The 58049-nt window shown below is 41.9% G+C and overlaps 1 protein-coding gene across 1 annotated transcript; it reads left to right on the forward strand.

Moving 5' to 3' along the window:
• Positions 1–891: 891 nt before the first annotated feature.
• LOC308402047 (inter-alpha-trypsin inhibitor heavy chain H3-like) lies at positions 892–38933 on the forward strand. The gene is made up of 21 exons (XM_080890620.1): positions 892–937; positions 16711–16840; positions 18033–18193; positions 18325–18429; positions 18681–18843; positions 18951–19061; positions 19760–19888; positions 20004–20120; positions 20229–20397; positions 20486–20596; positions 20751–20932; positions 21040–21219; positions 21311–21432; positions 30846–31078; positions 32228–32284; positions 33374–33445; positions 33846–33953; positions 34089–34257; positions 35236–35384; positions 38189–38273; positions 38373–38933. The coding sequence occupies exons 2-21, from the start codon at positions 16769–16771 to the stop codon at positions 38485–38487; spliced, it is 2610 nt and encodes an 869-aa protein (XP_080746746.1). The 5' UTR covers positions 892–937; positions 16711–16768; the 3' UTR covers positions 38488–38933.
• Positions 38934–58049: the final 19116 nt, after the last annotated feature.

The raw sequence follows: 58049 nt of genomic DNA on the forward strand, positions 1-58049 counted from the left end.
AAAATGTCAGCTCGTTCTTTATGTTACAGAAGCACAGAGACACAAGACCAGGCGGAAAGAGACGATCGTTCGGTGAAAATGAGAATCTGCGAATGCAACATGTAGAACACGGAGAGTGGAATATGTAAACAAACCGGTTAACGTAACCCCCTCGGTGCACTCTGCATGCTAACTGTTAGCAGAGCTAGTGAAATCTCTGAAAACATCTGAGCACTTTTGCAAACATGTTCTATGTTGACAACCTGACCAGACATACGTGGCGACATTCGCGGCTAAAACACTGTTAAAAGTGTAGCTGGTGACAGAAAAACGGGGTATTTTAAAACTACACCACCACCATTGCTGCTTGTGATTTGATCTGCATTCTGGGATAACTGGCTGCCCCAAGTCTACACAAGCAATCGATTTTCTAGGATCGACCTGTTTTGACTTACTTTGCACGGCAACCAATCAAATGTTAGAGAAGCTGCATGGGCAGCGTTAACCCCGCCCCCTGAGTTTGATGGGTGAGGCTGACAGATAAAATTATTTCATGACGAGAGCCAGGCGTCAGGACTGCCAAAATGAAATAAATAAATATATCATTAAATAATTAATTAAATGTGTCAATAATTAATGAAATGTGTCAATAATTAATTAAAATGTGAAATACATAAATAATTAATTAAATGTGTCAATAATTAATTAATTACATGTGTCAATAATTAATTAAAATGTGAAATACATAAATAATTAATTAAATGTGTCAATAATTAATTAATTACATGTGTCATAACTATTTATTTAATTAATTAATTCCAATTTTAATTAATTATTGCCACATTTAATTAATTATTTAATGGTGTATTTAATTAATTCATTATGGCAGTCCTGGCGTTCCATAGGGGTGAGCGAGTCTTGAGTTATTCGCTTATGATTCAGCACAGGAAGCGAGGGGGTGAGTAGCTCAAATGTGTTGTTAGCATGTTAGCAGCGCGATGCTACTCTGAACTGAGGAGCTATTTTCTTGATGTGAGCTTCTACTCAGGGTTTTTTCTTCCAGTTCAGAGCAGAAATGCTTTTGTTACGAAACTGGCTGTTGTTTCCCCCCCACAATTTTAATTATAAGCTAGATATATTTCTACTAATGGAATTAGTTTGCTAACAGCAACAGGGATGAGTCAGTGAGTCAGTTGGGCTTGTGAATCATGATTCACGAGTCAGTAAAGTGATTCTCGAGTATTGAACGATTCGTTCACGAATCGAACATCACTAGCTCTTTCGGTTCAGCTCACTAAAAAGAGCTGGCTCTTTCGGCTCTGAACCGGCTCTTCAGGTTGTTTTGTTGCTTTAATTAATTTATTATTAACAATAATATAAAATTATGCACAAAAGGAATTACTAACGTTTAAAAAAGTGATTTTATTTATATATGTTTATATATAAATATATGCGGTGGCCCCTAGAGACTAGGGGTGCAACGATACACAAAATTCACGGTTCGGTTCGGTTCGATACTTTGGTGTCACGGTTCGATATTTTTTCGATACAAAAAAAATGTTCATGCCTTTTTAATTTGTCATTTATTAAAATTATAAATATATATTTTAACTCAAAAGTACAGTTTTTAAATTTAACCCTAACCCTTGTGCGTGTTTTTTATTTTGACAGTGAATGCGCACCTGCGGACCACTTATGTGCAGCCCTGGTTATTTAGCTCATCATATTGCAGCCACAGAAATTCTTTTGTCCATGAAACCATAAAGCTGCACTTTCTTTTTGCCTTATAGTCTGATTTGTCATAACTTCTCCGTTTTGTGGTAAGCTTTTCTTTGGCTGTCACTTCTTCACCCTGACCTGTCTTATTTGGCTCAGCAGAACTAAAATATATATCTGTCTGTGAAGGTTCTCAGTCATCCAGGTCATCGTAGTCAAATATAAATCCTGCTGCTTTTACACACGCACTCACATAAGCTCAGCGATTCTCTGCGCGATCAACCTCTCACATGTTTAAGCTTGCTGCGGGAGATTTCACTTGTCATGTTTGCATAGTAAGCTAACGATTAATAAGACGATGTCAGAGGAATTGGTGCACAAATTATCATCACTCACAGATCAGTGCTGTCGCTCTCTATACACAGTTCGCACGATTGCAAAGTGAAAGCAAAAAAACAAGCGCAAATTCAAACGCGACTTCAATATGTCACATATTGACAGTGGCTCACCGATGCCAATGACATAATTACCCAGCTACATTTCTGAAAGAATGCAAAAGCATTGACATATATTTTTCCTACAATAGCCCGACGGGCAGGGAAGAGATAGATTTTGGTAGCCCGACTGAAAAAATCGCTAGCTCCGGGACGTCGGGCTAGCGATATTGCGAGCCCTGTATCTGATTGAGGAATCACTCATCTTTGGAAAAGAGAGTTTATTACAGAGAAATGTCTCTTTCCAAAATAAAAGCTATACTATCCGCTTCTTCTGGGCTATATTCTCAGCAGCATAAGGAGAATCATGTGCTAACAGCTGTCTAAATGACTCGGCTAAAGTTAGTAGCATGCTTGCTTTTTTTTGTCTGCTTCCACTTGTCTTTGCACTAGGATGATGTCGGCGTAAATGTGCAGTCATATTCGTCGTGTTCCCACTAGTGCTTTCAGGTTAATCTCGTTGAAATGACCTTAACGCCACAACACGGCAAATCTCCGTTAACGAGCTACCACCAATCGCTCCGTGCATGGGGCTAGACGGCCAACACGTTAACGAGCTAACTGCGCTAACACACTAGTTCACACCAATGTAATTGAGCATTGCATGGCACATCCAACATACTGTTTTACTTTAGTCCATGACTCGCTTACCTTCAGGGTCATACGTCACATGAAAACCAAAATAATTCCAAACGCCAGATCTGAATGAGGGTGGGGGAGGTGCCCTGCGCTCTTCCTTCTGACTATGCTGTCTGTGTTGAGCGCTCAGTGGATCTGCGCTCGACAGTGCAGCCTAGGCGGAGCAGTCGAACGCAGATTCACTGAGCGCTCAACACAGACAGCATCGTCAGAAGGAAAGTTGATAAAATAAATTACAAATGTTGTATTGTTCGATACATATGCGTACCGAACCGAAAGCACGGTATCGAACGGTTCAATATCGATACGAATATCGTTGCACCCCTACTAGAGACAGAACACGTACAAACTCCAAAACACATTTCTAGCATGAACTGAACTTCCAAAGCAGAGCTACTAGATCACTTAAATTACACAATTGAAAGCATGTGTGTATTGTTTGTGTAATTATACACAGGCACTCATATATATTCAAATAATTTAAAAAAAAAAAGTTCATTTACCTGTTACTACCACACACCAAATCCGGTCGTTGGTACTTGCTGGCTTGTGTAGCCACAAGATAACAAAACCTCAACACTGCACCTAGCATCCTGGAGCACTTCTGTTGTCTTTTGTACGTGTTTTGAGTTTTTATGTGCTTCTGAGTTTTTACGTGCTTCGGAGTTTGTACGTGTTTTGGAGTTTGTATGCTTCAGAGTTCGTACATGATTTGAAGTTTGTATGTGCTTTGTCTCTAGGGGCCACCGTAAACAGTGAATTTTGAGATTAAACTGACTTTTAAAATGTTTTTATACAAAGAGGAAAGAGAAGGCGCATTTCCACCGAGAGGAGCAGGGTTTGCAACAGCATGTTCATCATAAAGTCTGCAACCTGGACAGAAATATTATATCAACTGTTTTTTAATAGTTATTCAACTGTATTCTAAGCACCAGCTGTCTGTTAGAATGTGATTTTTTTTCTCTCTCTGTTGGCAGAGGTATAAAAAATGCGCAGGAAAATCTGACGTGCATGGCAAACTTCACCGACGATATTTAGGGAGGAATAAACACACATCAAACATAAATGAACCATTTGCCTGTCTCCATAATTGAGAGCATTTTCTCTTCTTATGTCAACACTCTCTCTCTCTCTCTCTTTTTTTTTTTTTTTTTGCTTTTTCGGTCATGTTATGTTTACCTGTCAAAGGCTTGTTACAAACTATGAAACACATCGTTCAGACTTCTGGATGTTAGAAGAAAACTAATACTGCTCATGAAGGAGACTAAAGGCAGGAAGGTGTCCTTTAAAACTAAACATGTTAATAGGACCTCCCTATTTATATCATAGTTTATGATATAGCACGTGTATTTCAGTAATAGCCTGCTGATTTCACATGGTAGGATTTGTAAAGAATTCATTCGTAAATCAGGGTGGAAAATAAGTATTTGGTCACCTCAAACAAGGAAAATCTCTGGCTCTCACAGACCTGTAATGTCTTCTGTAAGAAGCTTTTCTGTCCCCCACTCGTTACCTGTATGAATGGCACCGGTTTGAACTCATCATCTGTATAAAAGACACCTGTCCACAGCCTCAAACAGTCAGACTCCAAACTCCGCCATGGCCAAGACCAAAGAGCTTTCGAAGGACACCAGGAAAAGTATTGTAGACCTGCACCAGACTGGGAAGAGTGAATCTACAATAGGCAAGCAGCTTGGTGTGAAGAAATCAACTGTGGGAGCAATCATCAGAAAATGGAAGACATACAAGACCACAGATAATCTCCCACGATCTGGGGCTCCACGCAAGATCTCATCCCGTGGGGTCAAAATGATCATGAGAACGGTGAGCAAAGATCCCAGAACCACACGGGGGGACCTGGTGAATGACCTGCAGAGAGCTGGGACCAAAGTAACAAAGGTCACCATCAGTAACACACTACAACGGCAGGGAATCAAATCCCGCAGTGCCAAACGTGTTCCGCTGCTGAAGCCAGTGCATGTCCAGGCCCGTCTGAAGTTTGCCAGAGAGCACATGGATGATACAGCAGAGGATTGGGAGAATGTCATGTGGTCAGATGAAACCAAAGTAGAACTTTTTGGTATAAACTCAACTCGTCGTGTTTGGAGGAAGAAGAATACTGAGTTGCATCCCAAGAACACCATACCTACTGTGAAGCATGGGGGTGGAAACATCATGCTATGGGGCTGTTTTTCTGCCAAGGGGACAGGACGACTGATCAGTGTTAAGGACAGAATGAATGGGGCCATGTATCGTGAGATTTTGAGCCAAAACCTCCTTCCATCAGTGAGAACTTTGAAGATGAAACGAGGCTGGGTCTTCCAACATGACAATGATCCAAAACACACCGCCCGGGCAACAAAGGAGTGGCTCCGTAAGAAGCATTTGAAAGTCCTGGAGTGGCCTAGCCAGTCTCCAGACCTCAACCCCATAGAAAATCTGTGGCGGGAGTTGAAAGTCCGTGTTGCTCGGCGACAGCCCCAAAACATCACTGCTCTCGAGAAGATCTGCATGGAGGAATGGGCCAAAATACCAGCTACTGTGTGTGCAAACCTGGTAAAGACCTATAGTAAACGTTTGACCTCTGTTATTGCCAACAAAGGTTATGTTACAAAGTATTGAGTTGTATTTTTGTTATTGACCAAATACTTATTTTCCACCCTGATTTACGAATAAATTCTTTACAAATCCTACCATGTGGATTCATGGATTTTTTTTTCACATTCTGTCTCTCACAGTTGAAGTGTACCTCTGGTGCAAATTACTGACCTCTGTCATCATTTTAAGTGGGGGAACTTGCACAATCGGTGGCTGACTAAATACTTTTTTGCCCCACTGTATATGATCTTAAAACAGGACACAGCCACTATACGTGCTGGGCTCATATCAAATGTGAAGGCAGACTGAGTCTATGTTTGACGTTTGTTTATATCCAGTGTTGGGGAGTAACGGAATACATGTACCGCCGTTACGTATTTAGAATACAAAATATGAGTAACTGTATTCCGTTACAGTTACCGTTTAAAAAGGTGGTATTCAGAATACAGTTACTTTGTTGAAATAAATGGAATACACTGGTAGGGCTGCTCAATTAATTGAATTTTAATCACGATTACGATCTGGGCTTTCAACGATCATTAAAAATGACTGAGCCGATTATTAGCCCCTCCCTCATTTATCCGCGACACCTTAAAGGCCGGTCCGTGAAAATATTGTTGGGCATAAACCGGTCCGTGGTGCAAAAAAGGTTGGAGACCGCTGATTAAGAGGACCCGAGGGAAGCTCGGAAAGCTAAGCAGAAGTTATTTGGAGAGTGATTGCCGTTGGTTGAAAAGAGAGTTTAAAAAAAAAAAACTTCAGTGGTGTTGCACACTATTTTATATTATTTTTTTAAAGTCATTGTTAACCCTTTAAAGCCGGTCAGAGCAGTAAGCTCCGTTTTGCGTAACTATTGTTAAATCCCTGTAGAACCTGAACCGTGTAAGCTAGCGCAATAATTTGTTTTGCATATGAAACCGGAGGAGTTGTACTTACATCTTATGCCATCAGCTTGTCCTCGGTCACGGTTTCGTTCCACATATAGCTTTGCAAAAATTGCATAAAAAGCGCTTGCAGGAACAAAAACATAATATTCCAGAAACACGCTTTGCCGTTCCTATCAGCTGTTCGTAACACTTCCCACAGTGAAATGATGCACATGCTGTTTTCTTTGCAAATTTGCATCATAGGATTGTTTTTTGTTTTTCCTGCAGTATATAAAAATTGCTGTATCTCCAAAATAAAACTATGAAGACACTCAAAATAAATTTCCTGTGGTGGGAAACTATTTTTTGCAACTTTATTGTATTTAAAGTTTTGAGGGATAAACCTCTTAAATTTCTCCAAGTAGAAATATATGTAAACAAAACAAAAGCGATTTTCAATTTTTTTTGTAGTTTATTGCACTTTTTTGCAATTTATGTAATTACTATGGACTTAATGCATACATATTATTAAAATATGGGCTATAACAGTTGTATTGATGTATAGCAACTTGAAATGCTCCCACAAATGGCACTACAGCATGTAAAAAAATTATATAAGCTCTGGTGGACTTGGTTCTATAGTAGGTCTTAAAGGGTTAAATAAATATCGTCAAATAATCGTGATCTCAATTTCAGTGAAAATAATCGTGATTATCATTTTTGCCATAATCGAGCAGCCCTATACACTGGGGTACTTTCCTGTTTCATTTTGTCGCGGGTCAGGACTGTTTGGGTTTTGTTTGACAGCTACGTTCTTTTGTTCCAGGCGGCAGCGTTACGGTTGCCATGGTTACAGGGCGACGCTCTCTCTCTCTGCGACTGTGTGTTTCCTGGGTGAGAGAGCGCCTTTTCGTTGTTGTTGTGCTAAGCTAACAGGCAGAATGCTACAAGCATAGCTCTAAAGAATGTAGCATCATGTTCAGTGTAGTCCGTGCTGCTGGGAGAATGGACTGCCATACACGTTATGTGTCTGTGAGCGCTAGGAGGGAGAAAAAGGGGAGTGGAAAGGTACGAGCAGTCATCGAGCAAAAACGGGAGCTGGAAGCATGTAAATATAATAATAACCACTGCAGCCAAGAAGAGTGCCTGACGAGCCCAGTTGTAAGTAAGCTATTAAGACTCGACTGTACACTGTGTTCGTGTTTTCCTCCGAAAACAACAAGTTCCGTTGGAGCAGCCTTTCAACGCCTCTCTCTGTCTGTCGCAAGAAAAGTTGACCCACACAACAAAGTAGAGCTATTTTTCGGCTACCAGCCGACAGGGACCCCGCCGTATTATGCTGGGCTTACACTGTGCGATTTTTTCAGTCGCGCGATTCAGCTCCTGCTCAAACTGTACGATTGACTCGCAGGGGTTAGAAGTTCATAGGTCACGATGCAGGGTCTCACACTATACGGCCCGATGCTCTGATGCGACCTGAGTGCTCACACTGTGCGTCCATAAAAATGAAGGTTATAACAGAAATTCTGTCGCTCGCTCTCCCTCTCCGTCTTTCACTCACACAGACACACCACCACCATCAACTTTGCTAAATTGCTAATGAAAAACATTGGTCAGGCAGCTGTGATTGAGCAGCAGTGTCGATCCAACTATTTTCACGGTTGTTGTGGTCGTGATAATTTTGTGAGGCCACATCGAAAGGGCTCGGATGGTTCTACAGGTTGTGCCTCCATCGCTTGTGTCCAGATCACACGCTGCACTGCCCAGTGGCGTGTCTAGACAATTTTTGTTGGGGGGGCCAGGTAGGGGCACAGATTTGGAGAAGGGTGGCAGATGTAATTGGCAGATAATGTTAAAAACAATTCTATTAACCATAATTCAATAACCCTGTAAACCTAATAACCGAATGCGCTTTTAACTCTTATTAGAATGAGATTTTAACCACTACTGTGCAAAGTTTTTAGATACTGCGTTGCTAAAGGAGAAGAGATACAATCAGTGTTTTGTCAGTGTTTACTCAGCATTCAAGGACATCAATATTTGCATAGTATTTTTACTGACATATAGTACACATATGTTTTGGGCAAAAACATTTTTTAATATTAAAATATGAACATTTGTAACAAACAATTGACAAATTAGCCAATGCAAAACTTTATCTGCCTGTTAAAAAAAGAAGATAATCTTCTCACAAACTGGTGTTTGATTGTGAAACAGGAAAAAAGTGGGGAAACAACTGAAAAGACTAACATTTGAATAAAACCTAAAGGCAAGTAAATACTTTCTATGCTGCCTTATGGTAAACTTTGGTAATATTGATAAAGAACAACACTGGCTGATGATGAAATACAGTCAGCTGGCATGGTGACACTGCCAGTATTAACCTGCAGGGCTGGACTGGGACAGAAAATCGGGCATTTTGACTACAAACCGGCCCCCCAGGTATTAAAGCCATAAAGCCTTTGACTGAAAACAAATGCTGTTGTGACAGTGATGTACAGTCTTGTTGGTATATGTATGATTTCTATACATTTTACGTCAGATAAAAACTTTGGTTGTAAGATTTAGATAATTATTTAATAAAAACTAGATATTTTAAATGAGAATAAGAAAGAAAAGTATTTCTTTGTGCCCCCTTTCCCTGTTAATGCCCTACCTGCCCCCTGGCAACACTTTGCTAGATCCGCCCCTGCACAGTTACCAGCTGTCAGCTGCTTAGAAAAGGATGCTGGTGTTATTTGTCTCTCAGAAACAGTTCACAACTTCCCTTCAACTCATTCATGTCACCTAAAAGGTAAACCTGTTTCTCCATCACAGCTCTGATGATTCAGTAAGGACATCTCCTGGTTTCATCTTCATGTTTCCCTCTCACCACATATCCAAACCGACATCATGACCAGCAGCTTTACAGCTGTGGCTCCAGCAAACATCAGCTGATACTAGAAATTAATATTAAATAAATTCTAACAACAGCTGATCAAGCTTAAACGTGCTGCTGTTGTTTAGCGCAACATCTGCTGGTTTCCTCTTTCTGGCACAAAGTGGGCGATAAATAAACAAGAGAGACGATCAGCTGATCATTGATCAGTTTCATGATTGAAGTAGCAACAGGAGAGAGAGGGGGGAGAATGAGAGAAGAAGAGGCAGCTGTGCAGCGTAAACACAGAATAACTCCAGCATTGTGTCTTTTTCCATTCTAGCTAAAGTTCGGGACAAACTGCGTCTCTTCTCAGCTCAATACGAAACGTGTAATATTTTCTCTGATTGAGGGACCATTCCATTTTTTTAAGGAGCCGTTGGCAACTCTACTAACTAACCTTATGAATAAAATAAAGTTCACTATCAGTAACATCATAGCACCCACCCACCTAAAAACTCCATCAAGCTGGCTAGAACGCAGTACGAGTTATTGCAACTGAGGGTAAAAAGTCAGCACAACGAAAATAAACTCCACCTAAACTTGGTTCATATCTGACCCAGATAGACTGCAGCTCATAACTTCTTACCTGAAGTTCAGTTCACCTGACACTCGGACTGGCGGCTGCCTCGGGGCTCTCCTCCTGCCTCCCCTTCCCTCATCCACCTGCTGGCCTCTGTGGAAGCCCCGCCATAGCCACCACCAAACAACTGAGTCATTTTTACACATCGACCTGCATCTGGCCAATCCACCACCTCTCATTGTTCATGCCATTACAAAAAAAAAATAATAATAAGTCACCGGGCACATGCCCGGTATGCCCGATGGCCAGTCCAGCTATGTTAACCTGCAACCAAATCTGCAGCTCCATACAGCAATGTTACGACTTAGATTATATCTTATAACTCATAACTCTTATGTTAGCTGCCCTCAGTAGCATACTGTCAGAAATATTCGACGGCTGCAATAATTCTTTAAGTGTTATTTTTTCCTTGGTATTCTAATTTCACCGAAGTTTACTAAACTCAACAAACTTGATATTACTTACCGGGACATTTATTCTGTCCTCATTTTCTTTCACCGAAAAATTGTTTCCTGCAGTGCCGTCTTTCTGCTTGGCTCTCCTACCTTTGCTAACGTGATGCACATAGCGCAGAAGCGATGCTGCATTCACTTACACTCGGATATCTGAGCTTCACCGTGAAAACATAATCGTACATTTGATATTTGATTGAATTTTATTGTTTTGCCTTTGGGGTGGCACCTGGGGTGGCCAGTCTGGTTGGGGGGGTGGCCTGTGCCCCCCCAGGCCCCCCCCGCTGGACACGCCATTGGCACTGCCGTGCTACGCCGTCTTTTTCGCTGACATTTGTGTTTGCGCGTGCGCAGTGTGGCAAACTGCGGTGACACCCTCACGACCAAGCGATTGATGATCGGGAGCTGGTCGTGAGGTGTCAATCGCTTCTCGTTACCCCACGTATACTACACGATGCACGACGCACGATGAAGGCCAAAATCGGGCCGATCGCCAAAACGATCGCACGGCTCAAAATGGGCCAAAAATCGCACAGTGTGAGCCCAGCATTAGTCAGAGGTCCCTTTACTACAGTTCGGAGTCGCGGACCTTCAGTAATAGTAATAAATCACACAGCAATAGTACATTCACGTTGTTGTAAAAAGCATGATAATATTGTAGCGGGTCAGGGCTGTTCGGGGTTCTGCTTGTACAGTTATGTTTTGTGTATGTTGCCATGGTGACGGGTGACGCCCTCTCGCTGCGACGGTGTGTCCTTCCGGGGTCAGAGGGCGCCCTATGTGTGTTGTGGTTGCCGCGCTGAGCAGTTAGCTAGTGGCAGTGTGTTCTTCTGCAAATGTAATAAACGGCTGTGCTCCCTGGCTAGCTCACGGGAAGCAAGACCAAACGATACCTCCGTCTCCTCCTTGTCTGAACTCGCCACAATATATTAAGTAATCCAAAGTATTCAGAATACGTTACTGTCATTGAGTAACGTAACGGAATATGTTACAGAATACATTTTGGGGCATGTATTCTGTATTCTGTAATGGAATACATTTTAAAAGTAACCTTCCCAACACTGTTTATATCTAATCTTCCTTTTCAAACATTTAAACAGCAGCGAGTCTGCAGCTGTGCAGAGGGAATACAAACTCAAATTGTCGGAACAGGTTTGCTCGTTTCTTGGATTCATTTGGTGATTTATTAAATGTATAACTGTTATTCTAATCTGCTGCTGAGTCTCTTACACTTTTCTTTATGCTGTATATTTTCACGTCTCTGGAATAGTTGGCAGTTAGATAGTCAGCTGGGAAACTCTGTGTTAACTCATGGAGCTGAGGATATCGTGGATATGCTGACCTCGCTCCGTGGTGTACAGGGCCGTTTACCCTCATGATTAATATTCACTATAAAAATATTAGCCGAACATCATGAAGTCTGTATGTGTTTCATAGTGTCGAACAACCTTTGTACAGTTAAAGCCAGCAGTTACTACATGACAGAAACACCAACGTTATCTCTTTTATGCGTTTATACACAGGTCACGCTGATTACTGAACAAAAACCCAAAGATCAGATGTTAAACAGATTTATTTGCTCTCTCTCCTCCTTAAACATGTTTTTAATGTTAGTTATAATTCAGAATTGGCGACTGAAACACGTAGGACACATAAGAACATCAGGAAATAAAACACCGATAAATATAACCTCAGTACAAGAAGTCAGCGGGGGTTACTACAGCTGTGTACCGGGGCCTGCGCTTTGTCGGTGGGATTGCTTGCGAGGCGAGCGGGTCTATCCCACGCTTTGCCGTGAGACTGGGCAGACATCTCCGAAATCATCGAAGCACTTTTGTAAAGAGGCTGTATCTTGACAAACCGACCAGACACATGAAGATTAAACCACTACATTCTCGGCTAAAAAAATATTAAAACGGTATTTGGTAACACACAAACAGGGTTTTTCAAAGCTCAGTTCTGTTAGCTTCCACATGCCGGTTGTTGTGTGCTAGAAACAATGGCCACCAGGCCAAAGCAATGGTTTTGACTCGATCAGCGTTAACCCCGCCCCCTGAGTTTGATGGGTGAGGCTGACAGATAAAATTATTTCATGATGAGAGATGCCAAAATGAAATAAATAAATATATCATTAAATAATTAATTAAATATATCAATAATTAATTAAATGTGTCAATAATTAATTAAAATGTGAAATACATAAATAATTAATTAAATGTGTCAATAATGAATTAAAATGTGAAATACATAAATAATTAATTAAATGTGTCAATAATTAATTAATTACATTTATTTAATTAATTCCAATTTTAATTAATTATTGCCACATTTAATTAATTATTTAATGGTGTATTTAATTAATTCATTATGGCAGTCCTGGCGCTCCATAGCATCACTGACTTTCAGCTTGTTGTGTTTGTGGATATATGACTGACTTTAATTATCCATAAATTCATCACATTCTCTGTAAGATTAAAGTCAACTATTGAACGGCGTATATTTTGAAGTAAAGGCTTTAAAACCAAGTTAGTACAAACATCGCTAATGTCACATAACTTTCCCGACATGTGACCAACAGTAATGTTTTAATGTTCTTCAATATAAAAACATTTGCGCATAAATATGTGACATAATATTCAGTACTTACTTCTGAAAGTTTACTCTTCGGCGGCTCCGCTTCCGCCGTTTTTTCGGCAAAATTATCCACACCACCGCCGCGCTATGAAATCTCGGATATGTTGGGCCATGAAGGCTACACCGACCCATCCTTAAAATTCAGGGAAATTAAGGACGCATTTGAGGGCCGCATTTCGAGCAGCCTTTGAATTGGGACAGCCTCCGTCGTGTCGCTGTGACGTAATCGGCCTTAAAATGCGGCCTTTAAGGCTGCAGACCCTGAATTGGGATACAGCCCAAATCCGGTCATTGGTACTTCCTGGCTTGTGTAGTTATTAGGTAACAAAAGCTCAACACTGCCCCTAGCGTCCTGGAGCACTTCCATTGTGTTTTGGAGTTTGCATGTGTTTTGGGGTTTGCAAGTGTTTTGGGGTTTGCATGTGTTTTGGAGTTTGCAAGTGTTTTGGAGTTTGTACGTGCATTGTCTCTAGGGGCAACCGTAACTGTTAAATCCAAAACACACCAGATAAAGAAAAGCGAATAGTTCAGTCTAACACATGTGCCAGTGAACCATTAAACGTCTGTGAAACTATGCAGTTATGAAACGTAACTTTAACCTCAGCCAAACCGATTTGCTCAGTTGTAAATAAAACAGCGAAGTAAATGTGACCCGACAGACAGAACCTGAGTGAATGAAGTCCAGCGATTAACCACTGAGAGCTAAAACTAAGGTGAGGTTTCAAAGCTGTGTGCCGGTGATTGGACATCAGCCGCTGATGAAGCTGGTTCGCCTATAAAGTGCTCTGTAAGGAAACAAGCTCCAGCAGCTCTGCGCTCGGGGAAAACACTATATTTACTGATCTTGTGCAGAAAAATGCGCTGACATTGCTTTATATCGAGCACCGGCTGCCCAGTTAAACTGTGACTATCACCAGGTAACGTAGGCGTGTTTCTTGAATTAGCAGCAGGTGTTAAACAGCTGACAGATGAGGAGGAGGATGCATGCAGGTAAACTGAGGGTCTGTTGAGCTGATCGCTGGTTTCGTGAGAAAAATGTCAGCTCGTTCTTTATGTTACAGAAGCACAGAGACACAAGACCAGGCGGAAAGAGACGATCGTTCGGTGAAAATGAGAATCTGCGAATGCAACATGTGGAACACGGAGAGTGGAATATGTAAACAAACCGGTTAACGTAACCCCCTGGGTGCACTCTGCATGCTAATTGTTAGCAGAGCTAGTGAAATCTCTGAAAACATCTGAGCACTTTTGCAAACATGTTCTATGTTGACAACCTGACCAGACATACGGCGCGACATTCGCGGCTAAAACACTGTTAAAAGTGTAGCTGGTGACAGAAAAACGGGGTATTTTAAAACTACACCACCACCATTGCTGCCTGTGATTTGATCTGCATTCTGGGATACCTGGCTGCCCCAAGTCTACACAAGCAATCGATTATCTAGGATCGACCTGTTTTGACTTACTTTGCACGGCAACCAATCAAATGTTAGAGAAGCTGCATGGGCAGCGTTAACCCCGCCCCCTGAGTTTATTAATTATTTATTATTAAATGTGTCAATAATTAATTAATTAAATGTATCAGTAATTAATTAAAATGTGAAATACATAAATAATTAATTAAATGTGTCAATAATTAATTAATTACATGTGTCATAACTATTTATTTAATTAATTAATTCCAATTTTAATTAATTATTGCCACATTTAAATAATTATTTAATGGTGTATTTAATTAATTCATTATGGCAGTCCTGGCGCTCCATATGATGCTGCTCGGTTTGCAGTCCTGAATATCACAGCATAAGCAGGATCCACTGCACTGTTAATGTTAGCTATGTTATATTGCTGCCTCTGTTCGGTGGTGTCGAGCCAAACGGACTTCAACGTGTGTTTGAATGAGCTGACGGTTCACTCGTTAAGCTGAAAGAAAGATGCTTTAATCACAGGAGTCACACATGTGTCCACTGTACCATCTGGGAACTCTTCTTGTTTCGTAATAACACAATCCTCCTTCTTTTGTGCTGTTTTGTAGCAGTGTGTACACCTGAGACTGTCACCTGTCTGTCTGTCCTGCACTCTCTCTCTTTTTCTTTCTCTCTGATTGTGTAATAAAAGTATGAACATTCATTTATAAGTTACACTTGTGTTTGAATCCTGCAGCTTATCACACATTTGATTTCCATGTGTGACAACTGCACGTGTCCAGAGGACAGACTGAGGGACCCACTGCTGCACATCATCTGTGAGGCTTTGCACCCCTGATGATCCACCAGGACAAACTCAGCAGTGTGTGTGGAAGAGGAGGAGGAAGAGCCAGCAGCAGCTGACAGATGGAGAGAATAGACAGACTGTTCCCTGTTTTTGAAGGACTGCTAGGAAAGTTTAACATAACTAATTGTCTGTCCTGAATCAGTCTTATTAGGTAATGTTCAAATAATTTTATCATTCCAGTGTTTTCAGTGTGGGAGAAAGTACTCAGGGCCTTCAAGTTACACACTATGAAAGGCAGCAACAAGTGTAATATTCAGAAACCTAAAGTATGTATCAGCAGCAGAATGGAGCTAAAAATGAATGTTTGTTTCAGTTCTATGAAGCTTTGAGTATTTTGGATTAGTAGCACTGCTGTGTTTGTTGCATCATATTGCTGTAATTGTTTATATGCTTCATATATTCTGAGGTAAGTTGATCTATAGTGTTACATCATATTCTATAAGGATGTTATGTGTTTGTAGACTTTCTGCCCAGTTTGACCCATTTAGCAGAAGTCAGCCTGTTTAAGGCTCTGATATCTATTCTGTATGACTTAAAGCAGTTATGACATGGTCTGATTTTCTCACCCAATGAAGGAATATTCAATATATCAGTCTACTCTTCATTTTATCAGAAACAGTTATCACAGCTCGTACATTTTCTTTTTATAAATATATGTAAGCAATGAGCCAAATTTAGTAATGCCAACACGCTGAAGGAACAACATTTGTCTCATATATATGATACACCTATATATGCACTGTCAAAGATACTTGTCTTTGAGTGAAGATTTAAGGTGATAAGACATATAAATAACTGCAACTTGAATCTGTACTGAAGCTCAGTATTTGACACAGAGTTCATGTTCACTGCTGTAATAGCTAATAATGATTAATATAATAACTATAATATTGGCCATATTATATTTACATTACCAAAGTGATATGACTTTAGTCTCATGAACAACATTAGCTAATTGTTATTTACTAACTAATCTTAAATGACTGTTCAGTACAGAAATGAAGCTCAAAAATCATGTTTTACAGTCCTGTGGTCTCAGCCTCAGATACTTATCAAATCACACAAAGCTCTTGTAGAAACAAACAAACAAATGAACAAAATATGTTCTCCTTCATTTCTGTCAAACAAAGTTTGACACGTTTCCAGCGGGTAGTATCATGGTTGCTAGGCAACCTGGGAAGCGCAACGGAGACTAGACCGTCCCATACAGCCCATGTGTTTGCAACAAACTTGCCGTTTATTTTGCAAATCGAGCTCAACACTGCCCCTAGCGTCCTGGAGCACTTCCGTTGTGTTTTGTAATTTGCATGTGTTTTGGGGTTTGCATGTGTTTTGGATTTTGCAAGTGTTTTGGATTTTGCAAGTGTTTTGGATTTTGCAAGTGTTTTGGAGTTTGCAAGTGTTTTGGAGTTTGCAAGTGTTTTGGATTTTGCAAGTGTTTTGGAGTTTGCATGTGTTTTGGAGTTTGCAAGTGTTTTGGAGTTTGCAAGTGTTTTGGATTTTGCAAGTGTTTTGGAGTTTGCATGTGTTTTGGAGTTTGTACGTGCTTTGTCTCTAGGGGCCACTGTACATAAGACAGTTCCAGCTGTGGTGTTTGCACTCTTGTGGGAGGCATCATGGAGAGAACTGTGGTGCAAATCGCTCTCTTTGGGCTGCTGCTGGCTTTGGCCTCTACACTGCCAAACAAGGTAAGGTTATAATACATAAAAGGGATACAGCATCACTTCAAGAGAACAGAATCTTTCTGTCTTCATCTTACCAATGCCACTGATGTTTCAGTTTAACAGATCTCTCAAAGATATCTGAGATGACTCTCATTTTGTCTCTGTGTTTCTTAACATCTTTTTGTTAACTGAACACTGAGCTCTTGAAGATTCCCTTGATTCTCTGTCGTCTGTGTTATTTAATGCTTTTCATATGCGTCACATGTGAATGCATGTGTGTGGTCTTGTATTAGAAATGTTGTGAAGAGTTTACATATTAATACTAGCAGTCACACTTCAAATTAGAAATGAAACTAACATACAGATTGGGGTTATAATTGTTTTGTTTAGTGTTAGATTAAGGCAAAATTGGATCTGTTCCATTAAGTTAATTATTCTCGTCCATTTTTTTAAAAAACATGTAATGTTAGTTGGACTTTGAAAAAATTCTGTTTACACGGTCAGTCTAGGAGATCAACCCCCCTTCTCATGTGAAAAACTGTCATGCCCTGAGTGCGAGGAGTGTGAGAAAAAATGCAGACATACAGAGACTAACAAGATGAATGGAACAAAAGGAAAACAATGGGGTCCAAAAACAGTTTTCATCTTTGCCCAGCCACGGGCCAAGACAGGGGGGTCATGGCAATTCCAGGGAGTTGCCTAGGCCAGGGGGGAACTAAACGTGAGCTGTTTTAGGCTATTGCAAAAATACAAAACTAAAGCATAAAGTGAAAAAGGAAGCTGAAAATAAATAAATAAATGCATAAATATATATATATACACATATATGTATATGCATACATACATACATACATACATACATACATACATACAGTGGGATGCAAAAGTTTGGGCAACCTTGTTAATAGTCATTATTTTCCTGTATAAATCATTGGTTGTTACAATAAAAAATGTCAGTTAAGTATATCATATAGGAGACACAAACAAAAAGAATGTAAAAAGTGAATGTAAACATTAAACATACCAGGGATTAAACAGATAATTCAAAAAAGAAAACCTCAAAGTACAAAAAACTCAAAACACCTGGCAATGAACCAGTGAAATCAGCCAATGACATGCAGAGATGTTTGAAGGAGCGGGTGCTCAAACACTGGTCAGTCAATGAGAATTGTTAAGCCTGTCAGGTTTTTTTTGTTTGTTTGTTTTTTTTGCTCAGGATGACTGGGATGTCTACAGCTTCCACATCAACTCCACAGTGACCAGTCGTTATGCCACCACTGTCATCACAAGCCGTGTGGCCAATCGTATGAACGAGTCAAAGGAAATTGAATTTCATGTTCAGATTCCCAAGAATGCCTTCATCAGTAAATTTCAAATGTGTGTGAATTTAAAATAATGTGTAACCATCCAGAGACTTTTGCAAATAAAGAATTCTACAATAAAAAACAAATGACAGGATACTCAGTAGTGTGTGCATTTACACAAGGGCTTTTCTTGGTCCTCTTCAGGTTTATCGATGGCCAGGTTTATGATGGTGTTGTGAAAGCTAAGGAGCAAGCTCAGCAGCAGTACACTGAAGCTGTGTCTCGTGGTGAAAGTGCTGGACTTGTCAGGTATTAACTAAATGATAAGTATTGTACAAATACACTGAGTGTTCTTTTGGATAAAGAAAAAGAAAATATTTCTGTCATTCAAAATTAGTTTGGTCTGTTCTTGTGTTTTCTCTTCTTTCTTCATTTCTCTAAAGTGATGTTAATGCGAATGCAAATAGGAAAATATAATTAGAGTTAACCTTATTCCCTGCTCAGGTTCAAACTACAGCCATAATTACAAATAAGTGAAATGGTTATTGTTTCTGCTTTAGTTCTGTAGGAAGGACTCTGGAGGAATTTAAGACCTCTGTAAATGTGGCTGCTCACAAAAAGGTCACTTTTGAACTCACATATGAGGAACTGATGAAACGCACACATGGCAAGTACGAGCTGCAAATTCATGCTCGACCCATGCAGCCTGTCAGAGACTTCAAGGTGACTGTCTTATTGCTATCTGTTCATTAATTATTTTGGAAAACAATGCTGAAAAAACAGCACACATGATGAGATCTTTTGATTTGTTTTATTTTACTTAATACCAGGTGGATGTGTACATTCACGAGGAAGCCGGCATCAGTTTCATCAATGTGAAAGGAGGCCTGAGCACCAAAGACCTCGCTAATGCCATTACTAAAACACATGCAGATAAACAGGTACAGAATTTTTTTAGTTCTCAAACAGTAAAAAACTTGAGTTTTCTTACAACAGACAGTTTGAAATAATTTTGGTCACACAACATAGAACTGAACATATGATTGCTGAAAATTCTCATACACATGTGGAGGTGCTCATTGATGATTAGCTTGATTATGTTCACTTTGGACAAAACTACCTTGCTTTGTGTGTGGAGCCAAACATGGTCAATATACATAAGACTACGTTCCTTAAACCTGAAAAAGTTGTCCCAGGAACCATTTGTATCCAGAAATTGGAAAGGTCAGTTCTTACAAACTGCTTCAGGCAGCTTGTAATTGCCCAAGATGTGTTGGTACCCCACAGTCCAGTGTTTACCACCTATTATACACAGAGTTGATTGGCGGAGTGGTATTAACTCACATTCAATTGGCCAGTGTGTTTTCATCTGGACCATGGTCCGCCTGTTAGTGACCTCTGGTTTAAGGTTTTGGTCCTTGAACACATCTCATTTCATTTTCTTCTAAAGGTTGGGCTTCTCCAACACTCTTTGTATGTAAAGTAATGTGTTAATTTGTGATAAATTACTAATTCTGACAATGTTTCATTTAAAAATTTGACCAAACAAAATATCAGACCAAAACGGAAAACAGAAAATAAAATCACTGACATCTCTCTCTTCCAAGTTTCTAAACACTGTGATTCACTCTGTTTCCAGGCGTGGGTGTATTTCTATCCAACAGTCGACCAACAGAAAATGTGTGACAGCTGTGGAGATCAGGGTATGAATGGAGATTTGGTTATTGTTTATGACGTTAACAGGGATAATGGACTGGGACACATCAAGGTAAACCCTGGTCTTTTAGCAACAAAAACTGTATGACTTTGACCCAAAAGCCTCTTGAATAATCCTATAACCAATCAAGTTGTTTTTTTTGTTTTTTTAAACAACTCCACCTTAGAAATCTGACGGATACTTTGTTCATCATTTTGCTCCATCTGATCTTCCTCGGATACCAAAAAATGTCGTCTTTGTTATTGATCAAAGTGGCTCAATGGGGGGCAGAAAAATTGAGCAGGTAAAGTATTTGAAGGGTCAGTTTCTGATATTATTTTATTTATACTTTTTTTCTTTTTTTTAAATTTTAACTAACAAATATGTGTGTAAATAATGTTTTCTTAACCAGACTAGGACCGCATTAATCCACATTCTGAATGATCTGGCAGAAGATGATCACTTTGGTCTGATCACTTTTGATGGCATAATTTCTTACTGGAAGCGAGAACTCGTTCAGGCCAACAGCAAAAACCTGGAAAGTGCCAAAAACTTTGCACGCAATATTCAACACAGAGGATGTGAGATTTTGTACTGAATACATATTTTGAAATATAAACATTTGGCCAATGAATGGTGTACTGAGACTTTGTTGTTGTTGCATTTCAGCCACAGACATAAATAAAGCAGTGGTGCAAGGAGCACGTATGCTGAATGCACATAACAGAGAAGGTTCAGCATCTATCCTTATACTTCTCACAGATGGAGACCCAACCTCAGGTTATAATAAAGCACATCTGTAAACAAATGTACACAAATATTTCATGAAATTGAGGTGTTTGTGACCTTATTGTGAATAACTGTCCTGATTTATTATGAATTATGAGACTACATTGTTTCTGAGCTGAACTGGGTATGTCTTGTCTCTTTTCAGGGGTGACAAATCTGGAGAAAATCCAGTCAAATGTAAGACAGGCTATTGCAGGCAAATTCCCACTGTACTGTCTTGGTTTTGGTTTTGATGTTAATTTTAATTTCCTTGAGAAAATGTCGCTGCAAAATAACGGTGTGGCACGGCGGATATATGAAGACTCTGATGCTGATTTACAGCTGAAGGTATTTAAATTATAGATACTCTTCTTTTATGTGAGTTGAAACCTCCGAGAATAGAAAGAAGAAAAAAAAAGCATGATTTGTATCACTTCCACACTGTATGTCAACAGGGTTTCTATGAAGAGGTGGCCACACCTCTACTGACAGATGTGACAATGATCTATGTTGGTGGGACCAATCTAACCCAGACTAACTTCAGTCAGTATTATAATGGTTCTGAGATTGTGGTGGCCGGACAGATCACAGTTAATAACATTGAAACCTTCACCCCTCAAGTTATGGCCATTTCGGTAAGGATAAATCCACAGGAGTCATCAGGAGTACTCTTCTTAATCCATTTTCTATGTCAACTGACATTACATTGCATTTAAATTGTTACAGAGTAATAGAAGAATAACATTCTCTAATCCAAATGAAAGTGTGGAATCGACTGGATCAGTGTCTGATGACCATATCCAGAGGGTTTGGGCATACCTCACAGTTAAACAGCTTCTAGACAAAGAGTGAGTATAATACTGTATATGTTACCTTTCCTCATGTGATCATTTCAAAACTTTAACTTTCGAAAATATGGCAGCATAAATTTAATTTATTAATTGTTGAAGGCACAGCAAATTGAACACATTTAAAAAAAAGTGAAGAATTTCACTGAGCTTGAAATAACATCTTTAAATGTTAAAAAAAATATACATATATACACTCAACAAAAATATAAACGCAACACCTTTGTTACTGCTCCCATTCCCCATGGGATGGACGTAGAGACCTAAAATTCATTCCAGATACACAATATAACCATCCCTCCCAAACAGTGGTCACAAATCAGTCCAAATGTGTGGTAGTGGGCACATCTGCTATATTGAGATAATCCATCCCACCTCACAGGTGTGCCACATCAGGATGCTGATCTGACATCATGAGTAGTGCACAGGTGTACCTCAGACTGCCCACAACAAAAGGCCACCCTGGAATGTGCAGTTTTGTCTCACAGCAAAATGCCACAGATGCCACAAGCAATGAGGGAGCGTGCAATTGGCATGCTGACAGCAGGAATGTCAACCAGATCTGTCGCCCGTGCATTGAATGTTCATTTCTCAACCATAAGCCGTCTCCACAGGCGTTTCCGAGAATATGGCAGCACATCCAACCGGCCTCACAACCGCAGACCTCGTGTAACCACACCAGCCCAGGACCTCCACATCCAGCAGGTTCACCTCCAGGATCGTCTGAGACCAGCCACCCAGACAGCTGCTGGAACAATTGGTTTGCACAACCAAACAATTTCTGCACAAACTGTCAGAAACCGTCTCAGGGACGCTCAACTGCATGCCCGTCGTCCTCATCGGGGTCTTGACCTGACTCCAGCTCGTCGCCATAACAGACTTGTGTGGGCAAATGCTCACATTCGATGGCGTCTGGCACGTTGGAGAGGTGTGCGCTTCATGGATGAATCATGGTTCACATTGTTCAGGGCAGATGGCAGCTGAGAATGTCCCAGTTCTTGCATGGCCAACATACTCACCGGACATGTCACCCATTGAGCATGTTCGGGATGTGCTTGACCGGCGTATACGACAGCGTGTACCAGTTCCCATGAATATCCAACAACCTCGCACAGCCATTGAAGTGGAGTGGACCAACATTCCACAGGCCACAATTGACAATCTGATAGACTCCATGCGACGATGTGTTGCACTGCATGAGGCAAATGGTGGTCACACCAGATACTGACCGGTTCTGGGTCCCCAGACCCCCAATAGCGCAAAAAACTGCACATTCCAGGGTGGCCTTTTGTTGTGGGCAGTCTGAGGTACACCTGTGCACTACTCATGATGTCAGATCAGCATCCTGATGTGGCACACCTGTGAGGTGGGATGGATTATCTCAATATAGCAGATGTGCCCACTACCACACATTTGGACTGATTTGTGACCACTGTTTGGGAGGGATGGTTATATTGTGTATCTGGAATGAATTTTAGGTCTCTACGTCCATCCCATGGGGAATGGGAGCAGTAACAAAGGTGTTGCGTTTATATTTTTGTTGAGTGTACATATATACATATCACCTGCGGGCAGTCTATCCTTCAAGCTCGGGTCCTCTACCAGAGGGAGCTTGAGGGTCCTGCGAAGTATCTTATCTGCTCCTAGGACTACACTCTTCTGGACAGAGACCTCCGATGTTGTTCCTGGGATCTGATGGAGCCACTCGCCTTGCTTGGGAGTCACCGCACCTAGTGCTCCGATTACCACTGGGAATACTGTTACCTTCACCCTCCACATCTTCTTGAGCTCCTCTCTGAGACCTTGGTATTTTTCAAGCGTCTCATGTTTATTCGTCCTGATGTTGCTGTCAATCGGAACTGCTACATCTATCACTACCGCCATCTTCTTCTGTTTGAAGAACCACTACTATGTCTACCACCACTATGTCCGTTTGGTTAGCCACCACCATTTTGTCCGTCTGTATCTGGAAGTCCCACAGGATCTTAGCTCGGTCATTCTCCAACACTTGGGGGGCGTCTCCCATTTTGACCTCGGGACCTCTAGGCCATATTCTGCACAGATATTTCTGTATACTATGCCGGCCACTTGGTTATGGCGTTACATGTATGCCCTGCCTGCTAGTATCTTGCACCCTGCTGTTATGTGCTAGATTGTCTCAGGGGCATCTTTACACAGCCTGTACCTGGGGTCTTTCCTGGTGTGATAGACCCCAGCCTCTATGGATCCTGTGGTCAGAGCTTGTTCCTGTGCTGCCATGATTAGTGCCTCTGTGCTGTCTTTCAGTCCAGCTTTGTCCAGCCACTGATAGGATTTCTGGTTGTCAGCCACCTCCTCTATCTGCCAGTGGTACATACTGTGCAGGATCCTATCCTTCCATGATGGTTCGTGCTCTTCTTCCTCTTTCTTGGGTTTCTGCTGCCTGATGTATTCACTGAGCATGCGGTCAGTTGGGGCCATCTTCCTGATGTAGCAATGGCGCTGTCACTTGGTGTTCACTCTCTCTGCGGTAGAGTATCACTTCCTGTTGCTGTTCCAACACACCGTGGTGTGTTTGAGTAGCTTATCTGGATAGCAATTTAATTAAAACTTTTAGATTACCTAATTTATAACCTCCCTAATTTATTGCCAAAGTATTCACTCACTGTGTCTTTGCTGTTTCGCTAGCTTAGCTTAGCTTATAGCTGACTCGCTAGCAGCATGGCCTCTTCACCTGTCCCTCCTGCACTTTCCTGCTCATTGTGTCAGATGTTTAGTTACTCCTCACCCTCCTTTATCAGTAATGATACCTGTAATAAATGTAGCCTATTTGCAGCTCTGGAGGCTAGGATTACTGAATTGGAGACTTGGCTTCGCACTCTTGATACACCCATAGGTAGCCAGGCCCCTGTAGCCGGTGCAGCTGAAGGTAGCGCAGGCCCCGCTAGCTGTCCCCCGGCAGGCCCCGAGCAACAGGGGAATGGGACGGCTAGGTGACGGTGAGGAGGAAACAAAAGCCCCAGGTACATCACCAACCTGTTCATGTGTCTAACCGTTTTTCCGCACTCCGCGACACACCTGCCGGGGATCAAACTGTGGTAATTGGCGATTCTGTTCTGAGACATGTGAAGCTGACACTAGCAATCATAGTCAGTTGTCTTCCAGGGGCCAAAGCAGGCGACACTGAGGGAAATTTAAAACTGCTGGCTAAGGGTAAATGTAAATTCAGTAAAATTATAATTCATGTCGGCAGTTATGACACCCGGTTACATCAATCGAAGGTCACTAAAATCATTGAATCCGTGTATAACTTTGCCAAAACAATGTCTCTGTAGTTTTCTCTGGTCCCCTTCCCAATCAGACCTAGGAGTGACATATTTAGCCACATATTCTCCTTAAATTGCTGTCTGTCGGAGTGGTGTCGAAAAAATGATGTAGGCTTCATAGATAGTGGCATCCATCCCACTTTGGATGGAGCAGCTCTCATTTCTAGAAATTTGACCAAATTTATTAAACCCCCCAAAATGTGACTACCCAGAGGCAGAGTTGCAGTCTTACACTTCTCTCTGCAGCTTCTCTCCTCCTGTTATTCCCCCAAAACCCCCATCTCCGTATAGACTGTGTCAGCTCCCAAACAGACAAAAACAAACTAAAAACCAGCAAAAAATAACTTAAACATAAAAAAATCACAAATAAAGAACAATACAGGATCCACATCTGAACCAAAGACTAAAACAGTGAAATGTGTATTATTAAACATTAGGTCTCTCTCTTCCAAGTCTCTGTTAGTACATGAGTTAATAAGTGATCAGCAAATCGATTTACTCTGCCTTACAGAAACTGTCATAGTCCTGGGTCGGTAACCCAGCGCTTTAAGTTTATTATTATCATTTTCCAATTTATTATCATGATTATTATTGTTTGAGTTCTACGTGTTATATTCGGTCTGCGTCTGTATCTGTCTGTCTATGGTGTCACCCCGTCTGTTTGAGAATCTGTCTGTTTAGTTCAATGTCTTGTCTGGTTCCATGTGTCTGAGATTCCTGTTTCATTGTGAAGGTCTGTGTTGTATGTGAGTGTGCTCATTTTACGTTTCCCCTGTCTCGTCAGCTGTGATTTCTCACCGGTGTGTTTCCCTCCTGTCTCTCATCCCTTGATTACTGCCATCTGTGTATTTAAGCCCTGTGTTTCTCTGTGTCAGTGTCGCGTCATACCCTCAACTTGCTGTGTGTTTGTAATGTCCTGTCCTCCAGCACCTCGGTTTAGAGTTTTGTTTTTGTAAGTTTTATTTCGTGAATCATTCCTCCAGCAATAAAGCTGCGTTTTCAGTTTATTCCCATCTCCAAGAGTCCTGCAATTTTGGGTCCACCACTTCTGCTTGCCTGCCACACAGCCAACCATGACAGAACGACGCGACCAGTACATGGACCCAGCGGACTCATCCCGGGAACGCGATCTCGCCCGCGTCATGGCCCTAATGAAGCGGATTTCCCACACAAAGGATACTAAGGTGATGGCGATCGGATTAAACGCTATCGGAACAATCCTTGAGGGGAATCCACATCTCTGCCAACTCAAGGGATTCATGAGCTTAATTGACGAGATGCACGAAGCCCAGGAGGTTCTTCAGGCTCGGGAGCTAGCGGCCTTTGCTCGTTCGCAGTACTCCACTTCGAGGCCTCCGCAGCAACAGCAGCAGCGGACGGTTCTTTGAACTGCCACCTCAAGAGACTGTTCAGTGTGCGCCCGAATGTTTCGTTTCTTGGGCTACTGACACTCATTTGAAGACTTCAAGTGGTAATGTTGTAGATATTGACACAATCTCCAGGGCCTCCCCAGAGTCTGCGTGTCCTCCCTCAGCAGAGTCTGGACCGCTAGAGGCTGAAGAGCCAGCATTTCCCGAGTCTTTTAAAAACTCCACTGAGGTAGTGCAGTCAGCTGCCCAGCAGTCATCACACTTCGCAGTCCAGCAGCCCTCAATTCGCTTAGCTGTCCAGCCAGAAGCTCACTTAGCTGCCCAGCGGTCCCCAGTTCAGTCCTCTGCAGCTCAGTCTCCTCCTGTTCTCCAGTCACTCGCAGCTCAGTCGACCTCAGTGCACTCTCTTGTATTTCCAGCGCCTCAGCCTTTAGCACGGCCTGCACCTCAGTCGCCAGTTCCACCTACTCGTTTTCAGGAGGAGGATACCCCCACATAGACTTTCGTTGCTCCTCAAGACCTGGCTAAATTTGAGACTTTTACTCTCTCCGGGGCCTCCCCAGAGGTTAGATATCAGCATTCAGTTAACTCTGGATCCCTGGACATAAAGAAGCCAGCGCAACCTGTTTCGTCCCTGCCAGAGGCCCGCGTGCCTGCTGGTTCTGTTCTGCTCCTGCCAGAGGCCTGCGGGCCTACTGGTTCTATTTTGCTCCTGCCAGAGGCGGAGCAAAATACTAACTATCTGTTTAGTTCAATGTCTTGTCTGGTTCCATGTGTCTGAGTTTCCTGTTTTATTGTGAAGGTCTGTGTCGTATGTGAGTGTGCTCAGTTTACGTTTCCCCTGTCTCGTCAGCTGTGATTTCTCCCAGGTGTGTTCCCCTCCTGTCTCTCATCCCTTGATTACTGCCCTCTGTGTATTTAAGCCCTGTGTTTCTCTGTGTCAGTGTCGCGTCGTACCCTCAACTTGCTGTGTGTTTGTAATGTCCTGTCCTCCAGCACCTCGGTTTAGAGTTTTGTTTTTGTAAGTTTTATTTCGTGAATCATTCCTCCAGCAATAAAGCTACGTTTTCAGTTTATTCCCATCTCCAAGAGTCCTGCAATTTTGGGTCCACCACTTCTGCTTGCCTGCCACACAGCCAACCATGACAGAAACCTCGTTACAGCAGGATGATTGTGTTAGATTAAATGAATCAACACCCCCGAATCATTCTAACTATCAGAAACCTCAAAGACCAGGCCGAGGGGGCGGTGTGGCAGCAATTTTTCACACCAGCCTATCAATCAACCAAAGACCCAGACTGACTTTTAATTAATTTGAAAGCTTGATGCATAGCCTTATCTACCCTAGCTGTAAAACTCAAAAACCAGTCTTATTTGTGATCATCTATCGTCCACCTGGGCTTTACACAGAGTTTCTGTCTTATTTCTCAGACTTTTTATCTGATTTAGTGCTCAGCTCAGATAAAATAATTATTGTGGGTGATTTTAACATCCATGTAGATGCTAAAAATGACTGCCTCAACACAGCATTTAATCTGTTATCAGACTCAGTTGGCTTCTCTCAAAATGTAGAAGAACCCACCCACCACTTTAACCACACTCTAGATCTTGTGTTAACATATGGGATAGAAACTGAACATTTTACAGTGTTTCCTGAAAACCCTCTCTTGTCTGATCATTTCCTGATTACGTTTAAATTTACAATAATTGTTTACACAGCAGTGCGGAGTAGACTTCATCACAGTAGATGCCTTTCTGAAAGTGCTATAACTAAGTTTAATATATAATCCATCCGGTGTTATCATCTCCAATGCCCTGTACCAACACAGAGCAGAGCAGCTATCTGAACACTACTCCAACAGATGTAGATTATCTTGTTAATAATTTTGCCTCCTCACTATGTATGACACTGGGTACTGTAGCTCCTGTGAAAAATAGAGCCTCAAATGAGAAGTATTTGACGCCGTGGTATAATTCTCAAACACGTAGCCTAAAGTAGATAACTCGTAAGCTGGAGACAAAATGGCGTTTCACAAATTTAGAAGATCATTATTTGGATAAATTGTTTGTTGCTGGAGAAATTGTTTGTTGCTTTATAAGAAAGCCCTCCGCAAAGCCAGAACATCTTACTATTCATCACTGATTGAAGAAAATAAGAACAACCCTAGGTTTCTCTTCAGCACTGTAGCCAGGCTGACAAAAAGTCAGAGCACTGTTGAGCCAATCATTCCTTTAGCGATAACTAGTAATGACTTCATGAACTTCATTACAAATAAAATTTTAACCATTAGAAAAAAAAATTAACCATAATCATCTCACAGATGTAACATTATCTATAGCTACTTTGAATACCACTGATATTCATTTAGACTCTTTTTCTCCAATTGATCTTTCTGAGTTACCAGTAATTACTTCCTCCAAACCTTCAACGTGTCTTTTAGACCCCATTCCTACAAGACTCCTCAAAGAAGTCCTGCCATTAACTAATGCTTCAATCTTAAATATGATCAACCTATCTCTAATAATCGGCTATGTACCACAGGCCTTCAAGCTGGCAGTAGTTAAACCATTACTTAAAAAGCCATCTCTGGACCCAGCTGTCTTAGCTAATTATAGGCCAATCTCTAACATTCCCTTCATATCAAACATTCTTGAAAGAGTAGTTGTCAGCTTACAGATCATTTGAAGAAGAATGGCTTATTTGAAGAGTTTCAGTCAGGTTTCAGAGCTCATCACAGCACAGAAATAGCTTTAGTGAAGATTACAAATGATCTTCTTATGGCCTCTGACAGTAGACTCATCTCTGTGCTTGTCCTGCTAGACCTCAGTGCAGCGTTGGATACTGTCAACCATAACATCCTATTAGAGCGATTACAGGTACTGCGCTGCAGTGGTTTGTGTCATATCTATCTAATAGACTCCAATTTGTTAATGTAAATGGAGAGTCTTCTTCACACGTTGAGGTTAATTATGGTGTTCCACAGGGTTCAGTGCTAGGACCAAATCTGTTCACATTATACAGGCAGTATCATTAGAAGGCATAGCATACATTTTCACTGCTATGCAGATGACACCCAACTCTATCTATCCATGAAGCCAGATAACACACACCAATTAGTTAAGCCTTTAGAGCCGGTCGGAGCGGGCACGCTCTGTTTTACGTAACTATTTTTAAATCCCGGTAGCTCTGCAATCACGTAAGCTAGCGCAATAATTTGTTTTGCATATGAAACCGGAGGAGTTGTACTTACATCTTATGCCATCAGCTTGTCCTAGGTCACGGTTTCCTTCCACATATAGCTTTGTAAAAACTGCATAAAAAGCGCTTGCAGGAACAAAAACATAATATTCCAGAAACACGCTTTGCCGATCCGATCAGCTGTTCATAACACTTCCTACTTTGGAATAGACGTCAGCGCAAACTTTTGCATTTCCGCCATTACCTGCCCGAAACCGGAAGTGACGTCATTTTCGCGGAAATGTCGTCTTTTTTTCCATCAGGGCCTCAGGGCCTATACTGGTCTTTTTAAAAGTTATCTTTGACTTTATGACTTTCTGTGTCGTTTCTGGGATGCTTAGGACTCATATTGCACTGCTGGAAATAGTTTATTTTGATGCATATGCTGCTTTTTTGCAAATTTGCAGTATAATATTTATTTTCGTTTTTCCTGCAGTGTATAAAAATTAGAGATGGCACGATACCACTTTTTTATGTCCGATACCGATACCGATATCATAAATTTGGATATCTGCCGATACCGATATGAATCCGATATAGTGTTTTTTAATCAACAAAACTGTTTTTTAAAATATCTTGCTGCATTTTGCAAGTCTGCAAGTTCATACTCAAGTTTAAAACAACAGCTACACTAAAGCTATTCTGTTATACCTGTATACAAAAAAAATATTTCATAGTTCAGCAATACTGATCAATCTAATAAACTTAGACCTGTTCAACTTATAGCCAAGCATCTCACTGATCACTGCTGCCGTAGTGTAAGTCAGGTGGTTAGTCTTAGTAATGGTTGCGGTAGGTATTGTCCATAGCACTGCACTTGCACAATCTAGTAGATGTTCTAAGGGTACTTCACGTAGTGTTGGTAACCGACTATGGAGGATTCAGGTTTCCAGCTTTGCCATGATCCTATCTTTCTGGTCAGTTGCCCTCACACTGAACGATACCGTCTTGTTCCAGTAGAACACTTTTCACCAGGGTGCCCTAATTCCTGAACACCTGACATTGACCTTGTTAATCCAGGCAATGTCCAAACCAGTATGGCTTTATATTTATCTCTCTCATTCATATCTGTGGTAGACTTGGTTAGCATGGTGGTCTAGCCTAAGATCGATACTGGATACAAACAAACCCTCAGCCAACTGAGTGTTAATTTTGTAAAAAAACAACAACAACAACCACATGTTAACGATCTATAATGAAAGCCAAAGCAGCACCAATGAGTTCAAAACAATCCCTGAACCCATTGGTGCCACAACTGTTCTGATATCAGTTCTCCAGTTTATCTTGCAGCAGATAGGTAAAATAGATCAAATAATATACTATGTTTTTAATGAGCATTATCTTTCAGGATTCTGAAAGATGTGTCCCATACAGCAGTGACAGCAGTAAAGACTAGCTGGGGATATTTTCAAATTCAATTGATCAATTAAAAAACAAATGATTTAATCATATTCCACTTGTAAGTCAACCATCATATTTATTTAATATATTGTGACACAGACTTCAGTTATCTGGACCGGAGAAAGAGAAAGTAAAGAAGGAGGCTTTGGAGCTGTCACTGAAGTACAGTTTTGTGACTCCTCTCACATCTATGGTGGTCACAAAGCCTCCAGGAGAGAACACAGATGTGCTTCATAAACCAAAGGAAGGTGAAACACCACAGAGATGGCAGCCCCGTGTAGGGAAGTCCTTTTCAAGACAATATTTGGCTCCTAGTAGTCGCCGTTCATCTGGTGAGTATCACAAACACAAAAAGACTGAAATAAATGAAATGTTTCATAATCTCTACTTTTAGCCCCCAGACTAATGTCATTGTCAAGTTAAGGGGGGAAAAAAAACATATGCATCAAACTGCCATGCCCTGACTATCATCTTGTCTTTATTTTTATTTAGCACATACCTTAAACGCTTAAAGCTGTAAGCTAATGATAGTTATATAAGAGCAGATGCATGCTGGTGCAATAAGCTGTACGTTTTATGTCCAATGGATGTATGATCTGATTAGTCGACTAATCGAAAAAATAATTGGTGACTAGTCGATTATCAAAATAATCGTTTGTGGCAGCCCTAGTCCTCTCCAGGTTCCTCCCACAGTCCAAGGACATGCAGTTGGCAGGGTTGGATTAACTGATTATTTTAAACTTAAACTGTCCATAGGTGTGAATGTCAGTGTGAATGGTTGTGTGCCTCTCTGAATGACCATCTTTGAACAGAGGGGGTTGCTTACAACACCAACTGTCTGCCACCTACAAACCAGCTTTGAGATCCCTTCCCAGCTCACGCCCCACTTACATCTAGCATCAGGTGAAGCAAGGTCCCACAGTGGTTTAACCCAAAAACCTCTTGTGATAATGACCCATGCCTTTTTCACACTTTGGCTCATGTGATGAGTCACATGATTAATAGTCCTCTTAAGGGACCTCCACTAGGGTATAAATGCAACCAGGAGATGACGGACTAGAGCAGCGCAGATACTGAAGGACCCGTCCCATCCTGGCAACAAACTGTTCCAACTTCTGCAATCCGGTAGAAGTCCAATTGTCTATTCTTATTTAAGTCACGTAATGTACAGAATTCACCTGAAAAAGGATTCTCTGGTCGAGGTACAGTGCTTAACAAATGTAATAGACCATCACCTGATGCAAGGTTCATGTAATTGCTACCATAAAATTAACAGTATTGGTAACTACCAAAACAAATCTGTTTATTGGAATAATTAATACAACAGTATGTGCAAGCTGTTTAATTAAAATCATATTGTCAATGCTAAAATATAATCATTAATATTATCCCTGAATTTTCAAATGTACTCTTACAAAAACATACAAAAGTATATAATAAAAACAGATATTTCCTTCTTATATGTTACTGTTTATTTTTAGTCATGCAACAGCACACCCCCAGAGGAGAGAGAGGAGAGAGTGGACATCCTGGAGCAGGTGAAGTGCTTAACAAATTTATTAGATCACCCAATGCAAGGTTTATGTAACTGCTGCTTTAGATTAACAGTATTGGTAACTACCAATTTTGTATTTTTTTTTTTGGGGGGGGGGGGGGGGGGGGGTGGAATAATTAATCCAACAGTATATACAAGCTATTTAATCAAAATCATATTGTTAATGCCATCCATCCATCCATTTTCATCCGCTTTGTCCGGGGCCGGGTCGCGGGGGCAGCAGCCTAAGCATATTGTTAATGCTAAAATATAATCATTAATATTATCCCTGAATTTTCAAATGTACTCTTACAAAAACATACAAAAGTATATAATAAAAACAGATATTTCCTTCTTATATGTTACTGTTTATTTTTAGATTAACAGTATTGGTAATTACCCAAAAAACCTGTGTGCACAGTTTTAATGCGTAATTTTACTGGGTTTCCTAACATCTGTTCTTCTAGTGAAGCATTCAAAGCTTTTATATGAATTCATATGTACTATCAGGTTTTGCATTTGTGGGGTAATAGAATAGAATACAATGCTTTTTATTGTCACTGTACACATGCACAATGAGATACAGAGCATCTCCTTCTCAGTGCAGACATGTAGGAAAAGAAACGGGGAGGGGGACACCGTTTTGCAGCACTATATACATATGAACAGTATTAAATTAATTAAATATTACACAGTAGTGATGGTAAAGAGTGTAGTCTGGGTGTAGAGGGTAGTCCTTGGATTGGGAGGTGGTATTGTATTGTCAGTGCAGCGTGGTTATGGCTTTTTGGAAGAAACTATTTACGCTGCATCTGTAGTGTTTCCCTGAGTGAAGCAGGTTGAACAGGTCAAAACCAGTGTAGGAGCTGTCTTTGATAATGTTTGTCAACAACATTTCTAACAAGTTGAAGTGCAAAAATTAGAATTTATGTACAAACTATGTTTACAGACTGACACTGAGTTGTGAGACTCAATATATACGTGTCTTTATTTATTTATTTAAAGCAGTGGTTAGTATCAGGATGTGTTTATAAACTCAATATGCAACATAAAGACTTAAAATATTAGTGTATGTGATTAAATGTATTTACAGTTGTTCTCCCTGATGTCCAACCTGCTGTTGTTCATCTTTCACGTGATACTACTACTCTGGAAGCCACTGATGGTATTGTATTGCCTTGATGTCATTCAGGTTGATAAAAAAATAATAGTAATTGTTTTGGTTTGGTTTCTTTTGTTTGTTTGCTTTTTTTGTATTGCAAGTTCCAAACAACCCATGATGTACTCAGATATGCAGCAAATTACATACTTTTTTTCTGGAAGGAAACTCCAAACATGGGCTGTTTTTCAAATCTCTTCATTAACCATAAAACAAAAAGAAAAGCAAACAAAATTGTAAGAATAATATGTTATATAAATTAGGCTCTGCATAGTATGTATGAACAATTGTGTATTTTTTGGATTCCTGGCTCAGGGGTTATAAAGCACATTTTGGGTAGAAAACCTGGGGTGAATATTTAATTTCACTAAAAATGTTCTAACACTGTGTACCTCTGTATCTCTAGTTCCTGTACTCCACAGGTTTTTGCTAAAAGCTGAGAACCAGACTGTTCCACTATGCTTTGATGTCAGTGGACCTGTCCGCCTTAAACTTCTTCACTATCCCAGCAGGGGTCAGTAGTGTTAGCTTTTTCCATCCTAATATTTCTTTTCAGTGTAATAAAAACGGTTACTCTTCTTTCTCATTGTTATTTTCATATGAAAACTCCAGTTTGTGGTATAAGATGAGCATTTCTCTTTTCTTCTAGAACTGTCTGTAAATGGTGAGCTTGATTCAGTTACAAATGGAGGCTTCAGCAGAATTTTCATACACGTCAAAGACAGCCAACATGTTGAGATCGACACCAACTGGGTCACTGTACGAGATGGACAGACAGTGACATATTACACTGGACAGGATCGCATTACAGCTGGAAGGTGATGTTGTATTATCATGGTCGAGACTCGTGCTCTCAGCTTTAAGCACAGATGTGTGACCTTATTCACCTGTGTTACCAAGATTTACATGAGAAGACTGTCTCTCTCAGCACCTATATATGTTAGCTGACATCTCTGAGGCTGAAACCCCTAAAAAGTTTGTTTTTTATTTTGTGTTGATTATTGAGCAGATGAGATGTGATTTCAGTAAGGACAGATCATTTGAAAGCACTGGTAATTCATTGAAGTAAAGAGTATGAATTATAAGCTATTTGGTGATTAGACATAGTGTAACAGATCAGAGTCAATGTTAGGAGGGTACATGCGAATGGTGGATGAGGTAAAGCAATTGGAAGAGGTGGGTCACATGAAGGAGCAAAATGATAAGAGGCTGTGAGATTTAAAACACACAGAACAGAGATTAGCTGGCTCAGAAAAGGAAAGCGAAAGCAGGAACATGATTGTTTCTCACATGAGTGGATTTGAGTAAAGCCCAAATGCACGAGAATACAGGCAGACGAGTGCATACAGATTTTTACTTTTTATGCTGAGGTAGGCTGCAGTCCATAGATTTACATTTACTTATAGACTTATGTTTACTTATTAGAAACCAAGCCAGCACTGTGTCAGATTGAGGACCTGTCCAGGGTGTACCCCAACTTTCAAGGATAGGCTCCAGCTCCTAGTTCCTAGGAAGAAAGTGGAAGAAAATGCATGGATGGGTGGAAATAATTATTTGTTCAAGCCATGGACTGAAGAATGAAAATGGCAGGGGCAGACATTAAGTAGAGTTTGTCATGAATTGACTGTCATAAATTCATTTTTACAAAATATGCTAACATTAAAGGCTCTGTACTTTATGCACTACACTGCTGTTTAATCAGAGCAGGCTAAATTCATCCAAGTAGCATGATCTGTGCAGGTGCCTTGAACCGTTACGTTTTTTTAAAAAAGTTGAGTAACTCCATGTTTTTCCAGTGTGACAGTGATTGTGCGCAACAACGAAATAGACGTTGCCACTGGAGACATGCGAATGGTCATCATAGTTCATGAGAAGAATGGCCAAAAATTATTTTGGCCAGTTTTAAGACGGCGTCCCTCGGACAACAATGCTGAAGGACTTTTAGGTGAGTGAAAAGCTGTGTGTGTTTGTGATCTGTAGGTTGCGAACGAAACGGCTCTTAGAGCCGCCTCTTTGAAGTGAACAACGCAAGTTTCTTTTCTTTTTTTTCTTTCTCTCACCCTCTCTCGCATTTTTTTCCCGCTTCACTCTGCACGCGAGCCCTGTGCTTGCACTGGGGAGAGGGGGGAGAGACGGTAGTTACACTGCAGTAGCACAGGAACAGAGTGGGAGGGAAAGAGAGCCAGGGACAACAACGTCACATTAGAAAGGTAGAGTAATCATCCACAACTATTTTCAGTTGCGGATGATAAAGGATTCAGAAAGTTTATTCATGCAGACCTATATGACAAAGAATGTGCATCTTCTTTTTGTTTTCATATTTTTTTCATGTGTATATTTAATTGTGTTGTGATTTGCAGTGTTTTGTGTTGTTTCACTTTAAATTTGTTTAAAAGGAAAAAGCTGAAAATTTAAATAGTTAAAAGTTGAAATGTAAATAGTTGTTTTTTGTATTATATGATTTATTTATTACATTTTGTGTGGAGTGAATAAATAAAAGTATACTTACAGTGGCCCCTAGAGACGAAACACGTACAAACTCCAAAACACGTTAAAAACTCCAAAACACGTACAAACACAACAGAAGTGCTCCAGGATGCTAGGCGCAGTGTTGAGCTTTTGTTACCTAGTGGCTACACAAGCCAGGAAGTACCAACGACCGGATTTGGTGTGTGGTAGTAACAGGTAAATGAACCTTTTTGTTTAAATTATTTGAATATATATGGGTGCTTGTGTATAAATACACAAACAATACACATATGCTTTCAATTGTGTAATTTAAGTGATCTAGGGTAGCTCTGTTTTGGAAGTTCAGTTAATGCTAGAAATGTGTTTTGGAGTTTGTACGTGCTTTGGCCAAAGTATATATTTATATATAAACATTAGGGGTGCAACGATATTCGTATCGATATCGAACCGTTCGATACCGTGCTTTCGGTTCGGTACGCATATGTATCGAACAATACAAAATTTGTAATTTATTTTATCAACTTTCCTTCTGACGATGCTGTCTGTGTTGAGCGCTCAGTGAATCTGCGTTCGACTACTCCGCCTAGGCTGCACTGCCGAGCGCAGATCCACTGAGCGCTCAACACAGACAGCATAGTCAGAAGGAAGAGCGCAGGGCAAGCTAGCAAGACAGAAGTTAAGCTCTCCTGGCAACATGGCAAATTGAACCTCCCCCACCCTCATTCAGATGTGGCGTTTGGAATTATTTTGGTTTTCATGTGACGTATGACCCTGAAGGTAAGCGGGCGATCAGGGGTAGCTCGTTAACGGAGATTTGCCGTGTTGTGGCGTTAAGGTCATTTCAACGAGATTAACCTGAAAGCACTAGTGGGAACACAACGAATATGACTGCACATTTACTCCGACATCATCCTAGTGCAAAGACAAGTGGAAGCAGACAACAACAACAAGCAAGCATGCTACAAACTTTAGCCAAGTCGTTTAGACAGCCGTTAGCACATGATTCAACTTATGGGGACCTGATATGTTTAATATGCTGCTGAGAATATAGCCCAGAAGAAGCGTATAGTATAGCTTTTATTTTGGAAAGAGCCATTTCTCTGTAATAAACTCTCTTTTCCAAAGATGAGTGATTCCTCAATCAGATACAGGGCTCGCAATATCGCTAGCCCGACGTCCCGGGGCTAGCGATTTTTCCAGTCGGACTACCAAAATCTATCTCTGCCCTGCCCGTCGGCCTATCGCAGGGAGGAAAAATATATGTCAATGCTTTTGCATTCTTTCGGAAATGTAGCTGGGTAATTATGTCATTGGCATCGGTGAGCCACTGTCAATATGTGACATATTGAAATCGCGTTTGAATTTGCGCTTGTTTTTTGCTTTCACTTTGCAATCGTGCAAACTGTGTATAGAGAGCGACAGCACTGATCTGTGAGTGATGATAATTTGTGCACAAATTCCTCTGACATCGTCTTATCAATCGTTAGCTTACTATGCAAACATGACAAGTGAAATCTCCTGCAGCAAGCTTAAACATGTGAGAGGTTGATCGCGCAGAGAATCGCTGAGCGTTATGCGAGTCCGTGTGTAAAAGCAGCAGGATATATATTTTAGTTCTGCTGAGCCAAATAAGACGGGTCAGGGTGAAGAAGTGACAGCCAAAGAAAAGCTTACCACAAAACGGAAAAGTTATGACAAATCAGACTATAAGGCAAAAAGAAAGTGCAGCTTTATGGTTTCATGGACAAAAGAATTTCTGTGGCTGCAATATGATGAGCTATATAACCAGGGCTGCACATAAGTGGTCCGCAGGTGCGCATTCGCTGTCAAAATAAAAAACACGCACAAGGGTTAGGGTTAAATTTAAAAACTGTACTTTTGAGTTAAAATATATATTTATAATTTTAATAAATGACAAATTAAAAAGGCATGAACATTTTTTTTGTATTGAAAAAATATCTAACCGTGACACCAAAGTATCGAACCGAACCGTGAATTTTGTGTATCGTTGCACCCCTAATAAACATATATAAACAAAACCCCGTTTTGTTTTTTTTTTTTTACATTATTAATTCCTTTTGTGCATAGTTTTATATTGCTGTTAATAATTAATTAAAGCAACAAAACAACCTAAAGAGCCGGCTCTTTTTAGTGAGCCAAACCGAAAGAGCCCGTTCTCTAAAAAGAGATGGAAATCCCATCACTAGTGTTTTTGCACGCGTGTGTGTCCTTGCTGCATTGGTTTTCAATCTTAGCTCTTGTCTCACTCTCTCTTTTCAGCTGTAGAGGCTGCAGTTTATGAGGAGGTACAGCAAGCTCCTGTCAGAAAACTAAAGATCAAAAATCAGGAGGCAGACGTTACTGGGTATATTTTCTTTTCTTTTTTGTATATATGTTTTTGTTTTGCTTTAGAATCCAGCCATTTCTACAAAGATTAATGATCTCTTTATTCTTTCTTTTGTAGGGAGATGGTTGTTGACTACAGCTTTGCTTCTCCTGTCTCAATGAACTGTTGGCTCATGTCTGCTGACTCTGCCCTGCAGAGACCACTGTTCCAGTTTGTCATTACACAGCTTTAACTGGCAAATATGTTGATTTATTTGAAAAATCTTTAATTTAAAAGGAAAACAAGGCAAAAACATATATTGTGGAAACTTTCTTTCCATCTGTTTCCAACATGTAGAAATATAACTGTGAATGTGGATCTAGTGTCAGACAGCATTACCAATTAAAAATAACATACATAAATCAGGATTTATGATTACCACCATCTGCCATTAACATAGCGTCCAAAATGACACAAATGCAGTTGAGATGACAATAACAGGCATACTTCTACACCTTTATTTTTTAAATACGTTGAAAAATGTAAATTTTTGTAAATTTTAACTACAGTAATCATATTGTTATAGCTAAATGTTAATCAGCTTTGCTGGCTGATCTGGAAGAGAGTTGGATTGTAGAAGGTTTGCTTATAAATAACAATTTCAAATATTTCTGAATCCTGGTTAAGTACCAGAACATTGAGAGAGGAAACTTTTTAAAACATCTCTTCTGTTTTGTCTTTAGCCTCAAACTGCAAATGACATGTAATGAGGCTGACTTGATTCAAGGATCTCTGACAAATATAATGCTGTTATTTTTCTTGCATAATTTCATGACTTCCTCAGAACAGTTTATGGAATGGATATCAAGCGAATGAATAAAGAATCCAAACTATTCCCTAACCTTGTTTGCGAGCTCTTCTGTACAACAGCTGTAAGCCCCTCCTGCTGGGGAGGTTGATGTACAAGAAATTCAAAACATGCCTCCCATGAACCACTAGGAGGAAGTAGGTCAAATGCAATGGTTATGCTGCTGTGCAAAAGTCTTGAGCCACCCTTGTTTCTTTGAAGTTTTCATTTGGACATTGGCTCCCTTTTCGCTCATTTACGTCCAGTATTACTTGAGTATTTACAAGGAAATGCTACATATTATATATATATAGCATTTCTTTGCATTATGTTTTTCTATAGCCACTTAACACTGACCTATTCCTGCATAAGGAGGCACCTAGCTCAAACAATGAAACAGTTTAGAACCCATTCGTAAACTGTAATACCTTTCTTTCTAGTAGCATGTGGCACAAACACATAACTTCAGCCAATTTCTTTAGTTGAATCTATAAAAGGTGCCAATGATAACAATGTGACAGGTGGGAAAAAGTATTTTTCCACCAACCAAAGAGCTATTAGCTGAAAATGCATATGAGTGCAGTGTGTCCTTAAAAGCACTGGGGGAAACACAACAAATAGTGGACAAAGATGAAATGGCAGGCCTAAAACGACTATCTACAGCAGATGAACACTATCGGAAAGTCATGTCCTGAAGAGCTGCATCTGGCCCTGTTCACTAAAGCCTCATCAGAAACGGTCTCAGTGGAAGGGTGGCTGTCAAGAAGCCATTTGTGCGACATGGAAAGAGAAAGAAAAGGTTCAGTCATGCCAAATTACATAAGAAGTGGACTGAAAATCAGTGAGAAAATGATATGGTATGAAGTGATGAGTCCAAATGTTGGTTCAAAATCTCAATATGAAAAAAAGAGGTCAGAAAAGCAGAACACGGACCTGGGAATAATGTCACAATCAAGTAAACGGCATTCTGGTTAGCCTTGTCAGAGAAGTCAGGATTCCAATTAGTGATGGTAAATTTGATTCTTTTTTACTGAATCAAGTTTTAATGAGTCACTCACCAAAGTGAATCGGGTTTTTTGAGTCATTAGATTCACTGAGTCAGTTGACCAGAGAGTGCAAGAAATATACATTTTCACTCAAACTTAATTTGTTTCTCTTTTCATGTATATCCTACTGCTAAGATGAGTGATTCTAAAAGAAAACAACTATTTTATAGAGCAAAAAAGGGCAAACACATTTCTAAAATTAAGCAATTTCATATCAAAATTGCTTAATAAACATTTATTTTGTTTATTTTTATTTTATTAGTATTTTCCTTAAATATGTCAAATATATATTTTCTCATCTAAATGTCCACTGAGCTGTGAGCCAGGGGGCGGTAATGCACCTTAACATTGGTTGCCAACTGTAACCCCCCTCAGTCTCTATGTCCGGTGCTGTATGAGTAAAACTCTCTGGATCCGAGATGGGTAGAGCTCAGGCGTGGTTTATTCCCCTTTTTGCGGGTCTCTGCAATAACATAGGACATGAATAACCATGGGTTTCCAGTAACAGGATTCCGCCAAACACAGCAAAAGCTTCATTGCTACAAACGGATAAGCTAATGATCGTATAGTGGAACTCTCAGTTTTCTTAAAATAAATGAAAAAATAAATATTGATTAAAAAATAAAATGGCCACAAAACTTATGATGGAAAATAAAATAAAAATATTACTGCATTGTGGTTTAGGTAAAAAAAGAGAAATTAATTCACTTAAATGCACATTCATGTGAATATAAATAAACTTCCAGACCAAAGCCAAAATTTCCTTTCATGATGGACATTATGAACAATGCTGGGCATCCTCTGCACACGGCCATTAACAACCAGAAGAGTCTGTTCAGTGACAGGTTGCTTCTCCCCAAGACAAGAACTAACAGACTTAAAAACTCCTTTGTCCCACACGCCATCAAACTGTTTAACTCCTCTCTGGAGGGGAGAGGGAGGGGAAACAGGAGGACAAAGGAGGGGGGAACAACTAAGCTGTAGTGCCTCTTCACCTCACTGTACAATACCTTGTGCAATACTTTTTGTAAATAGTCAATGGTGCAATAGACCTCAATACTTGAAATGTGCAATTCACTTGTATTTTTATTTTTATTCCTATTTATTCTATTTATCCTCTTCGTATATTTTATTTATATTTGTCTCTGTATTTATATATGTGTGTGTATGTGTGTGTGTGTGTGTGTGTGTGTGTATATATATATATATATATATAATATTCTGTAACTCTGTAACTTCTGTCGGTGCTGTGATTTTTGGAAATCGAATTTCCCAGAGGAACCCACCCGAGGGATTAATAAAGTTCTATCTTATCTTAAACTCATGTTCAGTCAGGGCGGACTGAGGAAGAATTTACCACAGCAAAAGCTTCATTGCTACTAACGGATAAGCTTAGGGAAAACCCGTTTACCAGTAGCAGACTTCCGCTGCGGATTTTCAAAATAAAAGTTTCAAAATAAACCCATGGTTGAGATCCCAAGTTTAACAGGAATTTAACAACAACAAAACCATATTCATTCTTTTACATCGTTACACAACCAAGAAGAAGAAGAAGCTGTGAGCCAGGAAGGAGGGGGTGAGTGAGTGAGTGATTCGTTTGCTCTATGATCCAGCACAAGAGGGAGGGGGTGAGCGAGTCCTGAGTGATTCGCTTGCTCTATTATTCAGCACAGGAGGGAGGGAGTAAGTAGCTCAAATGTGCTGTAGCATGTTAGCAGAGCGATGCTACTGTGAACCGAGGAGCTATTGTTTTGATGTAAGCTTCTACTCTGGGTTTTTTCTTCCAGTTCAGAGCAGAAATTCTTTTGTTAAGATACTGGATGTTGTGTTTTGCTCCACAATTTTAATTTTAAGCTAGATATATTGCTGCTAACAGCAACAGGGATGAGTCAGTGAGTCAGTTGGGCTTGTGAATCATGATTCATGAGTCAGTAAAGTGATTCTCGAGTATTGAACGATTCGTTCATGATTCACGCACCACTAATTCCAATTAGAGATGGCACGATACCACTTTTTTTTATGTCCGATACCGATATCATAAATTTGGATATCTGCCAATACCGATATGAATCCGATATAGTGTGTTTTTTAATTAATAAAACTGTTTTTTTATATCTTGCTGCATTTTGTATAAGTTCATACTCAAATTTAAATAAACAACAACACTAAAGTTATTCTGTTACACCTGTATGCACCCAAAATATTTCATAGTTCAGCAATACTGATCAATCTAATAAAGTTAAACCTACTCCATCCTCCCTATTCTGGTATTTGAAAGAGTACTTAGCAGAAATATTAAGCAACCTAACTAATAGGGTTGCAAACTCCCAGCAAAAGAAAATAGGGAACCACCCCCCACCCTCCACCTCATGATGCTTAATCGATGTACTCAACTTTAATTTGATGCAGGGTGAAAAAAAATGCACAGAAATAAATTATTTTTCAAGAATAATTAAATAGATTCAACATCTTTCTTCAACAGAATTGCAGACTGCACAGCTGTTATCTTCCCAAAGGAAAAAGTACTATAGCTTACTAGGGTATATTAGACTTAACAGTTACAATAATGGACTTCTATACATTTTACATCAGATTAAAACTTTGGGTGTAAGATTCGGATAATTATTAAATAATTAAAAGCTAGACATTTTAAATGAGAATAAGAAAGAAAAGTATGTCTTTGTGCCCCCTTTTCCCTGTTAATGCCCTATCGGCCCCCCTGGCTAAACTTTGCTAGATCCGCCCCTGCACAGTTACCAACTGTCAGCTAAGTAGAAAAAGATCCTGGTGTAGAAACTAATATTAAATAAATTCTAACAACAGCTTATCAAGGGTAAACGTGCTGCTGTTGTTCAGCCGCTGGTTTCCTCTTTCTGGTGCAAAGTGGGCCAAAAACAAAGAAGAGAGACGGACTCGACAGAAAAGCCGATCAGCTGATCATTGATCAGTTTCACGATTGAAGTAGCAGCAGGAGAGGGAGAGAGAGAGAGGCAGTCACTCCATATATCGGTTGTTAAGCTTAACATGGGAATGCTTTACAAACATTCAGAGATGAACTTACACACTTGCTTTACTTCTCTCTGGGATAACTTCCTCGGAGATGAAATGCCGGTTTGGTAGCGAGGCTACAAATACACACAGCCGCTCTATCACGTGAGCACACTGCTCCGACGTGCTACGGTTATGAGGAGAGTTACGCCATGTCGCAAGTTTTCTGAGGTGCTTTTTTGATATTTAATGGATCGGATTACATTTTTTATTTCTCGCCGATATCTGATCCAGTAATTTAGGTCAGTATCGGACCAATACCGATACGTAATATCGGTACAGTCCATCTCTAATTCCAATATGGCAATGCCCTTGAAAACGGTTGTTTTGCTAGCCCTCTACAAAAATAAATTACTACTAAATACACATGCAGCCATAGCTGGACTCGGTGGGCCGATGGTGTGTGTAGTTTATTTTCGTTATGCTGACTTTTTTTCTTTTTTTTGGCCTGTCCCATTTGGTTCTTTAGCCGTCAGAATTGTTGTCTGAAGACCAACAAGGACACCCAATGGATTGATTTTGCCAAATGGATCATCATGGCATTGCCGTATTGGTCCATTTAATCGACCTTTGTTTTTATTATTTATTTTATTTTCAGTTGTTATAGATGGGACAGACATGAGTGAGGGATAGGAAAGGGAGAAAGAAAGAGGAAGGAAAAGAAAAACAGAAGGGCAGAGGGACAGTGAGAAAGGGAAAAAAAATCTCCTGGATCACCTGTTGAGAGAAAAAGAATAGAAAACAAGCAAAAATAACCAAACGTTATGCTGACTTTTTACAGTCAGTTACAATAACTCGTACTGCGTACTAGCTAGCATGACGGAGTTTATATACTGCTGGCAGGTGCTATGATGTTACTGATAGTGAACTTTATTTTATTCTTAAGGTTACTTATTAGAGTTGTCAACCGTCCTGTAAAAAAACGGAATCATCTTGTATTCAGAGAGAATATTACGCTTTTCGTGTTGAAGTGAAAAGGAACGCGATTTGTCCCATACTTCAGCTACAATGAAAAAAAAGACACAAAGCTGGACTTCTGTGTCTTTACACTGCAGCTGTCTCTTCTTCTCTCATTCTCTCCCCCTCCCTCTCCTGTTGCTACCTTAATCATGAAACTGATCAGCTGATCGGCTTTTCTGTCCTAAGTCCTGTCTCTCTTAATGTTTATCCCCCACTTTGCACCAGAAAGAAGAACCCAGCGGAGTTCGCGTTAAACAACAGCAGCACGTTTAAGCTTGATCAGCTGTTGTTAGAATTTAGTTAATATTACTTTCTACTATCAGCTGATGTTTGCTGGAGCCACAGCTGTTAAAGCTGCTGGTCATGATATTGTTTGTATATCTGGTGAGAGGGAAACATGAAGATGAAACCAGGAGATGCCCTTACTGCATCATGAGAGCTGAACAGGTGATGGAGAAAAAGGTTTACCTTTTAGGTGACATGAATGAGTTGAAGGGAAGTTATGAACTGTTTCTGAGAGACTGTCACGGCTGCCGAGGCGAGCCGTGTGGAATAAATGAGGATCCAATCGCAGGCAGTCGTAGAGGAGTGAAGGTGATTTATTGAACACAAAAAGAATGTGGACAAACAGCAAACGGGGCTCGAACTAAACTAAACTGGGAAACAACTAAACTACAGAGCACAAACCTGAATGAAAACGAGCAGAGGAGGATGACGATGAACAGCAGGGAGAAGACACGGTGGATACACACACTGACACTGAGTAATACAGACGAACCGGCAACAGGCAGGAAAACACACAGGGCTTAAATACACACACCAGTAATCAGGGGATGAGAGACAAGAGGGCAACACAGCTGGGAGGAATCTGGGCTGACGGGACAGGGGAAACGTAAACTGATCACACTCACATACGACACGGACCTTCACAATAAAACAGGAAACTCAGACACATGGAACCAGACAAGACATTGAACTAAACAGACAGATTCACAAACAGATGGGGTGACACCATAGACAGACAGATACAGACGCAGACTCAGAGGCAGACCGAATATAACACAGAACCTAAACAATCATCTAGAAAATGATAACAAACTAAAAGCGCTGGGTCACCGACCCAGGACCATGACAGCAACCCCCCCTCAAGGGCTGGCTCCAGACAGCCCAGCAGAAACACAAAAACAGACCAAAACAAAACAGAAAAGGACACGACCAGGGCGGGCGGAGGGGGCCCAGGACGGAGGGACAGAGTCCAAAAAGGCCCAGATGGCCAAGTTCAGGAGGCCGACCATGCGAATGGCAGCGGGGCAGGTCCGGATGCCGGCCACGCAGTAGGCTGTGGCGCGGAAACAGTTCTGGGGGCCGACCGTGCAGACGGCAACAGCGGCGTGGAAACAGTTCTGGGGGCCGACCGTGAGGACGGCAACAGCGGCGTGGAAACAGTTCTGGGGGCCGACCGTGCAGACGGCAACAGCGGCGTGGAAACAGTTCTGGGGGCCGACCGTGAGGACGGCAACAGCGGCGTGGAAACAGTTCTGGGGGCCGACCGTGCGGACGGCAACAGCGGCGTGGAAACAGTTCTGGGGGCCGACCGTGCGGACGGCAACAGCGGCGTGGAAACAGTTCTGGGGGCCGACCGTGCGGATGGCAACAGCGGCGTGGAAACAAGTCCGGAGGCCGGCCACGCGGAAGGCAGTGGCGGCGTTCAGGAGGGCGTTCAGGAGGGCGTCCAACGGTGGCGGAGATGCCCAACAAGCGGCCTGGCAGATGTCCGACGATGTGGAGGTGGTAGTAGGGGACCTGAAGGCTGCGTGGCCCCTGCAGCCCCAGGCAAAGCGGAGGCTGGACCAGACGAGGCTGAAGCAGAAGCGGAGGCTGGACCAGGCGAGGCTGAAGCAGAAGCGGAGGCTGGACCAGGCGAGGCTGAAGCAGAAGCGGAGGCTGGACCAGGCGAAGCAGCTGATGAGGAGGCTGGAGCCGGGCCAGGCGAAGCAGCTGATGAGGAGGCTGGAGCCGGACCAGACGAGGATGAAGCCAAAGCACGCGAGGACGATGAAGCTGCAGCAGGCGAGGGTGATGAGACTGCTGCTGGTGATGACACTGCTGCTGGTGATGACACTGCTGCTGGTGATGACACTGCAGCTGGTGGCTGGACGGGCTCCTCGGGCCCCCCAGCTGACGAGGCAGAAGGCTGGACGGGCTCCTCAGGCCCCCCAGCTGACGAGGCAGGACGCTGGACGGGCTCCTCAGGCCCCCCAGCAAAAACAGTCTCAGAACCAGTGGGCACTGGAGCCCCTGGCACACACAGAACAGAACCAGCAGGTGTGGAGACATCTGGCAGGAACGCAACAGAACCAGCAGGTGTGGTGGAGACCTCTGGCAGGAACGCAACAGAACCAGCAGGCACACGGGCCTCTGGCAGGGACAGAACAGGACCAGCAGGCACACGGGCCTCTGGCAAACACATAGCGGCCTGCAGCTGCGCAGAGCATTGACCCTGCTCAGGCAGCGACAGCCGGGTGCAGTCCTCAGCTGGCTTCTTAAACTCCAGGGGTCCAGAGTCTGATGGGGGCTGAAACCCAGCCTCTGGGGAGGCCCTGGAGTGCATCTCAGTCTCAGAACTGGCCAGCCTTTGAGGAATGTTGACATTATCATTAGGTTTGACGCTCTGCTTAGAACAAACGGATGAAACACAGTTCCTTTTAGATTGATTTGACTGGGCTTGTTGTACCGGAGTAGCAAGTGACACAGGGTGCAGGGCTAGTGGCTGCTGAACAGGAGGCTGAACTGAGGATGACTGAAACAATGGTTGGGATGACGGCGGTGGTGGAATTGGAGACTGAGCTTGAGGCCGGGCGGCTAACTGAGCTTGAGGCCGGGCGGCTAACTGAGCTTGAGGCCGGGCGGCTAACTGAGCTTGAGGCCGGGCGGCTAACTGAGCTTGAGGCCGGGCGGCTAACTGAGCATCCGGTTGCAGTTCAAAAGAATAAACAGTCCTGGTATTATCAGAGCTGGTGTTAATTGTCTCTGGGATATATGCCACAGTTTTAGCAGACCCTGGGTTAGCTGACATGGGTTTAACAGGTTCAGAAGAACAACAGCCCTTTGCTTTCACTGAAGTCTTAAAAATGCCAACCTGGGAGAGATCGGTTATCACGAAGGTAGGTAAGCTTTGTGAATTAGCTCCCACTGACACACCCCGAACAACCCCAGAAGAAAAAGTCTTAAAGTTCAGATTGGAGCTGTTATCCTTTTTACTCACCACAGTCGGCCGCTCTGATATCCTGGGGTCTGACTGTGGCGAGGGGCGTCGACGGCGTGAGTGCCGTTTCCCATTTGAAGGCTGGACCGACGGGCCGGGCAGGACACTCTCCGTCGGGTCAGGGAGTGAAGCATGAGTTGCAGAGTGGGTGGTAGCAGGGGGGAGAAGATGAAGCTCGTTCAGAACGAAATTCTGTGTGAGCGGGTGAAGTGAGCTGAGCAACCAGGGGAGACCAGAAACTAAGCGCTGTAGCCGAACAGCTATGCCTTGGCGGAATTCTCTCCCCTCATGCTCGAGCCATAAGTTAATTAATTTGTCTACCGAGTAAATAATGTCCTCCCGGAGCTCCTCGGGCGGGTTGACTGCTGCTGGGTCCATAGTGGCCGGTTCGTACTGTCACGGCTGCCGAGGCAAGCCGTGTGGAATAAATGAGGATCCAATCGCAGGCAGTCGTAGAGGAGTGAAGGTGATTTATTGAACACAAAAAGAATGTGGACAAACAGCAAACGGGGCTCGAACTAAACTAAACTGGGAAACAACTAAACTACAGAGCACAAACCTGAATGAAAACGAGCAGAGGAGGATGACGATGAACAGCAGGGAGAAGACACGGTGGATACACACACTGAGTAATACAGACGAACCGGCAACAGGCAGGAAAACACACAGGGCTTAAATACACACACCAGTAATCAGGGGATGAGAGACAAGAGGGCAACACAGCTGGGAGGAATCTGGGCTGACGGGACAGGGGAAACGTAAACTGATCACACTCACATACAACACGGACCTTCACAATAAAACAGGAAACTCAGACACATGGAACCAGACAAGACATTGAACTAAACAGACAGATTCACAAACAGATGGGGTGACACCATAGACAGACAGATACAGACGCAGACTCAGAGGCAGACCGAATATAACACAGAACCTAAACAATCATCTAGAAAATGATAACAAACTAAAAGCGCTGGGTCACCGACCCAGGACCATGACAGAGACAGATAACACCAGGATCCTTTTTTTATGTAGCTGACAGCTGGTCACTGTGCAGGGGCGGGTCTAGCAAAGTTTTGCCAGGGGGACCAGGCAGGGCATTAATCTAATTTTAATCTTTGCACTGATTGGTGCTATTTACTAAGGTTTTTACTCCAACAAGACTAGAGTTTTCTTTGTTATAAGCTAAGCTATAAAAGAAAGATTTGTATTCACTGCTGCACAAATTTAACTGTGAAATAAGTTAAATACCTCAGATTAAAACGAAGGTTAATGTCTTTCCTACGATAGAGTATTAGGCCACATTAGAGCTGTTATTCATTCTGTCTGTCTGTCTATCTTTCTTTCTTTCTATCTTTCTTTCTGCATTGCATGCTGTGGTGGAGGAGCGTGTAGTGAGTCTGACTGAGAGATTGAGAATTTGTTTCTAACTTTACTTTTCTGTCTGTTATGTCTTTTTTCTCGATATTATAGTTTTGATTTTTATAGTGTGCGTGGAATTAAATTAAGTGTTACAGATTTTGTTGATTGCGTAAAACCGCAAATATTATTATTCCGATCAGGAAACTGTCACGGACCCAGTTCCAGGGATTCGGGGTCCGTGAGCAGTGTGGACTACTATTGTAGTTATTATTATTATCATTATTGTGGTTATTGTTATTATGGTTGTGTCTGCTGTCCTGTTCCGTGTTGGTGTACTGTCAGGTGTTTAGGGGTGTGTGCTTGTGTATGTGAGGGTGCGGTCGTGGCAGGCACTTTTAGGCCTGGTGGGTGTGGCCCTGCCAGCTGACCGGTCCCATCCAGGAATCCACACACACCTGGCGCCGATCAAGCCTCGTCAGAGGAGCTTCAAAACAGTGTGGCTGAGAGCTCCTCGACGCTGGATCGTTGAGTGACTTCCCGTCAGTCTCAGTTATTGTGCAAGGTTAGTGCAAGTCTGCCGTTAGGTTTTGTACTCACGGCTGCCTTTTGTATGCGTGTTTCCTCAGGAGGAATTGTGGCGACCAGGAGGCAGCACACGGACAGTACACAGGGAATGGAGACAGAGCATGGGATAAGGGAGAAGACACGGAACGGGAGTCGGGATCGCACGGGGGATTTATTGTTGTTTGGATTTTCACCCCTGTAAATAAACGCACTGCCTTTAGCGTCAAGTCCTGCATTTTGGGTCCTCATTTCTCACATCCCTACGGTCTGCCAGCCAGACCGTGACAGAAACTGTCATCAGGCTGCAAATCACCGCTGTTAAAGCATGTTGTCTCACACAGCTGACGGGTTCTTATGATCCTAAGTAAAAAGAATGAAGACCTTAATCTAGTGTTTAATGTGCGAATAGATGATTTTGACTATAACTTATATGTGACTTCAGGCGCGTTGGTGTGTTTTGGGTGTGAGAAGGTTGGCCATTTAGTTCGAACATGTGCTAGAAAAAATGTTCCTGCAAATAATTTAAACTCGGGTGGAAGGAGGGCAAAAGAGGCAGGGAACAACAGAAGCCAGAGATTCGGGGAGCAATGAATTAAACGAAACAGGAGAACAAGCTGCTGAGAAACTTGGTCGGACAGCAGCTGAAGTGCAGGAAAAGCAGACTACAGAAAAAGAGAATGTAGAGCAAATTATCCAAACTCAAAGTCAAATAGTGATAGATACACAGTGAAGGAGAGTTCAGGGAAGTCTCAAGAAAAGAGAACAACTGCAAATGAAGCAGAGGACACAGAAAGTGGTCAGATGCTGTTAGTGGAGTCCTTTAAAGTTTCTGCCCAAAAGACAAAATCTGAGAGTGTAGCTAGCTCTCAAATTGAAAATGATGTTAGAGATAAAATGGAGTTGGGAAGCTCAGGACAGAATCAGGCAGAATCTGATAGTGATATGGAAGAAGAGGATGAAGGTGACCCACATAGCAGACAAGTCTGGGCTGGATCTGGTGTCAAGCTGGCACTGCTGGCTGACTTATGGCATGGTAAGTGGTATGTCATCTAGATATGGGCCAGGCCTGGCGTAGATGACACAGTTTATGTGATGGCATGCCACATCTGGCCCGATTGTGGTTTGGTTTATGTGGCCCAGGCTCATAGAAAACAGGTCTTCCTTGGATCCGGCATCAGCTGGCACTTCTGACTGACTGGTGTCATGGCAGGGTGTATGGATGGATGTCAACCAGATGTGCGCCACCTCTGGCAAACCTGATCTGGGCCACCAAAGGGCTGTCATTCTTTGCGGTATGTGGGCCATGTGTAAGCACTTTTTTTATCCTTGTGTCTTTGGTGATGAATGACTTCAGAGTTTCTATTTTGAACCTGAATGGAGCCAGAGATATGAGGAAGAGAGTTAGTGTGTATGAGTTAAAGAAACTGAAGCACTTAAATGTTAATGGTCCAAGATGTTACAGTTCTGGGTCATTTTGACCCAGCTTTTTCAGTTTCTTGTATTTTGGTATATTTCTGTATTATGATTTATGTTCTGGTTCTTTAGTTGTGCCATTTTGATTATTATTCTAGATTTAGTTCAGTGTCAGTCTGCGTCTTTGTAAATTGTGGTCGTGTCCAAATTCATGGGCTGCATCCTCCTGAGGACGCGGCCTTCGCGGTCTATGTGGGCCAGGTCCTCAGAAGGTTGGGTAGGCCGGAAGTAAACGGCTGGGGAAATTGGACGGTCTAGCCTTCTGATTAGCGTCACCACTGTCTCGGTGGAGTTTAATAAACTCGGCCGTCTGCTCCTTGCTATCTAAAATATAACAGGACACTGGCGTAAATTCTCGACCGTCTCATACTTCTGTTTAATCAGTTTTCTTTTTGACGTTTAGTCAGCTGTGTAAAAACCAAGGAGGAACCCACCCGGGGGATTAACAAAGTTTTATTTTATCTAATCTAATCTAATAACTTTAATCTCAGCCAAACCGATTTACTCACGAACAAACAAAACACTGAAAAAAGCCCAACAATAACATTTTTAGGTTGTCTAAGTGACTTATATATTACGTTTAACCCGAGTAGCGAAAGTCCGCGGAGATCTGAAAATGATGTGCCGAGAGTTGTGCCGTTCTCGGCCGCATCAGTAACCCTCGAGCTCCCGGCTAGCTATCGAGCTGGTGGGTATAGACGTCTCCGAAAACGTCGAAGCACTTTTGCAAATATGCGATATCTTGATAAACTGAGCAGATATTTGATGTTTACACAGCTACTTTCTCGCCTAAAAATATGTTAAAAGTTTATTTTGTGACCCAGAAAGATTAGTATGAGTAATTTTAAAACTTAGTAGCGGCCGCCATTGTTGGAAACTGGAGTTTGGCTGGGCCGCGCTATGAATTCTGGGATATGGTAGGCCACGAAGGACACACCCAACCCATCCTTCCATTTCTGGGAAAAGGAGGACACATTTGTCGGCTGCATTCGGAGGAGTCTACGAATTTGGACAGCCTACGGCGCGTCGCTGTGACATAATCTGTCTACAAATGCGGCCTCAGGAGGATGCAGCCCATGAATCTGGACACGACCTGTTTCTTGTTTCCTGTTTTACTGAACACACTGTCTGATCTCAGTGTGTTCAGTTTTACTTCCCTCTGTCTCGTTAGCCCTTATCTCTCCCAGCTGTGTCTTTCTCCTGTTTCCCATTCCATGATTACTCCACTGTGTATATAAGCCCTGTTTTTTCCTTTGCTCTCTCTCGTGTCGTACCCTCACTTTCACTGTGTGATCCGTTTGCTATCTCTCCCGCATCCATTGTCTAGTCAAGCAGATTTCCCACACAAAGGACGCTAAGGTGATGGCGATTGGGATTAACGCGATTGAAGCAATCCTGGAATGGAATCCTCATCTGGGTCAGCTCAGAGGATTTAGGGGCTTGATGGACCAGCTGCACAAAGCCCAGGAGGTGTTAAAAGCTCGGGAGCTCGCAGCCTTTGCCCGCTCCCAGTATTCTACGACAAAGCTGCCACTCCTGTAGCAGTGGCAATGTAGGGAGCTCACCGCAGAGTTTTCCGCTGCGCAGCGGCATTCGCCACAGGTGAGAGGCATTTCCACACCGCGGCCACAGGATTCCACTACATGCCGCTCAGGGCTTAATTCGCCCGCCTCCTGTTTGGCGGCGATGTGGTCACAGGATGCGGACAAGGACCTCATTCCTCCATCATCACCAGCTTCTTCTATCGCATCCGCTCCCTCCTCCAGGTCGTTCCACACCACAGCCAGAGTTCAGCCACTCGTTAGAGCAGTCAGCAGTGGTGAGTGATGTAGACTGTACCCCTTTTTTTCACCTGTAAATAGTAATGGGGACAGTTTTCCTCTTACGGCTGAGATTGGTGAGATGAAGGCAGTTTTTTCTATTCACTCCGGCCCAGTAGATAAAAAAGACTTTGTGACTGGCTGTGACGTCTTTTCCGTCAAAAGGGCAGAAAATATGGAGAAAACTTTGATTGTGCACCCTTTTTGGAGCCCACTAAGGACTATCGTATTGATTCCAAGTTAGTCTCGTAGGATTTGAAGTCTGTTTTCACATGCACTGCCGAGTTTGTTAATAATTCTGTGGGTTCACAATCCAAAAGTGTGGTGGGAGAATTGAAGGACTATTTTTACCCTGCTCACTTAGAACAAAAAAGCCTAAGCAGGACTGTTTTTTCTGAGCTCGTCCCCACTACCCGTAGCTCGGTCTTCAGTGTCCCCGCTACCCGTAGCTCGGTCTTCAGTGTCCCCGCTACCCGTAGCTCGGTCTTCAGTGTCCCCGCTACCTGTAGCTTGGTCTTCAGTTCTGTCAGCCACTCAGCCACCATTTATTTCTATGCAGGGAGAAAATCTCATTCCAACCCTGGCTGTTTCTCATGATCTGGCTGCTGTAGAATTAGTCACTCCTTCCAGGGCTTCCCCTGAGATTAAATCTCAGCCTTCAACTGACTCTGGACCTCTGAAGGGTGAAAGGCCAGTTGAGGATAACTCCCTGCTGCCGCTGCCCGAGCCAAGAAAATGTGCTGTTTTAGCTCCAGCCAGCATCAACACTGCCAGAGGTCTTCGAACCTGCTGGTTCTGTTTTGTGCCCGCCAGAGGCCTCCGTGCATGCTGACCCTGTGTCTGCCTCCGCCGGAGGGTCCGAGGGACCCGTTCAGCAGCCTGCCTCCGCCGGAGGGTCAGAGGGGCCCGTTCAGCAGCCTGTCATTACTGAGGGGCCCGAGGAGCCGCTTCAGCCATCTGTCATTGCTGAGGGGCCCGAGAGGCCGCTTCAGTCGTTCGTCATTGCTGAAGGGTTGGAGGAATTGCTTCAGCACCTTGTGTCGGCTGACAGCTCAGCCACCCCCTGCGTCTTCTGCACCGTTGCCTGCAGTGCCTCCACCTGCTCCATCACCGGTGGCTTCCACACTGTCGCCTGCAGTACCACCACCTACGGGACATTTCTAAAGCGTGTGATAGGAGCACAGTCTTTAGTTGATGTTTGGAGGAAAATGCACTGTTGGAGTCAAATTGTTAAATGTTGTCATATTTCAAGCAGCATGATAAAAGACATTCCTTTGTCTCTGACCACCAGCCAGTCTTTGGTGGGGGAGGCTATAGTGTTTTATTATAGGGACATCCTATCTGAAGGTTCTGTTTTTTGGTTAGTAAACTTCCTGCTTTTATGATCCTTTTGTGGGCAGGAGGTCACACAAATGCACCCCCAAAGACAAACACACATGCTCACACACACACACACACACACACACACACACACACACACACACACACACACACACACACAGTAAAAGCGCCATACAAATACAGGTCATTTACCATTTACACACACGTGCTTACACGTGCACACACATACACACATAGTGCCCTATCTTTTAGAACCATAGGGGGGTTTTACAATGGGAGGTGCTTGTGTGTACTGTAACTGTTTTCAATAAAAGGCGGCAAGGACGGTTGTTTATTTGATGCTAACTAGGAGACAGGTGAGGAGTGTTTAGCTCCAAGAGCCTGGTTCTGACCAGTCTCCCTTGCTAGCAAGTAAAAGCTGTTCGTCTTGTTTCCTTCGTTAACAGGAATAAGAATAAGTAGGTCTTCTGCTCATGATTCGAGAAGATTTGGACTTTTGGATGCTCAGTGGTAAGATGTTGTACAAAGTGTCTGTCCAAGGGTTAAACCAGTGGTCCCCATACTACGGTCCGGCCCGCCTTCACATTTGACCCGGCCACCTGAACAATACCAGAGACGCATTATTTTTTCCCCTCGCATTATTATTTTTTCAGTCTGACCACGAGACTAATGCACCCATAGAACACTGGGGTGTAGTGGGCCTGCACGGCTGAATCCCTGGAAATTTTACCTCATGTCAATAAAGCTCATTTGATTCGAATTGTGAACCACGCTAAAAAGAAATGTTGCTACTACAACCAAACTTTGTCCAGAACATGAACGTGACCCCCCCCCCCCCCCCCAGAACGGAATAAAAATAACAGCAAAAGTAACAGGAAATTCGTGACGATGTTTATGTGAAGCGTAGTTTGGATCGTCTTTGGCTGCTGGTTGAATCAATATTGTTTGGAGAGAGATAAAACCTGCAGTTTCAGAATCTAGCGCAAAAAGGACGTAAACACAAATCGTCCGCCGACGCTTCAAAATCAGTGAGCTGTCGGCTTTCAGCCCCGACGGCGTGTCCGCGTACGTGCCATCAGCTTAGAAAAGCGACAGCTCACTGATTGGGATGTGTTGGGTCTGCGTTTTGTGTATACGTCTTTGTGCAGAATTCGTGTACCTGCTCTCATTCACTGTTTTAGCTATTTGGTGGTTGTAGAAATTTTGTGAGGTTTAACCTGGCGTTTCGGGCAAAATAAATGTATATTTAAACATCGATTCAGGATTTGAATGAATCGATATCACCTTATCCAAGCCAGAATCGATTTTAATCGATAAATCGATAATCAAAACCCACCTCTAGTCAGTATGGCCCCTCACGAGAACCCTCAGTGTCTACATGTATTTAAAATTGAGAGGTGGGAACCAGCACCACAGGTGAGGTTGAATACACAGACTGTCCTCTAAATGCTAGCGATGTGAGGATCAATCCTGAAATATCAATTCCTCTGATACCAATCATTTATGTTCTAGAATCGATTCTCACATTAAAATATCGATATTTTAGTAATTTAGGGTAAATTTGTAGTTTATCATTAACAGGAACACAGTGGAAAGAAACTATAACATTCGGATTGTCTACATTCAAAGGAACTACTTCCTCTTCCGCCTTTCATAGTCATGTGCGAAATACGGCTGTATAAATGTCTCGCAGCCCCTTGGCGTGCGCACTCACAACAATGGCTGAGCGTAACTGTGCGGACGTATTTTACCTCCATAAACAGCTGAGACGTGGTTTGCGATACATGTGGCAAAAAAAGTGAGGTGTTGTGGCTATACTTGCCAACCTTGAGACCTCAGAATTAGGGAGACATTCAAAAGGGCTGTTGGGGTGGGAGGGGGGGGGGGGGGGGGGGGTGAATTTTATTGTGTATGTATAATGTAATACAGATACATTAAAAAACACTCCCAAAACAGATTAAATTATTACAAATAAATTATTACAAAATATTAATAAAAACTATAAAAATGGAGGCAACTTTGCCTGTGGTAGAATGTATACAATGACAACAAATCTTTATTGCAGATACAAATTTTACTAATTTAATAATAATAACTTTGTGTTGTAAGATTTATGAGTTTCATGCTTTCATAGTGGTACTTTTTGGACATTTTTTCTCAGGTGGTACACACTGTAAAAAGTTTGAGAAACACTGATAAGTGTATGTGTGCTTTTGGAAAACATTTAAAGCTGCTGTACAGAATCTTTGAAACAAGATTAAAACATTTTTAGAATATAAACAGAGCATCTGCTTCTCTTTACAGCTCCTCACTCCACCAGGGCTGTTTGGCACTTTCTGATGGTGTGCAAATGTGATGTACGTACTGCGGCAGTCATACAGGCAACTGGACGGTCGAAAAGTTGGCCTACCTATTACTGTCTGAGATTTTAGTAGAGTTGTGGCTGAACCACATAAAAATATATCATTCATTTTAATCTCCCCAATCAATTATAATGTTATGTTGGAATGTTGTTAAAGAGGGTCAAAAATGTTTCAACCCAGTTTGTTTTGCAGATTCTGTATAGCAGCTTTAATATAGGGAGAACACAACTTCCAGACTGTGTGAGTAAAATCAGTTTTTTTTCCCCTCTTTGTCAGTTTAACAGTTTCTGTTGTGCCTGTCACTGTTCCCTGTCTGTTTTCTTACCTGGTTCTTCCTGACCTTGTACTTTCTCTCCCCTCTTTCCTCTCTCCCTCTTTGGACTGACAATCATACACAAATAGATTGTATTCAATTAGATGAAAAATTACATTAATATGAAAAAAATTCTATTAAGATCACTAACAAAAAGTCCTCTCTCAGTCTACTTTCAACCAAAAGGCAAATAACTAAACCACATGAACATCTAATAAAAGATATAAACATTGAAACACTGATCCAACATTATTCTTGATTGATGGATCATTTGATTTTACACTTTTACCTGAATGTGGCTCCTTTTTTTGAAAAAACTTCCTTATATCCATTATGAACCTGGCTGTCTCTCTGTACACAAACACACACTCACACAACAGGAGTTATAAGGTTAATGGGCATTCAGTCAGTTAGCTAGTTAGTATCCATTTCAAAGAGGACAGTGGTAACCAACAGTAGGCTGCGGACAATTTAAAGTTTTAGATTTTAAATAGGCTGTATACATTTCAATGGGAGCAACAGGACGATCAAAAGTTGCTGAATTTACTACAGAGCAGGACGGATTGTAAGGTAGCAAACATTGTTGGAAAACACGTTTTCAACACTGCAGGTTACCTGGTGTAATGCTTTTCAGCTAAAAAGAAACATGGTCTGACTCCTACCGAACTATATAAGAGTAACTGAAGGTTAAATGCAGCTAACATGTCCTGTTTTAAGTCAGGCACTTACACCTCCGCTCCACTGCGTCTCAGCCACCATCTCTGGCAGCAAGAGTGCTAGAGCCAGAGTAGGGGAGAGGCGAGCTGGAACAAACCATTTTGGGAGGGGGGTTATCTACACTTTAGTTGTTAAAATGTTACGTCTCAAACAAGTACAGTACTGTATGCTTTTTATATTTTTAGTAGTGTGTCACACAAATAGCAAATATTGTCAAAAAAAGTAAGAAATCTTTGGGGGTGCTTTGATTCATTTTGGGGGTGCTTAAGCACCCCCAAAAATGGGCTAAAATCGCCCCTGTATCAAAGTGACTTATATATCATGTTTAACCTGAGTAGTGAAAGACTGCGATGGTTTGAAGATGATGTGTTGGTCGGCTCAGATATTTGAAGTTTACACAGCTACATTCTCACCTGAAAATATGTTAAAAGTTTTTTTGCGACCCAGAAAGAGAAATAAGAGTGTTGAAATAAAAAGAGAAAATGCTCTCAATTATGGAGACAGTCAAATGGTTCATTTATGTTTGATGTGTGCTTTACATTTGTGTGGCTGTTAATAAAGTTAGCGCGCTCTAGGGGGCGTATGCGTTCATCAAAATGGCCGAAGGCTGATGTGTGTTTATTCCTCCCTAAATATCGTCGGTGAAGTTTGCCATGCACGTCGGATTTTCCTGCGCATTTTCATACCTCTGCCAAC

Source organism: Rhamphochromis sp. 'chilingali', assembly GCF_963969265.1.
Source record: "Rhamphochromis sp. 'chilingali' genome assembly, chromosome: 9".
Classification (NCBI taxonomy): Eukaryota; Metazoa; Chordata; class Actinopteri; order Cichliformes; family Cichlidae; genus Rhamphochromis; species Rhamphochromis sp. 'chilingali'.

Excerpts from the sequence above, each read along its gene's own strand:
- LOC308402047 (XM_080890620.1), top strand. The coding sequence starts at position 16,769 with ATGGAGAGAACTGTGGTGCAAATCGCTCTCTTTGGGCTGCTGCTGGCT. Across the intron at positions 18,430-18,680 it reads GAAAGTGCTGGACTTGTCAG|TTCTGTAGGAAGGACTCTGG; the intron begins GTATTAACTAAA and ends TTTCTGCTTTAG. Across the intron at positions 21,433-30,845 it reads AAACAGCTTCTAGACAAAGA|ACTTCAGTTATCTGGACCGG; the intron begins GTGAGTATAATA and ends ATTGTGACACAG.